This window comes from Anastrepha obliqua, chromosome 5 (assembly GCF_027943255.1).
Source record: "Anastrepha obliqua isolate idAnaObli1 chromosome 5, idAnaObli1_1.0, whole genome shotgun sequence".
Classification (NCBI taxonomy): domain Eukaryota; kingdom Metazoa; phylum Arthropoda; class Insecta; order Diptera; family Tephritidae; genus Anastrepha; species Anastrepha obliqua.
In genome coordinates, this window is record NC_072896.1 from 82,807,103 (window position 1) to 82,868,250 (window position 61,148).

At 37.7% G+C, this 61,148-nt stretch overlaps 6 protein-coding genes across 8 annotated transcripts; 3 read left to right on the forward strand and 3 right to left on the reverse strand.

Moving 5' to 3' along the window:
* Positions 1-6,687: 6,687 nt before the first annotated feature.
* On the reverse strand, positions 6,688-7,602 carry LOC129247692 (rRNA-processing protein FCF1 homolog). The gene is made up of 2 exons (XM_054886932.1): positions 7,512-7,602; positions 6,688-7,451 (listed from the first exon to the last, which is right to left on the reverse strand). Exons 1-2 carry the CDS (start codon positions 7,512-7,514, stop codon positions 6,852-6,854), a joined length of 603 nt encoding a protein of 200 aa, XP_054742907.1. The 5' UTR covers positions 7,515-7,602; the 3' UTR covers positions 6,688-6,851.
* A 1,803-nt stretch (positions 7,603-9,405) lies between these two features.
* Positions 9,406-11,412, forward strand: LOC129247480 (PAT complex subunit CCDC47). 2 transcript variants are annotated; one of them, XM_054886616.1, is made up of 6 exons: positions 9,406-9,436; positions 9,535-9,979; positions 10,058-10,215; positions 10,269-10,552; positions 10,623-10,970; positions 11,037-11,412. In XM_054886616.1, exons 2-6 carry the CDS (start codon positions 9,567-9,569, stop codon positions 11,274-11,276), a joined length of 1,443 nt encoding a protein of 480 aa, XP_054742591.1. In that variant the 5' UTR covers positions 9,406-9,436; positions 9,535-9,566; the 3' UTR covers positions 11,277-11,412. The 2 variants fall into 2 exon arrangements, with proteins under 2 accessions (XP_054742591.1, XP_054742590.1); XM_054886615.1 differs by lacking the exon at positions 9,406-9,436 and having other exon boundaries at positions 9,454-9,979.
* On the reverse strand, positions 10,986-13,633 carry LOC129247479 (uncharacterized). Its single transcript, XM_054886614.1, has 2 exons — positions 12,394-13,633; positions 10,986-12,335 (listed from the first exon to the last, which is right to left on the reverse strand). Exons 1-2 carry the CDS (start codon positions 13,485-13,487, stop codon positions 11,459-11,461), a joined length of 1,971 nt encoding a protein of 656 aa, XP_054742589.1. The 5' UTR covers positions 13,488-13,633; the 3' UTR covers positions 10,986-11,458.
* Positions 13,634-16,661: 3,028 nt separating this feature from the next.
* On the reverse strand, positions 16,662-19,247 carry LOC129249050 (desmoplakin-B). The gene is made up of 2 exons (XM_054888674.1): positions 19,161-19,247; positions 16,662-19,078 (listed from the first exon to the last, which is right to left on the reverse strand). Exon 2 carries the CDS (start codon positions 19,048-19,050, stop codon positions 17,281-17,283), a length of 1,770 nt encoding a protein of 589 aa, XP_054744649.1. The 5' UTR covers positions 19,051-19,078; positions 19,161-19,247; the 3' UTR covers positions 16,662-17,280.
* A 12,319-nt stretch (positions 19,248-31,566) lies between these two features.
* LOC129249005 (uncharacterized) lies at positions 31,567-39,270 on the forward strand. Of its 2 annotated transcripts, none has more exons than XR_008582636.1 (2): positions 31,567-33,697; positions 38,995-39,269. XR_008582636.1 is itself a non-coding variant. In XM_054888613.1 (2 exons), exon 1 carries the CDS (start codon positions 31,639-31,641, stop codon positions 33,628-33,630), a length of 1,992 nt encoding a protein of 663 aa, XP_054744588.1. In that variant the 5' UTR covers positions 31,567-31,638; the 3' UTR covers positions 33,631-33,653; positions 38,995-39,270. The 2 variants fall into 2 exon arrangements, 1 of the variants encoding a protein (XP_054744588.1); XM_054888613.1 differs by having other exon boundaries at positions 31,567-33,653; positions 38,995-39,270.
* A 6,098-nt stretch (positions 39,271-45,368) lies between these two features.
* Positions 45,369-49,673, forward strand: LOC129248088 (intraflagellar transport protein 57 homolog). The gene is made up of 5 exons (XM_054887523.1): positions 45,369-45,769; positions 45,849-45,953; positions 46,029-46,406; positions 49,043-49,322; positions 49,498-49,673. The coding sequence occupies exons 1-5, from the start codon at positions 45,464-45,466 to the stop codon at positions 49,668-49,670; spliced, it is 1,242 nt and encodes a 413-aa protein (XP_054743498.1). The 5' UTR covers positions 45,369-45,463; the 3' UTR covers positions 49,671-49,673.
* The last annotated feature ends 11,475 nt before the right edge of the window (positions 49,674-61,148 follow it).

Consider the following 61,148-nt stretch of genomic DNA (forward strand, 5'->3'; position numbering starts at 1 on the left):
TTACTTATTGTAGCTTGTAGCGTGCGACATCGTAAGTGTAAAATGTACAGATTCAAAATAAATTTTCCTTCGAAAATATCTTTATTAGTATACTAGCAAACCCGGCCCCCTTCGCTGGGCACACTAAAATAGAATAGATATGGTTTAGAACAGAAAATATATGGTTTTTATATTATTTATTTCTTTATTCTTTATTCAAGCGCTTTGGCATAAACAATATTTTTTGTTTTTCTATTTGTTTTTGAGTAAATATAAAATATAAATTGAAAATCAGGAAAAAAGAAGATTGTTTTTAAATTTCAAATCAACGCATATGAATAAACAATCGTCTTTTTTCCTGATCATCCATGAATTTTTCATTTCAATTTATATGTTTTATTAAGCATTGGAGCTTTTTTAACCATTATCCATTTATATTTAAAAAAAAAAACGAAAAAAATTGTTTTTTCCACGAACACATAATTTCATTCGGATTTCACATTAAATTCTCAAATTTCGTAAGAAATTATTCACTGTTCCAAAATCCACTCCAAAAAAATTCACAAACAATTTTTACATGTTGCACTTACGTTTTTTCCTTATGGCATCCAAATCAGAAAGAAATATTGACACATTGTAACTAACACTGTCAATTTGTCTGTTCAGTTCGGCCCCAAGCGTTAAAAAAGTAAGCGACATTATGGCTGGCTCAAAAGAACGCTGTACCCGTTGCCACTGCTCCGAATTACAACCAAACTTTACGAAACCCATTTTCAATACTTACTTAACAATGTGCATAAGTTTGGTTTAATTCGGTGCAAAGACACGGCGGGTCCACGTTTTGGCAGATATTTCGAGACCCTAGTCATCAATAGGTATGAAAATTACACCGTATTGAAGCACTTATCAACAGCTTCCATTTGATACCCATATTGTACATACACGTCCGAAGGTTACCCGGGTCCACGTTTTGACCTATATCTCGAGCCCTATCCACCAATAGGTATCCAAACTATACGGAAACCATCTTCAATACCTTTTTAACTATGTGTGTAAGTTTGGTTTAATTCGGTGCAGACACGGCCGGTTAGCGAACACACACAAAAAGTTGACTTTATTTTATATATAAGATTTTTTTCAGTTTGTGTCCGAAAAATCCAAATATCTTACGGAACCCTATTTTTTTGCCAAAATAAAATGTAATCCATGTTACTCTTGGATAATGTAGTTTTCGAATGGTGAAAGAATTTTTAAAATCGGTCCAGTAGTTTTTGAGCCTATTCGTTACAAACAAACAAACAAACAAAGTTTTCCTCTTTATAATATTAGTATAGATTAGTAATACTATTCTCAGTTAGTTAAGTTAATATACTTATTTTTGTTTTTCTTTATTGAAGATATTTTGTTAAGTTTATAATTTTGGTTGTGAAAATAAATATATTGAATATATTAAAAATCATTTATAATCATCTTTTGCATGTCTAATTACATAAAAAGTAAAAAAATAAACATAAAAAGTATGATGGAACAAAATGTCGCATGCGACATGTCGCGTGCGACAGTGATTAAAATTAAATAAAAAATAAAGTACTTAATATTTTTGAATAAAATAAAAAGCATTATTAAGATACATCAATGCATAACATTTAAAAATTAGTCTCATTAATATATTTCTTCAGGTTTCGCTGAAAAAAGTGTTTGATTTTTTTGCTTTGAAAGCGACTTCTGTTTTTGTCGCATGCGAATGGCTTGATTTTTTGTAATTATCTTGAAAACGAACAATTTCCCAAAATCAACCTTAGCACCAATCATAGTGCTAATCAAGTGCTATAGCTTTCGCCTTTTATCAAAATAAAATAATGGTTTGGTATATGTTTTTTTCACTTTGAATGCGTACGAATGTCGCATTCGACATTGGAGAAGTGCTCATCTGTATACCTGAGAGTACAAGTTGGTGATAGTTTCTATTTCCATGACTTGAGGATGGAGACTCGTCAGTTTGCTTATCTTGGGATGTACATATGCTTTGGATGGATATATGCATGCTTCCAATATTTTTGGAATTTTTCAACACGTCATTGATCACGAAGGCAAATCTTAGATCACAGCCAGAAACGTCAAACCATCCAATTTTGTTTTTGAATAACGTTTTTACTAAATAAAAAAAACGATTTTGAGTGATGGCCTTTATGCGCTCCATTGCTTGTCTGTTTGTATATTACAGCCGTCTAGCTCACAAGTGTCAGATATGATTGACGTACGACGCCATTTACAAAAATTAAAAATCTTCCATAGAGTGATTAATTTTGCGCCACCTTGTATAAAAGAAAATTCCAGTTCACGAGTGTGGCAAAGAATTTTAAACAAAACTGAATTGATTGAAATAAATGCTTGTATGGCTCAGTACCAAGTAAGATCTACAAGAGAATATCAATCCATCATTGAAATCTTTCGATATGCTTTAAATTTCATGTTTAATTGTTTACACTTATTTGTCATACCCAAAACAAAATTTTAGTTTAGTCTTCTTTTCAAAGGAAATATAATTTGAAATCTGAAACATAGACTTAATTTTATTATACTTTTATTATAAGACCGAGTCTTCGTTTTCATTGGGCGGGATTTTTACGTGGCGGGTGGCAAACCCAGCGCTTAATCAGCTATCCATGGTTGCTTCGCCTTCTCACATTAGCTCGCTTTCGAACAGGTGTTCGGCAGCTACCCAGAGGATACATGGGCTAAGCCCGGAAGTTGTGAGCTGCTTGGAGCACATGCAGAAAAATCCCCCTGGCCACTTCCAAGTGAATGGCAGTCAGTGAATTTCTGCACTTGCGTGGGAACCATCCTCCATTTTTGGACCTTTGCGCGTTGGCAACGGCGAGTAACGCAGGCAATGAGCTGTATGAGCTTTACCGTATGCCGTAGACACAGCGCAGCAAATAAAGATCCAGCGGATTTGTTGGCTGGGTCATGTCGTCCAAGTAGATACAAACGGTCGGGCTCTGAAAGTATTCGAAGCGGTACCAGCTGGTGGTAGCAGAGGAAGAAGGTCTCCTCTGCGTTGGACAGATCAGTTGGAGAAATACTTGGCTTCACTTGGTGTGTCCAACTGGTGCCGGTGACTATGAGAAAGAAACGACTGGCGCGCTTTGTTGAGCTCGGATAAAATCGCGTAAGCGGTTATCGCGCCAATCGAGAAGAAGAAGATTATTATAAGACAATTTATTGCGCTTTTGTTACAAACAATTCAGGTGGATCGAAATATACGGGAATTTTTAAATGGACTTAAGTTGATTTATTTGGATATGAAATTTTCTGTTGATAGCTCGGTAAGTGTGGCGAGAAACTATTTAGGATAAGTTTAATTTTTAAGTTTTAGGAGTTTGAAGAAAATGTTTCAAGGATACTCTCATATTTATTAAAATAAATTTTATATTATTCATATATGTATGTATACCTATTTATTTTTTTAGGGTTACTAGGGGGGTTATTGACTTGCTTAATACACAAGGAAAATATTTCGTTACAACTGAAAATCATAAAACAAATTCTGGCATTTGTTTTCAGATGCGTTCGAAAAACCATCTTGAACTGTTAGGTAGGTCCACGATGTGCAGAAAGCAAGGTGTGGCTAACATTGAAATGTTAAACAGCACTCATAAAATTTGACGAAATCAGCTGGTTTATTGACGTAATAAGCGTTAAAACAGCGATTTATTTACAACAGAAGTTGGTACAAACTGAGATTGAGTTGGAGGTAAAAGAAAAAATCAACACGACCGCTCCCCACTCGCCATCTGAACAATGACTAATTGGAAGCCCATTTTTCTGCTGGCTAAACCCCCGTGACGTCACAGCTAAAACTGCTCTCACAACTTTGCTTCGGATAACACTTCGGAAATTGCAATCGTTTGATGTCCGCCCTTAATGTTATGAACTAAAATAAAAGTTATTTTTATGCCAAAATATGTTGTTGTTTTTGTTCCAGTTGAAAGGCAAGAGGGAGGGAGTTGCTTGAACGTTTTGATATTAGTTGTTTATTATTTTTATATAGGATGGTCAGCGACGTCCACGACTATCGGTTTACACCACACGAAAAAATTATAAGACCAACTAAATTTCTTATATTTTTATTATCAGTTTAGGACTAACAATTTATGCTTTTAGTATTCAAACTTTTAATGGTAAATGTTTTTCAAATATCCAGAAATAAGCACACATTTCACGAAACTTTAACTAATTATTAAGCAAAGTAAAATCTATCGAACGAAAAAAGTATAAAACCAATCTAGATATATAAAAAGAAGTTACATTTCCTTGGTAATCTTATAACTCAATAACCGCCGAACCGATTGCCACAAAAATTTTAGAGTTCTTTTCTATCTTTGAGGAGGTAGTTTGTGTGAAGTTTGATTGAAATCGGTGCAGCCGTTCCTGAGTTATGATATTTTATGTGAGTAATGGTTTCCTCTCATACGAAATGTCTGTATGGGAAAAACAACAACAAATACACAGCCGCTTATGAGCGTTTCTGTTGTACTGTTGTGGTTGTAAGTGTTGTGTGTTGTATTATGTTAATATTAATTTTGGACGAAAATATACATTTTGACGTGATAACGTCTTATAATTCGATTTAACAGGCTGCACGCACGAAAAAATGTGTCGTTACCTTGCTCATTAGTGTTACCTTGCTCATTGCCGTTACCTTGCTCATTGCATTGAATGAACTGCAAGCGAAAGGGCGGAACGAACGACAAAGCAAACGAACGGCAACGTTCGACATCTTGCTCTCTCCTACTTAAGTGAGCGTATATATGTATGTATGTATATGCGCAAATGTACATATATAAATTCACGTATTTGTATTTGCATATGCCTTCTTTTTATTATATATGAAGGAAAAAATGTATGGTAATATTTACCATATCTATACTAATATTATAAAGAGGAAAACTTTGTTTGTTTGGTTGTAATGAATAGGCTCAAAAACTACTGGACCGATTTTAAAAATTCTTTCACCATTCGAAAGCTACATCACGAGTAACATGGATTATATTTTATTTTGGAAATAGGGCTCGAGATATAGGTCAAAACGTGGACCCGGATAACCTTCGGATGTGTATGTACAATATGGGTATCAAATGAAAGCTGTTGATAAGTGCTTTAATACGGGGTAATTTTCATACCTATTGATGACTAGGGTCTCGAAATATATGCCAAAACGTGGACCCGCCGTGTCTTTGAACCGAATTAAACCAAACTTCCACACATTGTTAAGGAGGTATTAAAGATGGTTTCCGTATAGTTTGGCTACCTATTGGTAGATATGGTCTCGAGATATAGGTCAAAACGTGGACCCGGGTAACCTTCGGATGTGTATGTACAATATGGGTATCAAATGGAAGCTGTTGGTGAATGCTTTAGTTCAGAGTATTTCCATCCGTGCCGTGACTAGGGTCTCGAGATAGAGACCAAAACGTGGACCCTAGAATGTGTTTATACAATATGGATATCAAATGAAAGCTGTTGATAAGTGCTTTAATACGGGGTAATTTTCATACCTATTGATGACTAGGGTCTCGAAATATATGCCAAAACGTGGACCCGCCGTGTCTTTGAACCGAATTAAACCAAACTTACGCACATTGTTAAGTAGGTATTGAAGATGATTTCCGTATAGTTTGAATACCTATTGGTAGAGGGTCTCGAGATATAGGTCAAAACGTTGACCCGGGTAACCTTCGGATGTGTATGTACAATATGGGTATCAAATGGAAGCTGTTGGTGAATGCTTTAGTAGAGTATTTTTCATGCCGGTCCGTGACTGGGGTCTCGAGATATAGGTCAAAACGTGGACCCGGGTAACCTTTGGTTGTGTATGTACAATATGGGTATCAAATGAAAGCTGTTGATAAGTGCTTTAATACGGGGTAATTTATTATGTTATGTTATGTTATGTTATGTTATGTTGTGTTGTGTTGTGTTGTGTTATGTCATGTTATGTTATGTTATGTTATGTTATGTTAAAGTATATGTTATGTTAATGTTAACTCATTCTCTATATCCATACAAAATATGTATCAAACAAATAAAATTAAAATCTTCTTTTGAAAAATGCAACCATTCAATCAGTATTTTCTTATGACGTTATCACGTTAAACTATCGTCAGTAAACCGACTTTGCAGACAACCTCTTTTTTTTCTTCTGTTTATCACGCCAAAATATTTTGAAATCATCTGATCCGTTCAGTTTGAGTAATTTTTATTGGAAAAAACTACATTTTCCCATTAATCTTCCCAAAATTGTTACTTTTCTGCAAATACCAAATTGGCCTCTTTGTGTCGTATGGTTGACTTAGGCTTAGGTTCTCGTTTTACATATTCTGAACTAGAATCCAGACGTTGCAAAATTTGTTGCTCACGACGGATAGTAACGTCTAAATAAAGAGTGTTTTTAATTTCAACGGGATTATTTCATTTACTTATATGTAAACATTTTTGTTTTGTTTTGGTTTCGTTGTGAATTTTTTTAGGCATTCAAATCGTATGCAGCATTTAATACTGTAAACCAAAACTTTTACTAACATACACCAAAAGTTGAAAAGAACCGGTGGCAAATACAAAACACAGGAATAACCTTTTTTCATCGTTAAAAAATTTCAGCTCACAGTCCTAACATTTTAATTTATCTAATGCAAAGAAGTTAAATTCATAACATATTCCATATGCCTGCACACACGTTTTTTAGTGCTTTGTTTTTCCTTATTATTAAAGTATTTCCAGATTTAGATAATGACGTTGAAGTACAAACTTTACTTATAAAAACGACAATAAAAACTAACTAATTACTACTCGCATTAAACTAAATTATATTAAGCTTTCACACCGTACGCTTCCGGCATACGTTCAATGGCGTATTTGTGCGCCGCCACATACATTAGAGGTACGCCTGGAATTTTGCGTATACGATTTTTCAAATCCTTGTCATTGGTAGCCACTATATAACACTTGTGTTGACGCACTCTTTCCACTAAGCAGTCATCCGCATATGTGCCTTTATGAAGGCATGGCAAACGCTCAAAGCGTGGATCCGATATAATACGCAGCGCTAATTTGTAACGGCTTCCCAATTTTTCTAACTCAGCTCGAACACAATCCGAAATGTAGGGTATACATTTGGCATATAAGCAGTCCATCATGCCTTGAATGATGTCCAATTTGTTTTTAATGCTAAAGTTTATGAAATTCGTATCAAGAATGATGTGATATGGTGGGCCCAGCTGTGTATTGTATTGGAAGAAAAGTGCCGAACTTTGTTGTTGGACATGATGCACTTTCAGAGCGAGTGGATCATTTGGTTTCTTTCGCTTTTTGCGTATTTCTTCTTTAATACGCGAATCAGTGGGCTTCATCAACCGCTTTAGACTCGCTGTACGTTGCTTCTGTATTTTCCGAGTTTTCTTTTGCTTGCCCTATAAAGGTAGAGCCGAAATATCAAAAGTTAGTTCTTTTTTAATAATTTATAACCTTACCATCGCAATTTATCAATATAAAAAGCAAAAGGAAATATTTATAAAGTAATGTGACTGCACGTGTGATTGACAATCCAACTGACAACTGAAAACATATGTTTTTGTTTACTCCTTCACCAGGCTGCCAAATGTTTACAAAATATTTGTCGGCTTCGGGATGTGTGACGTCAATTGTTGGAGATATGTAATATTACCAGTTGTTTCTTTTTTGAATATATCTTTATTAATTTTATAATTTTTTTTTAACTTAGGTCTAGCTGTTGGTTTCCTGTTTAAACAATTTAGAATTAAGCAAAATTTACTTAAATTACATTTAAAGTAATTTGAAAGTGCAGAGCTGTACTCAGTGAAAGTTTAAGGACGTTGTTGTTGTTGTTGTTGTAGCAGCATAAACATTCCCCATACTTATGTAAATACGGGGAATGCTGCTGGAGTGACAGTCCTTGGCCGGATATAAATCCGGGTCGTTTCGGTAACGTAGAACCGACTGTCGTGGAAACGTGTTAAGGCTTGGCTATTTCTATAGTGCTTTCGTGTTTTCTTTACCTAACATGCGCCAAGAGCTGAGTTTTATTGTCTAAATGGATGGTGGTGTTAATCGGGATTAACGACTTCATTCGAAATTGTCTCAATTAAGTGCAACTACTGCGGATTGATAACTAAACATAATTATCATTATTTAAGCTGATGAGGGGAATTTTCCATGGCAACATTGCTGAATAATGACAATTCAAATCTATTGTGAATGAAAAATAATGAATTTTTTAAAGTAAAAAAGGTTGAATGCAATTTTACTTAGCACTAAACCGTTCGATTACACTTGTAATTACTTCTCCTGATATTTCAGAGCAGTTTGAGAAATAGTAATTTAAGATTTTTTTTAAACACGCAATTATTTTTTAGGGCAGCCAAAACCCGCATTTATTGTCTGCTAACCATCTTTTTCTGACAAAATTATCCAATAAAAATATGAGCTAATCCCTAATCGGCGTAACAGCCGTCCGTCACACTACAATTTTTATCAAAATTAACTGCGCCGGTAATTCCGATTAACGCCCCCCTCTATCTATGATATAAAACTGTTTTTTTTTGTAACATTGTGGAGAAGAGACAGCGTTTTCCGTAAACCGCTACTTAATTAGTTCGAATAAGATATTCTAACTAAAAATTGACGCAATTTAGTTTTTCTGGAGCTGATCATTCAAATGTTTCCAAATTGCTTCAATAGTTTATGCCTGTCAGCAAAGCATTAAAATTTTTTGCAAGAAACCTCATTCAACATGAAATATCCCTCTGAACTAAAGAATTTTCTAATTTACTTCATAAAACTTCTTGTTTATAGTAACATACACTTGCCAGTGCTACCAATTACACGAGGCTGCGCTGCCAAACTAATAGGGAAAGGCGAAATGAAAAGAATGGTTGATAAATTGAGTCAAATCTCTATCACGATCTCATCGTTGTTGTTGCATTTGCGTGCACAATTTTTAACCGATTTCCAATTATTGTTTATTGGAACACAAATTTTGTGTACACATTTGATGCCACTGAAAAATTTGGTATACAAAATAAAAAGCTATTATTACTAATTATATTTGTTCTGGGATGCAAAAAAATACCAAATGTCAAATGCGATCAATTGAATTTTTTTGCAACCAAAGCTGAAAAGCAACAAATACCTGATTATAAAATTCTGTTCAATTCAGGCTCAATGGCCGTTTAACCATAGCTTAAATTATTTTTAAAATGTACTGAAAACCTACGTGCGTCTCTAAACGTCAAAGTTTCACTAACAACTCCAAGATGGGCCGTAATAGTCAAAAATGGATACATTGCTATACGAAATTATTGTGAATGACAATCTAACCTTGCCCTTGTGCTCTGTCCGGCAACACTGTAGTGTTTTTTTTGAAGTGTGGAATTGAGTGAGTACTTTTGGTTTTCTTTACATTTATAACCCATTTAATTAACCTCAATCCGATTCTATGGTAATGTTGCTGAATAAATAAATATATTTTATCAGTGGATGAGTAAAGAAAGGGGACGATTTTAGCTATGAAGGTAAGGCAGATAGTTGCACTATTGGCGGTCGGATGCCTGGTGCTAGGTGGCATGACCTCGGTACTGGCGCAAGATGAAGAAAGTGACTTTGCTGAATTTGATGACTTCGATGCCGACGATGATTTCGTTGATGCAGCAACCACATCAGCACCACAAGCTGCAAAAGCCCCACAACAGGTGAACGTACCTGAGAAATTAAAAAGCGGTGAGCAAGTCGATAGCAAGTCAGATGACTTCAAAACGGATGATGACGACGGCGTCGTTGAAGATGACGATAACGAATTTGAACATTTTCAAGACGAAGAAGAATTTGAAGGTTTCGACGTCGGCGAAAACAAAGATTTACCCGTAGATCAAAAGACCGCAGAACCGAAACTAACGGTGGCCAAGATTCCAATGCATTTCCGGTAAGCGACTAGCAGCTTAACAAATGCAAATATGTCATTATTGTGGCTATAATTTTTCCGACTTCTATTTAATAATAGCACACATTGGGATTCATATTGGATGGAAATGCTAATGTTGGGCGGACTTTTGGCTTACTTCGCCAATTTCTTTGCGGGAAAAACGAAGAATGCCAGGCTTGCACAGCTGTGGTATAGCACGCACAAAGGGCTCTTGGACGATAATTTTGTGCTAGTTGGTAGGCATTCATATGCAATAGCAGTGATTTATATATTTAATAGAAATATTTAGGCGATGATGGCAAACAAGAAAACGAAAACCCCGGTTTGATGAAAGAAAGCGAAAGCTTGTATACATTGTGGTGCTCTGGCCGCACTTGCTGTGAGGGGATGCTTGTGGAGCTAAAAATGATTAAGCGTCAGGATTTAGTGGCATTAGTGTCCGGACTGATACGGCCGCAACAAGATCAAGTGCACATAAAAGTCGAAATGACACGAGGTGTAATGGACTCATTTGTGTTTTGCGTGGGCTCAAGAAAAACTATAACAAAAGTTTTCAAAGAATACGCCGATTTGGTTTGTATTATTTTTATTATTTTTTATACAAATTTTGTGTACAATTTTCGCTTTCTTCGATTCTATACAGAACAAGTATTGCAGTCTAGTCAGTAAGCCAGAGGATCGCTACAAAGTACCTGCAGGATTTAGTGTGCTCTCAGAAATACCTGAAGCAACGTCGGCTATGTTGGAGGCGCGCATAATCACAGCACTCAACAAATACCAGCGTTACATTGACTACATCCACATTTCTGATCAATTTAGTGGTCCAATTCAACAGGAAGATGCCAACAATTTAAAACAACCAGAGACAAAATGTATGCTTATGGCAGGATTTAACATGCCCAAGAGTGTGGATATGGAATCAATTAAACCATTGCTCATTCTCATCTTCTACTTGATGGAGCGTCTAAAAGCGTATCGCATGTCGAAAGAGGTACAACATTAAGGATAAAATTAAAAAATGTATATATATATTTTCTAAAAATGCATGTTTTTCCAGGGCAAAAATAAAGCAGAAAAGAATCGCTTACGTGTGGAAGAAGAGTTCTTGAAGAGTACACACGCGGCACGTGCAGAAGCTGCTGCTCAGCGTCGTGAAGACAAGCGCAAACAGGAGAAGGAACGCGTGCTTGCCGAGGACGACCCCGAGAAACAGCGTCGCTGGGAGCTAAAAGAACAGAAGCGCCAAGCCAAGAAAAAGGCGCCGAAAATGAAACGTTTGGCAGTAAAATCTTTATAAGATTAAAATGTTCACCGCCACCAATACGGGAGCGGTAATTGTCTCTGCAGTTGACTGTTGTTGATGTCATTGGGACATATTTGAGATATAGCAATAAACGTGCATTCAAAAGCGTGTACAAGCCATAGCTATACTAGATTCGATTTTTCATTTACGCGCAATTGCAAATTGCCATTAGTTAATCAACATTTGACAGGGAAACAATTCTCATTGGATACGTAAGCGATGTGATTGCGCAATGTCTTGATTTGTTTTTGTGCAGCATCGAAGCTATAAGATAGTGTGTTAAGTTGTCCCTGCATTTCGCGTATGACAGCTTCACGATCGCTGACCGAAAGGCAGGCCGTAGCACGACATTGCGCCAGTTCCTTTTCAAGCCTATTTATTTGTTCCTGCATTTGGCATCTCGTCATCTCGGCACGTTCTTTAGTGCGCGCAATGATTTTGGCTGATTCGGAACGCAAAGTGTCCAGGTCGTCTTGGGTAGTCTTTAACTGCTCGCAGAAGAGATCGCGTTGCCGCTCAGTTTCTTCCAGTTTGGACTTACACTGCTCCAGTTCCATTTGACATTTCGCCAACTGCGGCCGACAATCGGTCTCTTCTCTTGGTGATTCAGTTTGCGCCTTGAGTGCTTTCAGCTCTTTGCAGACCAGCATCAATTTGCCCTGTAAATCCTCCTTCTCTTTACAGGCTTGCGCCAACTTCAGTTGCTCGTTCTCTAGCAGTTTGGGAAAGTGTAGCAACTCGTTCAGTTTCTCTTGAAACTTGGCGCGTATCTCCTTGACTTCTGTATTTATTTGTTTTTCGATTCGCTTATTGTTCATGTTCAGCTTTTCCAAAGTCACGCTTTGTTCCTCCACTTTTTGTTGCGCTACCAAGTACTTATTACGGTAATCTTCTAATTGCTGCGACTGTTCTTTCATGAGGCACTTGAACTCAGTCTGTTCCTCTTTCATGTCGGCAACACGTTGTCGAAGTACGATCAATTCGGATTGATCGACATTACGTCCCTCGCCACGTCCATTGGCATCGTTGCAGCTGCCGCAAAATCCTTTGAGTCTGCGCCAAAGCAAGCTCAATCAACAACAACCCAGTAATAAATTTCAATTAATCTTACCGTTTCTCCATTTCTTTCAACTGGCAATCCTTCTTCGAGAACTCTGACAGCAAATGCAGGTAGTTTTCCCTTAACTTGGCCATTTCATCAGCCTGGGCACTTCGCTTGCCCAAGCACATTTGTATGGGATCCGGTTCCTCCGAGCAGACGTCATCTTTTTCCTTTTCGTCTTGGTAGCAAGGCTGCTTGTCACGTTTACGCCGATAAATTTCCTGTTTCAGTTGGCCCACCGACGATTGCATACAAGTGATCTTCTGTTTGAGTCGCTCTAAGGAGTCTGCGCCCGGCATGGAATCAGAGGAACAGGGTGGCGATGGCTGTTTTCTTTTCTTCGAGTGCTTGGCAAAGGGTGGGCATGGACCTTGGCAGGGCGGCAACGAAGGTGGGCAAGGCGGACAAGGTTGAGCACTTTTTCGTTTCTTTTGCCCCAACAGCGCGCCAGCGATTTCTTGCACGAGTTTCTTATCTTCTGGGCAACAGATTTTCATCTTGCAAAGCGCTTTGCACAAACAACGCAGCGCTTTCTCCTCCTTCGAGTCCTTCGCTTCGGCACAGACGCCTTTGTCTGTTTCACTGCTGTCGCCACCTTTCCAATTGGCCTGATTCGGCGCTTGCACATGCCCCGCATAGGGTGTAAGGTTGTCCTCGTCGATGGTCGTGACAATTGGTATCTCACGATAGCGACGCCTGGAACCGAAGTTCTGCAATTCCATAGCTTTGGTCATCAAGCAATTGAGCTTTATTATCTCCTGCTCCATGCACACTCGCAGCTTTTTGATGTCCCTCATTTCGCACCTGGTTTTGCAAGGTTTTGCGCAGAGCTCCATAATTTGAGCTTTGATATCCGCAACCATTTGGTTTTGACATTCAATTTCTTTGATTAGGCTCAAGTACTCCATATAACGACGTTTCTGCTCCGGATCATCCGATGACTCGCCGAGGTGAGAAAATATATCTTCACTCGCTTCCTCCGCCTCTTCGCCCATATGGGTGGTATCACTTTGCGAGTAGCCACCTTCTTCGCCATAAATATAGTCATACTCCTCATCTAAATTTTCCGAACGCAAATTATCTGGATCTTGATCAGTGGCCATTTTGTGTTTAGAATTTAATAGCTAACGGTTTTAAATGAAATTACTTAAAATTTGGAAGGTATTATTATAATTTATATTAAATGGGTTTTCTTTGAGTTACTTATTTATAATTTTTTCCGTTTTGACTGCCGATGAAGTATCAAACTTTGCTCACTGATTACTTTTTCGAAAATTGGCTTGTATCTGTGTATGGGTTCATATCCAGTAACTTGCAGAGCTCGGCCTAGATCAGTGGTTTAAGATGGTTTATGAGGTGGCGTGAAGCACCGGAACTGAATATCATCATGCGTTCCCACGACAGTCGTTTCAACGTACCATAAACGGAACGACCCAGATTTATATAAGGCCAAGGATTGTCACCTCGGCAGCTTTTCCTTTATATGTGAGGGAAATGTTTATGCTGCTACAACAACCATATCTCCACCGACGTAGAATAGGGACTCTTCACACAAAAAAAAGTAAAAAATGGGTGTACAAGATGAAGTCCAAAATAAACAAGACTGATCTAAAATAGAAACGACAGGAGCTTTGTTCTGGTAACTTCGAGTTTATTTATTTAAAATAGTCCCCTCTGGTCTCGATACAATGTTTTGCGCGATCTAAAAGCTTTTCGAAAGAGTGTTTCAGGTCATTGACCGAGATGTCTTTCAGGATGTCGGTCCAAGACTTTTGGATGGCCTTTACGGACGCAAAACGTTTTCCTTTCATGGCCAAGTGCATATTTCCGAATAGCTAGAAGTCACAGGGAGTCATATCAGGCGAATACGGAGAATGTTTGATGGTTGAAATGCAATTTCTAGTCAAAAACACAGTCACAAGAGTGCATCGAGGAGACGGGGCGTTATCATACAATAAGCGCCAATTTCCTCCTTCGCCGTATTCAGAGCGAATTCGACGAATGCGATGCAACAAACGCTTCAAAAACGACAAGATAGAAAAAGAACTCCTTGTGGACAATAATCGTAAAAACAAATGCGCATCGTTTTGATTTTTGACTTCTCGAAACGCGATTTTTTGGGTGGTGGGTCCTTCCATTCGGCACATTGACGTTTGATCACCAGTTACAATATTGTGAAGGAAGTTCTCGTCTTTTCTCGCCTTTTTAATGCGATCTTTCGAATATTTGATTCTAAGCAATTTTTGGTCCTCAGTTAACTCGTGCGGAATGAAGCGTGCGCAGACCTTTCGTAAGCTCAAATGATCAGTTAAAATGCGGTAAATCGATGTTTTGGAGATATTCAACCCCGATTCCATGAATTTCAACGATGATTTCAATTCATTTTTGATAAATTTACGAATTTTTCGGTGATTACTGATTTTGGGCGGCCCGTATGTTCATTGCCATTTATGTCCTCACGACCATCTCTGAAACGAGTAAACCACTCATAAACTCTGGCTCGAATTAGACAATCATCGCCATAAACTATTTTCATTATATCAAATGTTGCGGCAAACGTTTTACCGATTTTAAAACAAAATTATACAAAATATTAGCTCTTTGTTCGAAACTCATTTTTGTACCGATGACACAAACATACTGACGCTTTAGATGCAATAACTTCGCTTCCACTAAACCGAATGTCACCAAGCTTTCACTGGAAGTCAAATAGGAATGTAACTTCCCACGCATTAACTCATTAAAAAGAAGGCCCCATCAAAAACATTGTTATGACGCTAGTCCTGTTTATTTTTGACTTCACCTGGTGTGTCAAAACTTATTCTTGGCCAATTCCTATTTAATATGTATAATACTTTATAAATTTTATCTAAAATATTTTGACGTGATAACGTCTTATAATTCGATTTAACAGGCTGCACGCACGAAAAAATGTGTCGTTATGTGATCATTGCCGTTACCTTGCTCATGTGTCGTTACCTTGCTCATTGCCGTTACCTTGGAACGAACGACAAAGCAAACGAACGGCAACGTTCGATATCTTGCTCTCTCCTACTTAAGTGAGCGTATATGTGTATGTATATACGCATATGTACATATATAAATTCACGTATTTGTATTTGCATATGCCTTCTTATTGATTATTATTAATTTGATTTACTTGAAGAATTTAAAATAAAACCAAGTTTGTTAATAATATCTGTTGTTTTAATGTTATTATTATTTTTTGACGTGATAACGTCTTATAATTCTATGTAGCCGGCTGCACGCACCAAAAAATGCGTCGTTATCTTGCTCATGCGTCGTTACCTTGCTTGAACAGCGTGTTATGTTATGTTATGTTATGTTATGCTATGTTATGTTATGTTATGTTATGTTATGCTATGTTATGTTATGTTATGCTATGTTATGTTATGTTATGTTATGTTATGTTATGTTATATTATGTTATGTTATGTTATGTTATGTTATGTTATGTTATGTTATGTTATGTTATGTTATGTTATGTTATGTTATGTTATGTTATGTTATGTTATGTTATGTTATGTTATGTTATGTTATGTTATGTTATGTTATGTTATGTTATGTTATGTTATGTTATGTTATGTTATGTTATGTTATGTTATGTTATGTTATGTTATGTTATGTTATGTTAAGTTATGTTATGTTATGTTAATGTTAACTCATTCTCTATATCCATACAAAATATCTATCAAACAAATAAAATTAAAATTTTCGTTTGAAAAATGCAACCATTCAATCAGTATTTTCTTATGACGTTATCACGTTAAACTATCGTCAGTAAACCGACTTTACAGACAACCTCTTTTTTTACTTACATTCTCCATTTCAATCACAATTTTTATTTAAATTTAAAACTTTGACTCAATTCGCAAATTTTAATTTGTGTTTATTTTTATTTTGCGATCAGCTGTTTTCCTCACTTGCAAATTCTTACAAGTAAAAATGTATCCAATAAAAACTTCCAACTTCCCCTCAAAATACAATGTCATTTTGCTCTCGCGGTTTCCCCTACTTTGCAAGTCTTTTGGATACATGAACACCAAAACTTGATCATTTATAACAATTGAACAGACACCTTCAAACAAATAAAATTAAAATTTTCGTTTGAAAAATGCAACCATTCAATCAGTATTTTCTTATGACGTTATCACGTTAAACTATCGTCAGTAAACCGACTTTACAGACAACCTCTTTTTTTACTTACATTCTCCATTTCAATCACAATTTTTATTTAAATTTAAAACTTTGACTCAATTCGCAAATTTTAATTTGTGTTTATTTTTATTTTGCGATCAGCTGTTTTCCTCACTTGCAAATTCTTACAAGTAAAAATGTATCCAATAAAAACTTCCAACTTCCCCTCAAAATACAATGTCATTTTGCTCTCGCGGTTTCCCCTACTTTGCAAGTCTTTTGGATACATGAACACCAAAACTTGATCATTTATAACAATTGAACAGACACCTTCATGGTTTTTAGTTACATATTTTAAAATTTTACAAATTTCAAACATTTATTTAAATATTTACATATGCAGATACAAAAAAGAATTTTCTTTAGCTGTTTTAAGACTTGATTTTAAATTTAAACAGTATACCTAAGCTATGAAGAGAGACTACCATTCGCGTTGCCAAGTGTTTCGTTTATCAACGATCGCCAACAACAGCGGACTGGAGCACATAATGAGCATCAGTGACATCGGCAAGATGCCACCAATCCCTATGTGACCCAAAACGCTTCAAGCGATCGCACATCAAAAAACTACCGTTCGTCTGCCAGTAGCGCGCTGTAGACTGAAGCAGCAATGACGATGGCACATTGAACTGTTCTAATTGGCTGGACGCGAAATGTGAAAAATGTTAAGTTGCGTTCGTCAAGCACGTGACACGTTCTCACTCAACAAATTGGCACAGCGCACATTAGTGCCGCCAGACATGGAGTAGATGTGCCGCCGTAACACGCGAATGTGCTTCTGCGACACCTCGAAATTGTGCACCAGAGTGTTCAGTTGGGTTTGTAGCTCGGCGATTAAGCTGTCTCGCTCCTGAATTAAGCTCGTCGTGGAATTCTGACTACGACTCAGCTTCAATTCAAGCTCGAAGACACGCTTCTGTAAGTCACGCCGTTGCTTCTCCGTTTGCTCACGCTGACGCGCCATTGTACGCTTGCTTGCATTCTGCACGCTATCCAATTGCTCCTTCAGCTTTTGCATCTCTTCCGCCAATTTGCGCTTCTCATGTTTCAATGCTGTATTGTAGTTTTTGAAAATTTTCAGATCACGCTCGGCCGCTTTGAGCCGATTAAAGGTCATCACCTTGCGGCGTGACAATTCTTCCATTTTCATTTTCAGTTGATTCGCCTCGTTCTGCAAGTTACGCACTCGTTCCGTTAGCACGTTGTTCTCCTTGTGCAGCTTCTCGTATTTGGACTGTTCCTCGCGCACCATTTGCGGCAGGTGTGACACGTCGCGCAACTTGGAGTCGATCTTCTGACGCAGCTGATCGATGCCACTACCGATTTCCCGCTCGAGTTGGTGATTATTCGAGTTGAGCTTCTCGATTTCTATTTGTTGGGTTTGCATTATATGCTGTGCCTTGATGCAGCGCGTGTGGTAGTCCTGCAAACAGGTTTGTTGCTGCTGAATGATGCTGCGAAACTGCGCTTGCTCACTTTGCAGGTTCACTATGGTCGAGTGCAGTTCGTGCAGGTCGGCGGATTTGCTCTGGCATTGCGTCTTCTGATTGCTGTCCAATACGTTTTTGAGCACTTTGTAGATATCTTTGAGACTTGCCGCATGGCCGCGCGTATTGAATTTCTCCGAATCATAGGTTGCATGGTGTGGTGCGGCGTTCTCTTTGTTCTCCGACTTGCGTTTGGGATGACGCTTTTGCGACATTTGACCACTGTGCTGTCGCAAGTTAGAGTATTCGGATGCGGATGAAAAGTTGCGTTTTCTACGCGTAGCAGCCACATCGCCCTGCTGTAGATTACATTCATTTTCCATATTTTCGTTGGATGTAGTGCCGCCATGCATGTTCATGAAACCGCCATCTCGATCGAATATTTGCGTGTACTTTCGCTTCAATGAAAACTCAGAGCCTGTACTGCTGCTACTGTCCGTGTAAACATCCGTCTCTTTGGCACACTTTCGGTTGGCAACAAAACGATCGTGTTTCTGTTGCATTTCATTCAACTCAAAATTTATCTTCATATACTTTTCCTCCAATTCTTTTGTTGTGTTATTATATTCGTTCAGTTCTTTCTTGTATTTACATAGTTCAGCTTTCAATTTTGAACCGACTTCGGCATGTTTCGACTTACGCTTGCCATTGACATGGAATGATGACCGCATCTCTAGAGAATCGCTCATCTCGCTTGATGTAGCCTTGACGGCTTGCAGATCCGCAGTTTGTACAGCATCTTCGAATTGTTCCTCCGATGGAAGGCTTTTCAAACTTAAATTTTGATAACTGGAATTCTTCGAATTACAATGCAATCCATCGGATGCGGTGGCCATGTCACCGCCGGATGCGCATGTTGGTCGCGTTATTGTGAAATAGGGATGGGAACGCTTCTCTAGACGTTCTTCTGCTTTCGCACTTAACTTTTGTGTATACTCCAAATTTTGAATTTTTCGATCCATTTGCGTCCTTTCTGAAAGGATTGGCTTCCTACAAAGAGGCGCACAAAATAGTTACTGTTACGCCTGTCTGTGCAAATTTCAGTCTATGTTAAAATTGGGGCTCTATTTACCTACAGAAAATTTTTCGAAAAGCTTTTCATTCAAAATCCAAAATACAATTTGAAACTACAACAAACTTGAAGGATGTGATAAATTTAAAGCGATTGCTCATCTTTTGCGTTCAAGTACTTTTACGCCACGAGCAAATAGCGATCGTGCAGAAACACAAAAGTGCATTCATATGTATGTGTGTAAATGTATGCACAAAATGAACCCTCCGCAAGGCACTCATCATGCCTGTCCCAACGTATGGCACAGAAGCTTGGACGATGGCAACATCCGATGAGGCGTCACTTGGAGTGTTTAAGGAAAGATTCTGCGGACGATTTTTGGACCTTTGCACGTTGGCAACGGCGAATATCGCAGACAATGGAACGATGAGCTGTGTGAGCTGAATAAAACTCCAGCGGCTACGCTGGCTGGGTAATGTCGTCCGAATGGATACAAATGCTACGGCTCTGAAAGTATTCGATGCGGTACCAGTTGGTGGTAGGAGAGGAAGAGGAAGGTCTCCTCTGCGTTGGGCAGATCAGTTGAAGAAGGACTTGGCTTCACTTAGTGTGCCCAACTGGCGCCGGTTAGTATGAGAAAGCGCGTTTTGTTAAACTCGGCCCGAATCGCGTAAGAGGTTATCGAGCCAATTAAGACGAAGAAGAAGGTGCTGTCTTGTCCATTCTCTAAAATTTGTGCGTATTCCTTTCTGTGACATCCTTAAAAAATAAATAAATAATTGACACGTACACTTCTGTTAAGTGTTTGACCGAGCTGCTCCTCCTATTTGTGGCGTGAGTCTTGATGTTGTTCCCCAAATGGACCTACTGTTTTTAGACGACTCCGAATGGTGGATGGGTTTTTATGAGGACCTTTTTCATGGCAAAAATACACTCGAAAGTTTGCTATTGCGTGGCGAGGGACGACTATTTTAGAAAAAACTTCTATAATATAATATTGTTGTTTCATGCACGGAGACTCGAACCTAAGCACTTCCGAATGGTAGCCTCGCACCAAACCATTCGGCTACAGCGCTCGCCTGGGATGTTCTTAGCTATATTAAATTATGGCAAATTTCTTCTTTAGTTCCAGAAATGTCGCATTTTTCGCAATTTTAAAATCGCCGTTATATGGAGGTGGGCGTGATTGTTGAACGATGTCGCCCATTTCCGCCATACTATAATTTTTTACGGATTTTTTTTATATTTATTTCGCTGAATTTATCGGTCGTCGAAATTTGAAGCATCGCCTTTTTCAATTCTAAGAAGTACCGTTATAGTAAATTTAGCTATGGTCGTTGCTCAATTTTGTGGGATGCTACTAACTTCGTTAAAATCGATTCAGTTCTTTATGAAATATGGACATTTAAGGTTTTGAAATTTGCACCTTTCCCCCCTCTCTAACAAATTATCAAGTAGGGGGAAGCGAGAGAGCAAAATGACATTTCATTTTGAGGGGAAGTTGCAAGATTAAGGATCAATTTTTACTTGTAAGAATTTGCAAGTGAGGAAACAGCTGATCGCAAAGTAAAAATAAACGCAAATTCAAATTTGCGAATTGAATCAAAGTTCTAAATTTAAATAAAAATGGTAATTAAATTGGAGAATGTAAGTAAATATATTTCAGATAAAATTTATTAGTTTATTTGAAGTTTTAAATAGGAATCGACCAATGCACAGTGGTCCGGCGGCCGGACAAAATTCAATTTTTCAACATTTTTGAAATAAAAATTTGATAATGCAGATGTTTTTTTAAATATTCAAGGCAGATTTCCTGAAAATATTACTTAATTTAAAAAATTTTTCATTGTAGTTTTTTGACTTTAAACATGAAATTGTATGCAAATCGTACTTCATAAAAGAGTTCCATTTTCAGGTCTGCAAATAAATATTACCATTTGATTGTTAACCAAATATTGAAAAAAAAAGATAATTGAATATATTAACGTAAACAGTAATAATTCTCTTAAGTTGTGGTACAAAATCCAATTTTTTTTTTGAAATTTCAAAATTTTTCGAAATTTTTTTTTTTAAAGATCATTTTTTCGAGTGGTCCACACCGGTCCACTTGAAATCAACATGAGTGATGTAGCCATATATTTCAGCTATGATCTCAAACTGAAACCTGTTGCGCAAAGTTGCGCAAATTAAAAATAATGTAGCTTTTGTGCATTTACCCACAGGCAAAATGTTACATATGGCTTATGCAATTTTGTGTAAAAGACAGAAAAAGACATCACAGACCCCATCAGCATTAAGAGACAACTAAAAAAAAAAACAATTTTATTAAAAAAACAAAATTTTTTTTAATATTATTACAATATTAATATGATATATGTATATATAACACTATATACAATAAAATTATATATAATATTGTAATATAACATTTTTATCTGTCACTGGAGGAACGGGCATAAGCCGATTAGAATATTAACGAACGTCTGAGAATTGCTTGTAATAATAAAATCAAAATGACGTATAGTTTTGAAAAAAAGGAGTTATTTATTTTTTGCGTTCTTAAGAAAAAAAAAAGTTTTGAGTCAAAAAAGTTAGAATTACAAGATTACGTTCTTGAGAAGCTTCAATACCATGATAATAGTGTGAAAGAATTGAAAGATCAGGTTTTGAAGATTGTTAGTAATTTTTGTAAAGATATTAATAGAAAATTAGAGCGATCTAACAGACATTGGGGTCGCGTATTAAATGAGAATGCATCTTGGTTAGCTGAAAAAATTGATTTTCCCTTAAACGACAACTTTAAATCCTCTTCATCTGGCTCTGGTAGCTGTACTAATGTTGGCCGCCCCGAAAAAACATTCAATGATGTTTGCGAACCTTCCAAGAGACGTAAAGTAGAGAATTTACGTAAATCAAGCGGGCCTGAATTGGCGTATGCTGCATTAGTAAATTTGCGTTCAGAAAACAGCTCATCAGAAACGGAGGATTCTGAATCATAAAAAAAAATTAAAAATGAAAAACAAAAAAACAACTAAATATCCAAAAAAAATTTTAAAACTAAAACAAAAAAGAATTTTAAAATTAAAAATAAAAAAAAATTAAAAATAAAAAAAAATTTTAAAATTAAAAAAAAAAAAATTAAAAAAAATAAAAAATAAAAAAAATCTAAAAACAAACAAAAAATGAGGAGAGAATAACCTTACCGTAAACTTCCACGTGGTACTCTCTGGTGTCGTGAAAAATGTACAAATGAACTCACCAGCTAATTACGGAAGTAAAAATGTATTTATAGTATTCAATGAATTTAAAATTTGCTAAAACTAAGGTCCGATTCGTCATCACTGATCCTTAAAACCCCTAAATATATATTTTCAGCTTAATTAAATGAGTTTTTGAATTTTGTCCGCCAACGCCTTCTGGTCGGACCACTGTGCAATGGCATAAAGGTATGCACTTCTGAACCACAGCCTCCAGTCACCGTCGCTGCAGGTTTGGGAACATAAATCGAAAGCATTGCAGGTATCTTTTGTCTTTTATGCTTGTACTTCTCGGTTGTTAACTAATTTGGCAATAGGCAGCAAAGAAAATATGAAGAAAGCTGTGATTGCCTCAATACAATTGATAATGGAATGTTCTTCAACTGACAGGGATGATGAAATTAAACCAATTATTGTGGACAACATAAAATCGTCTGATGCTTATCTCGTTATTTTGCATTTTATTTGCTTTATTTTTTTAAATTTAATACGAGGCAACTCAACTGAAAACGTTTTAAATTTTTGTGATTTTTTCCACGAACAATTTAGGGGTTAGGCGTAGTCAGAATTTTCAAAAAATTAGATTGTTGCATTTTGCATTTTCTTAAAGTAGGTATAATTAAAAAAAAAATTGGATTTTTTTGCATTTTCTTAAAGCATAATATCTTAAACATATTGTGTGGAAATTTGATACTTTTCGAGTTATTCAGCAATTAACAAATGCGTTTTTCTAAAAAAATATGTTTTTTGAACTGGTGATCACTGTAACTTAAAAACCGCTTCGTAGATTTCAATAAAATTTATGTTGCTTTTGAAAAACATAAAAAACTCGTGCCTGATCGAAAGTATTTTTTTTTTAATTCCATTTTTTACAATTTCCGTTTTTTTCTCGAACATCTGAAAAATCTTCCTGAAGCCGCCATATTGTTAATTTTGAAAAGAAGCTTCGATCAGGCACAAGATTATCTGTTAATAAAACAAATTTCTCTAGTCCGATTGATTTTAGATGAATCTCCACTGACTTGTGATGGCCACCGCAAGGGACTTCTGGAGAAACGACGATAACTTTTACAATTATTAATTTTTTTTTGAAATTTTTCTAAAGTTAAGAAGAAACATGATGAATTAATGCTTTGTTTTTATTTTTGTAAAGTAAAGCAATTGACTAGCAAAAAAATTGTTGAAAATCATCATTTTTTGTCGGGCCCCTAACCCCTTTAATCAGCTGTTCTTAAAACCTGCACATTCGTACTGGTTTTGCGTTCACGTACTTTTTTTGATATTTTTCTCTTTGAGGGCGAATTCTCGAAAATTATTTATTTCTATTTTAATTTTCTAAAAGCTAACAATAGAATTTTTTGATAAACAAAAAGATAACGCAGTACTACCAACGGAATCTTTCAGCTGTCTCGGAAGTTAAGGGGTAACACCACTGTAGAAATTTCAAAAAATTGATTTTTTTTTTATAAGCTTAAAAAATTCTTTGAACCTTTTAAAATACAGAACAAAAAGTTTTATACGTCACCGAAGTTTATTTCATAAATATTTTAAGCTTTTAACCAAGCGTTAGTGACTGCTACCTAACGATTTCTCTAAATTTCCAAACCTTAAACGCGTTTTTCTCAGAACACGTTTTCTGAAATTGGCACGCAGCATAACTCAAACAATTTTAAATATTTTTAATCAGGTTTTTCACTACGTCTGTATAATAACCTTCTTAAGAGAAGAGCGTAGGGGATTTTCGATAGATTAATTTAAACGATTGTTATAATTATTTAAGTACCGTTTTTTTAGTCCAAAATAGAGTTTTTTTCTTCAAATGCTTGCTAATTCCACAAAAATAAATATTTTTTAAATCCCCACGTGTTTCTCTAGCTATTCTTATCTAGATTAAGAAAAAAAATGTTTCTTTGTTCCAGATTAAAATTTGCACCCTCTGTGCTGCGTGCCGCGGAGCTCCTTCAAGAGAAACCACATTACAAAAATGTCTCCAATGCCGCCATTTTGTAAAATTTTTCGATCAAACTTTGTAGTTTTGTATTTTAGTATATAAGTAATAACTTCCCAAATCAGAGTGATTGTTTTCCCTTTCTTTCTATACAAAAAAATTCTTTAAAAATCGTGTTTATTTTACGCGTGTAGAGTGGTCTTACCCCTTAAGGGGGGGAGGGAGGTGGGGGGTAAGGGATAAAAATCGATTTTTTTTTTGCATGTTATTATAGTAAAACATTTCAAAAATACCGTGTTAAAATTTTAAGTCAATCCGAGCAAAACTGTTTAAGTTATAGAGCATAAAGCCGAGCCGCCTCAAACATCTGCCGAGACGCAGCAGTTGCGCGCGTAGTCCGTTACAAACTTTAAACTTTAAAGGTGGTTTTACACCTACAAAATGGCGGCATTTTTTCGTCAAAAATCACTTTTTACTTCAAACGACTACCAAATGTCTGAAAATGAAAATAAATCGTCAAAATAAACGTTGGGGGGAAGTTTAACTCATACTTTAACTAAATTATTCGATTTTTTTGACTTCAGATGATTACACGCTGAGATATGCTGACTACTGCAAAATGTATTTTTGAAAAGACGTCTACGTAAATGTGCTCTCGTTCGCTCATTTTGCAATATTTTTACATGAAAATTTCATCAAATATTCTTGAAATGTTACTTTATAATATAATATGCAACAACTTTTAATAAACTGACTTGAACCGTTTCGCTACAATAAATTCATGAAAAAAGTGTTTTTTTTTAGCGTTTATCCCTTACCCCCCCTTAAGTTATTTGCAAGTTACTGGACAATATTTACATGGACAAACCTACAATTTGGTGGTCAAATAGCTAAAGAATGAATAAAAAGGGTGTTCTGAGGCATTTTTCTTAACATAATTTAATAAATTTTTATATTTTAAATTACTGTGTTGTAATTTTTGCAAAGGTGTTCAAAAAACCTAGAAAATAATTTTTTCCATAAAAATCACGTTTTTTTTCTAAGGCTGTTGTTTACATTTCCTTACTATTTTTTTCGTCACAATTCGGCGCGACTTGCCACTAATTATGACAACCGAAATTTCGTAATATTGCTTGTCAACATATTTTTGTTATTAATATGTATTTCAGAACTTAACGTAAAGTGTGTATGTATGTGTTTGTAAGTAAACGAGCGCACACAGAAATAAAAATGCCACATAATTTATATTCGAAAAACGTAACAGCAAAACAATTAGAAAAGTTTTCAAAAGGTATAGCCACATTTCGCAGATGTACTCGTAAGTATGTATGTATGCATATGTTTACATAAATAAGTACATATGTATGTACATATGTATGCATGTGCGACCATGTTCGAACTTTACACCTACTGCGTGTGAATGTAGCAAGGCATTGTAGTCCATATTTTTGAATCGAAATGCGAATAAATATTGGCTATTAAACGGTACGTGTCCATGTGTCCGGAGTGTTTATAGACTTTGATTTTTGGCATTTCGACTTGTGGATTTCCATCAGCGCGATTTCAATTCTCCGAGCAGTGCAAGTTCTCAATGTGATTGCGTATAGCTGAGCACAAATACGCGTGCTTTTTATGAAGACACTATGGCAGAGGCCCAGCTAAAATTAGACAATCCGCAAACTTAGTGCCGCTCCACACAAAAAGCAAATCTACTTGCGTTCATAAATATACGAATGTGTGTGTGTGTACGAGGGTCGCTATTTATATAGACAGCTTTCGTGATTTTGTGGACGTGTTTTTAAAGTTCAACCATTCAATTTTTTGGCAGTTTTTTTGGCCAATTGAGAGCACGAACTTCTTTTGAGCTGCTTTTATCAAATTATGTGTAATGCAATGAAACAAAAAAATCTTTCTCACTACAAAACAATCATTCAATATTCTGGGTGCAGCCCGGTCTGGGCTCAGTTTTCATTAATCATAGTTGGCGAGTAAGCGTAAAATTGTCTCTTAAAGACATTAAAGGCTCGATCTCTCAGCATCTAGTGCTGATTCGTCGAAAATCCCACGTCTGGTGTATGGTTCTTCATGCTCGAGGGCGTGTTCCTCAAAGAGCGGCAATTCCGCCTCTGAGAATACCGCGTGGTGGTTTCTTTTTACCACTGCCCTTGTTGGCGAGAATTTTTTTCAAATCATCAACATTTATTTTAATATAACTTTACAAATGAATTAAAAATTTTGGTCTCTCTCGCTGCCCTGGTGTTCATGTTATGACTTTATTTTGCTTCCACGGCTCCCCATTTCTAACGTTTCTCCCGCTTTATTTCCCCCTTTTTCATCGACCAATCAGCGATCGACACGTATTGCAGGATTGCAATTGAGCCACAGTGGGATTTACTCTGATTGTGCTGCCAGACTGTTCGTAACAGCCGTTTTTGTAATTATTTTTGTTGTTTGTAGTTGTTTTCATTTTTATTTGTGTGCATCTTGTTCTTCCGACTGCCTACTCGACAAGGCAAGCTCGGCAGTGTTCAAATTTCTTGGGGATGTCAATAGGTCCACCGCGCCAACGCCCATTGTCGCCGTAAGGTCATTGTTACTCCTTAATTTGGCATGGTGTTAAGCAGGTGCCGTTATAATAGAGCCGAATCAACCTCCTGGCTGCACATCGTGCAATAGGCACGGTGACGTATAATAACCTGTACTAGGAGGTGGCAGCTCTTGGTCATTGTTTTCAAGCGGTACCAGACATTAGGGTAAGTTATCGCCTAAACGACAACTCCTCCCGATGTCTGGATCCGGTTTGAGATTCGATTAAGCCCTTGCACCGCGACAAGGTGCCTGTCGTAGCAAGATATTACATCGTCCATTCGATCAGTCCAATTTTTGACTACTTTTTCCAATAAAATGGCGTCAATGTTGGCTTGAATATTGCGCGATCGATTGTTAAGCGCGCTGTATGGCAAGTGGGGCCCTCTTGTTGGAAATGTCGTCGATGTTTAGCTGTTTAAATTTTGGATACAAAAATTCAGTCAGCATGGCTCGATAGCGAGTGCCATTCACCGTAACGGCAGCACCTTTCTCATTTCGAAAGAAATAAGGTCCGATGATGCGGCTATGCCTAGTGCTCTATGAACTTCGTGAACAGATTGTTTTTTTTTGTTTTTTTCAAAGTAAATTTCCATAATTTGAATGCGTGAATGTCAACACAGTTTGTCATTCTCAGCTGCCAAACCATAGTTATCGATATTGATAGTTCACATGCCGCAAAAGAAATACCCGAATAGTGCAAGTTCTTCCTCTTATATAATGGAATTCCGCAAGGGTAACGATATATAGGTACATACGATAATGATAGAATACAGGATTTGGCTATCCGAAGCAATATTAGGACAGTACCTGTGGCTGTTACAGCAAATCAGGGGACTTGACAGCAGAATTATGCCCGCTCATTTCGCATGCATTCTTACTCTCTTCAAATTGACCGTTCAGACGGCAACAAAGTTGATATTATCATATATCACCAACACAATCTCAGTTTTGGTCGACTTCTGTTGTAAACAAAATGTTGTTATATCCCTTATTACAACAGCAAATCAGCTGAGAGTCGATTAACAGTTTGATGTTGCTGAGAGCCAATTAACAGTTTGATGTTGGCTACATATTTGCATTCTGTACATCGTGGACACATACTTACATACATATATACTAGCAAATACTCGCCATGTGCTGCTCTGTGATAAGGCAAACTATTATATGTACGAAGGTGCAGTGAGAAATACAATAACAAATTAGCAGTTATAGAAATCAGGGAATATGCATTTTTTATTATTAGTGGAGTTTAGTGGACATCGATATTATACACTAACAACAGTTTTTTGAACAAAAATGTTTCTTCTGTTTTCAAAATTGTAATAATAAAAGTAAATCGTTGCATTTTATTAATGCAGAGATGGCAAAAAAGCAGTACTCCAGTCGGTCGAGTCATTTTAGATTTCTTGCAATTTGAAAATTAATTCTATAATTTTTTAACGCAATTTGGCTTATTCACACACCTTGCCCCCATTGCAGAAGCTGTGGGGATCTTTCAGAGAAGCAGACTGTTGAGCACTTTCTCTGTAAATATCCGGGCTTGGCAGCGAGACGATTAAGATCACTGCATGCTCCTTTCTTCGACAGCCTGGGGCAGTGCGCCAACTGAAATCCCATCAATCTTTTCCATTATATGAACAGCTCAGGCTGGCTGTAGTTATCTGCCTGTTGCAGATCTCATAATGGTATCAAAACGGCGCTTTAGTGCTACTTGAGGAGTGCCATACTGGCACTTCAACCATTTCACCTACTTACCTATGGAAACGTATACGAATATTTTTCATTTAAGGGGGTCTTCTACCGTCGCGCCTTAATCTCGGGCCTATTTTTGGGAATTAATTACAAAGCAACCACTTGAGATAATGAAATCAGATTTTTTTTATTTAATTTGCACAAGTTTGCACTATTTAAAAATATATTTTTCAAATCGAATTCTTTGGCCCTGTGTCCTTGAACCGTCCTCGAGGTTGCCCTTGTAAAAATGTCCTAGGCGACTTTGTGGCACGCGATCGACCATTTTACTTATCTGAAATCAAAAAATTTTTTTTTTTATCATAAAGTGTAGAGTTGGCTATGTTTTCCCAGTGGCGATTTTAAATATTTTGAAATTTGTAAAAAATGCGTGATTTTAAAAAAAAAGTTTGAAAATTTCCTCTTTTTTTTACACTTTAGAGGCCCGCAAAATTAAACTAATCAAAAATTGAAAAAAGTGGTCTGGGAAAACATAGCGAGATGTTCACTGAATAACTGGAAAAAAAGATGGAATGAATTCGACAAATATTTATAGTAGATGTGTGACCAGAAAGTTGAAAAAAGTCAACTTTCGGGAAAAGGCGTTTAAAGATAAAGAAACGCTCGAAAATGCCACGCGCATGCATGTATTCTCCCCGAAATGCTCATGAAGGAACATGTTTTTCATAAAACCCTCTTTATAGCATACTCTTAACATTAGTAGCTTTTAAAAAATCTAAAAAAAAAAAATCGATTTTTTCAAACCGTGACGGTAGAAGACCCCCTTAAGGGGTTAGGTGGGTTTCAGAGGTTGAAAAAAGAAGATTTTGACTATTTTTTTTTTAGTATAGAAAATCATATATTTTATTTAAACAATTCACTATATCTAAGATACATATATAAACAGTATCTTGTGAAATTTTTTAAAAATTTCGAAAACTCAGCCGTTGGTACCTCATTTTCCTTGACGTCTCAAAAAAAATCCTCTTGCCGTGGACAGCATAACTCATTATTGATTCATCTAAAATCAAAAAACCAAAATAATTTCGAGGGTACATGGATAAATCTCGTTGCTGTACGAAGGAAAAAAAAAATCCAAATTTGAATTTTTTACATGCTTTGAACCAAAAAACACATTTTTTAGTGAAATTTTCGACATACATTGGCTCAAAAAAAATAGTTGTAATAAATAAAAAACAAAATCCTTCATTCAATAACTAGATAATGTTATTTCAAAGATTTGTACAAAATTTGAAGTAAATCGCTTCATAACTAACCGACTTAAAAAATGGAGTTTTGAGATAAACACGTATACCTGCGAAGCGCTCAACTGACGTGGCCTAATTGGCGGAACTTCTGAAGGGTCTATCTCTTAGAATTTTACTCGGATCGACTTAAAATTTTAGGAGAGTATTTTAAACATACTGTACTATTTAATGAGACAAAAAAACAAAAATAGATTTTTTGAAATTTTCAAACCCACCTAACCCCTTAAATAAAAAAAAAATTGGCAAATTATAACATTTTCAGAGATTTGTTTGATATTTTCCATTTTCCAGGTTTTTATTAAATTTTTCCGAAACATTAACTAAGAGCCAATTTGCACGATGACTTTTCACCCTGGTTGGAAAATCATGCGTGTCGAGCTTGGTGGCCAAAAAGTGTAGAGAACGAGGTAGGCATGCACGTACGGTCAGCGAAATCGAGGTTTTTTTGACATTTCGCTTTCATTGCATTCACATTTTCGTATTTTTATTCAAAACTATTTTTATTCAAGAAAATTGCAGAGAACGGAATTTCGGGAGGTTCTCGTCCCACGAAGTCTAATCACCACAGACACAGTTTTCACCAAAAGTTAACAGACTTCTTTATACATTAACGTTCTCTGAAAATTGTCCGCTTAAACGTCAAAAACGCGCAAGGAATACTGCAAACAGAAAGTCATCGTGTGAATGCATGGAGATTTTCGAAGGCTTCTTTAAAAAAGAATATGGGAAAACCCCAGGGAGAAAATTCATCGTGGAAGTTGACTCTAACTATACGTCGTTGGACAATTCAATTGATTTTACTTAGAGAAAAAATCCTGCGATTCGGGCACGAAGAAGAAGATGCTTCGATCAAATAGGGCAATGGTTTTTGTTGCTGTTTTGGGATGCTGTAGCTCTTGCGTTGTGTTGTGGGGCGAAGGAGCATTTTTTGTAGTTCGGAGAAAAAAAAGAATATTTTTTCTATAATATAATTGGCGTCTACAGACTTTTTGCGTGCTTGGTCGAGCTCTTCCTCCTATTTGTGGTGTGCGTCTTGATGTTTTCCCACAAATGGGAAACCTACAGTTTTAAGCCGACTCCGAACGGTAAATGTTTTTTTATTAGAAGCTTTTACCTGGCAAAAATCCAGGGCTGTTATCATTTTGCTGTTCATGCACGGAGATTCGAACCTAAGCACATCCGAATGGTAGTCACGCACCAATGCATTTGGCCATATTGTCAAATAAACATCAGCTTTTGTCACATTCATCAAGTACCGTTATCACGCATGCATACCTTCCTGTGTTCTCACAACCACCTTTAACACTTAACAATACTTACACTGGGCTACAAAAGCACACAATTTAAATGGGCACCCTCGTATTTGTATTCCCACTTACATGGGGAAGTTTACGCTTGTGTGTTTATAAATGAGCGGGGTATGGCAGGCGGTCTGTAGCGGCGTCAAGGGGCGATTGCTCATTAAGTAGTGGGTTGTGGCATTGAAGGTGTCTGGGACGCTTGGGTGATACCTTTTGCTTAAATGTTTTGTTTCAAAATTCAAATTAAAATCAGCAGCCATTGCCGTAGCCAGCGCGCCACAGCAGTTGCCAGCTAAAGGAATACAATTTAATGCGAGCATTATTTTTTTGTGGACTTGCTCGGCATGTTGCTCGCTCAGTTAGATATTGGAATTTGCATTTCACGTACCGTGGAGCGGATCATCGGATTTGCGGAATTCAGTGTAAAGCTAATAATTTTTTCGAATGTGTCATGTCAACGCACCTTTGAGACTGCTGAGTGTGGTCCAGCTGCTTGTGGGTTTGCTATGCATAGCACCATGCGCCGCCATAATAGACGCGGAGAGCTGCTGGAATGACAGTCAGCAATGCCTTATACATGCCACACTACATCGAGCGGATGAGCCGCCGCGTTCCACTGGGCTGACAGTGGAAATCGACTGTCAAACAAAAGTTGAGCTGCCACCGGCTAGCCAGCATAGTAATGCTCCTTCAACGCTATTGCGACGCCTCGAATATGCGGAAAGTTTACTGCTCGATGGCTGTCACACGCCGTTGGGCGTTGAAACGTATGGCATGGAATATCTGCCTAACTGTGACACCGTACCCCAAGTGTTTATGGAGCGTTTTCACGCGGACACATTGCAGCCATTCCAGTGTCCAGGCGCCAACAACAGCGATATGCAGGTAGAAATTCTGCGCTATAGCAACAATGAATTGGCCACCATAGGCACGCAGACGTTCGCGAATCTACCGCAATTACGTGAATTGCACTTTACGGGCAACGCGCTGCGTCACATTGCGCCTTCGGCCTTTGATACGCTGCGCGTCGTGGAACGCATACACATCGCGCACGAACCGCTGTTGGCGCTCAAGGACGGTGATTTGTTCGAGCGCACCGGCGTTGCTGAATTGCAGTTGGTGCAGTTGAAGCACATCACCGCCGACCTATTCGCCCATCTGCCTGAGACGTTGCGGCAAATATACGTCGCACGCACAACCTTCGACGATGACGCCGTGGTGGTGAGTAACCCACAGCTGCTGCGCAATATATCAATCAACGGCTGCACCTTGAAATCGTTCGCGTTGCTCGAGTCCGCACAAACTACAAGCGTGCGATATATAAATTTGAGTGGCAATGCGTTGGTTGACTTTCGTGTGGATTTTCTCAGCGGCAACAGCAATACAACCATTGCGGCGGTGGAAACGCTTGATTTGAGCGAGAATGAATTGGCGCAACTGCCGCTGTCATGGCTGAGTGGACTCAGAAAACTGCGCCATTTACTATTGCGTGGCAATCAGCTGAAGATGCTCTCTCTGGCGGATTTGATGGCTACTCTGCCGATATTGACGTCATTGGATTTGCGCGCCAATCAATTTCAGACGTTACACGATGCGTCAGCTGCATCTGCGTTGAGTTGGGAGCAAGTGCGCATAAAAATCGATCGGAATCCGTGGAACTGCGTGTGGCTGCTCGAATTTTCCCACACGCACCCAGAAAAGTTTCGCGTTTTTCAGTATGAGAAATACATATCGCAAATCAATGTGAATGGGTTGAAATGCATGCCAAAAGAAGTGGTAGTGTTGCCCGATAAAGTTACTAAGAATAATGCGAAACATGCGAGCGTTACAAACGTGACGTCGCGTGTGGGCGGCATTCAAGCGCAGGGACAGCTTAGTGGCACGGTCAATGCTTCTACATTTAAGCTAATCTATGGCGGCCCATGGGAATACAAACGCAGTCAACGTGCGGAGGCTTTGATAATTGTATTCATGCTGCCGGTGGGCGTGGCAGTGCTGTTTCTGTTGCTCTACATGTGGATCAACTGTCAGAAGGTATTCCATTTGTCCTATTATCGCTCGTTTAAGTGGCCACAACGCAACATTGGTGGACGTTTTACCAGCGCCGAGCGTTTCGATGTAGTGCGTCAGCTACCACCTACACCAACCTGTGCGCTTAATGGCAATACCAATAACAATGAAGGCTATGAAACACCGCTGAGTGGCGTCGAATCTGTGTGCAACTGCAACAATATTGGCACGGCGACATATGCGAATGAGAAGTGCCGCAAACTACATCACATCACCTACGAAGAATTGCCATCCGAGCGGCCGTACAAAATCTATGAGGAGATAATTGGCGATGATGCGTCGGACAACGAGACGTATGCGCAACCTTTTTACGATCATTTATCGTTCACGCAGCCAGCAAAAAGTGATGTGACTGAAACCGTCTGATGAAGTTGATCCGTACGGAAGTGGTTAGTTACTAAAGTGAATGCTAATGATAAGGCGTATTTTTGAGGTAAATGTGTGTGCGTGAGTGAGTGGCAGCGTGACAACGCTAAATTGTGCTTTGATAAAGGCGAGATAGGCTGCTAAGCAAGAAAAATACGTGTGTCAATATTAACGAAAAAAGAGAGAAGATACTTGCAAAGTTATTCCTTAACTATATTGCCATACTAACTATCGGACATTTAAATAGATTATGACATTTCCTGCTACAATAGTTGTGTTCGATAACAAAATTAGCCATCAGCACCTATAAATACAAATAACGAACGTAAGCGAAAATTCTCCTCCGAAAAAGCAAAAAAAGTGGAAAAGTTAAGAAACTTGCAAAACCCGGTAGAAGAAGATATGTATATCAGCTGTGATTGATTACAAATGTTTATGTTGTTCAAAAAAGTTACCATAAATTCGCGTGTTGTGCTGCTAAATTTTCCATTTTATCGTAAAACATCGACTGTAAACTGCATATTTTAAACCGGCGCAAGGCGCCAAAGTGCGCAAAATACCAGATTCCACAAAAAGTTAAATTGTTTGTTTACAAAAGATTAGTCATATGCATTGTACAGATCAATAAATAAAAAAACACTCTCAGCTGGTCGTCAAAAAATGCCCACAGCTGAGATCAGCTGATTCCAAAACGCTCTTTATTGTCCCATGGTTGCATAAAAAATGATGAAGGGCTTACATACGTCAAAAATGGGCTGTTTAGAAGGGATGACAATAGAAATAAATATAAAAAAATTGTGTGCATTGTTTATTAGTGCTCACACTTTATAAAAAAATATACTTTAATTTTTCTTCACAAAAATTATTATTTAAAAAATCCCGTGAGCCAAAGTTCAATGAAAAAAAAGTTGCTCCACGGTCTGCATTGAAACGTTGATGGATCTGTAAGAAGTAAAAAAATGCTTGTAAAATAAAGTTGTTGTTATAGTCTGTCTAGCCGGATTTTTGAATTATGAAAAATTTTGCAATTCACGGCATTTAAAAAAAAGTATGCACTTTACGTCATAAATGTCACACTTTAATTATGTTTATACAATTTTTTAATAAAAATATCAAAAATCCGGCTTAACAGACTATAGAGAACACACTTTCGAATATTAAAAAAAAAACCGCATCAACAAATATTAAAAACTGTATGAGTTATCATGCAGAACGTGCCGGAAAAAGTAGTAGTTTCGAGAAAGACGAGTTTAAACTTTCAAATGCATTTCGCTCGAGGTCGCGCGCCTCAAACGAAGGACAGTTACCTGTGCGCATCAAATCTCGTCGGGCATTTGCATTTTCTACCATAATTTTGTATCTATGCGGAGTTTTTACAATCGACTTTCACAGAAATACGCCTAAAACTATAAAGAATAATAATCTGTAAAAAAATCGATTTTCTGAAAATTAAATTTCATAGAAAATCGTATAAAAAAGTCTGAAAAAAGTCGTACAAATTTAGATATTTCTCAATAAAAAAATATTATTATAGCAAATAAATATTTAAAAATATTTGTTATGGTAAATTTTCCAAGTCAGAGATATTATTTTGTATTTTTTTTTCAATATTCTATTGTTTGTATTGAATTTCTTTTAACCAATAACCTCAAGCGAAACGACCAAGCACTCACGCTATTACACACCTGGGAGCCTGTCAAACTCACACTTAGGGTGCCTGTCAGAAAAATAGGAAGAAGAAGAGTGGGTTTTCTTATATTTCTGTACAACGGTCATATGCTTTCAGACCCATGATGGAAAGAATAATGAGATGGCGCCTATCGTGGTCCCGTTACTTTGCTCTCAGCGAATTTGGCAACTAGTTACGTGATTTTAGCTCCAGTATGGCCAGATTACCATTTTCGTAACTTGATTTAGCATTTTTTTTGTTATTTAGTCTCAGGGTTATAGTTGTTTCTTCATGACATTTTTCTAGCCTGTTCTAATTAAAATGTAATGTTTATAATTTTGTAAAATATACATTTTTTAATAATTAGTTAAATAATTCACTCAGTTTTATTTAGCTTTATTTTTTTTAACAACTGGTGGCATTGCCCGCGATTGCAGGTGTTTTTGGTGTTCTTCTGCTTTTGTCACTCAAATCTCTCTCTCACTACAGCAGTGTTGCCTAGCTTTGGATATAAAAACGCACTAAAATGCCCATTTAAAGAAAATAAAACACTAAATTTTTGTTGAATCACTTAAAGAACTTTGTATGCGTGACAAATTGTTTTTAGAATGTCCGTTTTTTTTTTAATAAATGTGTTATGCTTATGTACACTTTAATTTAAGATTTTTTTTGTTAAGCGAGACTATTTTGTTAAGGGAACGACTTATTTGCTAAATTTGAGGTTATGTAACTAGATAAGGTATTCTTTTTGTAAAAATGTCAGTATGGTTTCTTTAGTATTTTCTGGTATTTTGTGGCTTATTTTTACAATGAATACATCTATTGATGCCCTATGTCCCACTAAGGATTGATGGCCGGGAGGAACGATTACACCTCTATGGTTTCAATTCGCATTCAGTAAATTCAAACGCTTTTTAAAATATGTAAAAAGGTTTTCAATGTTAAGAAGAGTTGAAAGAAATTTTAATAATTTACTATTCAAGCATAACCTTAAAAGGAACAAAAAATTAAATTTTCACTTTCAAAATATCAAATTTTATAAGAACCAACTACTTTTCATTGTCACTAAAATCTTCTCAGAGTGGCCTTTTTTAAAATTCTTTCGTATAATAATACAGTTTTTTTTTAACTTAAAGTTGCGGTAGCTTTCGGTATAAAAAAGCACTAAATTTATTGCGAAGAGCATATAGTTGGCAATACTGCACAACTTGGAAAAACGTGACGTCACGTACTCTCTGATGGGCGCAATCTCCTTTCTATCATTCTTGTTTCAGACCAAATGTTTTCGTGGTGTATACTTTTTGCTGCCTTACATTTCTCCAGCACAAAATGAACGCCTCTCTTGCATCGAACTGTTACGAGTACTTTGCTCTCTCTCAATTTCTGAGTGATGGATAATTTTTTGGCGTTAATGAATGCCTACTTGCAAAAAGTAGGAATAATGATTAAACATATTTGTATTATCGAACGCGACTAATAACTTTTAGGGCTGTCACAATGGGTCCGTTGCGGCAACGCATTTGACTGACGTGACGTGAAAAATGTACCGTGGAAAATGTTAGTCTGAGAAAAAATAAAGAAATTATTTTTTACTATATTAGTATTTTCCGAAAATGGTTTAAAACTGTTTTTATGAACTCCTGAGTGATGCTACGACTACTAACATGCCGGTCAATTTCGATTATTTCTCTGATTTTATTGACATTATCGAAATTTTCTTTAACATCAAAAGTGCCTGAACGGAATCGACGAAACCTAAATAGCTCGTAATTCGCTGTTACAGAACCGGCACCATAAACACCATTCCCAATTTCAGCTTACATTTTCGCCTTTATCAAAGAAAAAATGTAAAATGCACCGAATCTTCTTTTATTTGACTTCCATTGGTAACTCCCTGAAACTCTATAAATTTTTTTGTTTGATATTTAACGAGATATCGATCATTATAGCCATCTGCCATCTACAGAGAAAATAATGTATTTCTTTTTCCCCAAAAATATTATCAAACTAATGCTTAATGAAGCGAACGAGGTTTTTAATAGAATTTATGGTAGTCGTGGACGGTCGGTGCGACCATAACATCGCACATTTATTTTTCGGGACAACTTAGTTAAGCCTGGTATTTTCTCTACTTTTTCAAGCTTATATCTAAAAAATAAGGGTGTATTTGAATTGACTTAATTAATTTAAATTCTATTTATTTTCTGCATTTAATTTGATGTAATAAGAATCAACATCGATACAAATTTGCGCGACACAAAAATGTTTCTTCTTTAAGGGGGGCCTCTTATTAGTGGCTTCAAAAAAAGGTGTTTTTTCTCAATTTTTTTTCGAGGTGAAAAAAGCGACACACAGGAGTAATAAAAAATTGTTTAACATAAATAAAAAAACAAAATGGCGGACATATGAGGGATCTCGCACAGCTTCTCGTTGCGCGCTAGTAAAACGGCGTGTAAGATTGCGGTCGTAGTTTTCACTTGAAACACAAAAGAAAAATATTGTCTTATTCAGAAGGCTTTCCCGCATATAATAGACTACGCTTGTATAAAAATATGAAAAAATGAACAAACAATTAATTATTGAAAAAAGTGATTTTTCGCTTTTTTTGTGCTAAATAACATTAAAAAATGATTTTTTTTTGTATTTTGCTAGTTAATTAGTTGCGCATTTTAATTATCTTTTCATTTTTTTAAATCTTACACGCCATTTTCAAAAACATGGTTTTGAGAAAACGTGTTTCAAAGATTTCATAAGGTAGACAATATAATCACACGAGGGACGGTACACAGGCCTGTAACTCCGAAATCACTTTGAATTCCGCTATAAAATTTTGAGGGCATATTCTCCTATAAAAAAAATCCATTTTTTGCAGTCAACTGATAAAAGGCTCCCTTAAACAGTTGTCATTTTCGACGCACTTGCCGTACGGCAAGAATACAAGTGGCCAATTTTTTTTGCATTCCGGCATAGCGTACGGTACGTATGTATGTGGCGCCTTCGACTCAAATGCAAATAATCTATTTTGCAGTTAGTAAAATTCGTTTATTCGGGCCTATTTGTTCACGTACCTTTCCAGTACGCCATATCAGCTGAAGTAAAAAGTTCTCAACGATTTTCGCTTCATTTCGACGAAAACATTGATAAATTTATATGAAGTAATTTTATGCAAATTGTTCCAGGTTGTTTCTTGACTAATTTTCAATTCCTGGAAAAGGATTTTAACAAATATTTTCAACGATTGGCCACCGGTATGGAATCGATTTGCTGTTGCATTCGATACTGTAACTTTTTTTGTATAAACAGGGCAAAATTTTTTGTTTGAATGCTCTGATTTTTTTATCTTGGTAGTATTGCTACTGTTGACTATATATAGAATTTTATTTCCCCTTTGGAACGCTGTTATACGCAACAGGTTTCAAGGTATACAAAAATGTAAAACTTTTTTCAAAGAGTATTGTCACTTTTATGCCGCCGTATATCGTATTATAACCTGATGCAATGTATACATCTTGGGGCATGACTCCGCACGAATAAGATTCAGAACTTTTTACTTCACTTAATATAATAATTCCTCATATATTAATTATCCGTCCACAAGGTGTATGCTATTGCTCGGCTTAAGTACTTAATTGCAGAAATCCAAATTTTATGAAAATATTGCATTTACAAATTTTCTTTGTATTTACTTCTTTCAGATGCAATCAGATACCTCACAGAATTTTACTAAAAGCCAAAGCCGTTGATCAACCAATTTTCTTCCAAACGTATTATTAAATGTATGAATTTTGTAAAAACATTTCAATTACGAGCTTACTTAGATATTTATACAAAATACCCACGTTCATTATTATTTTTACTACAATTTGTGATTTTATAATTTGTTATTTATTTTTTAAAATATTTACTTTTTATGCGAACATTTGATATTATTACCAAAAAAAAGTGTAAATATTGTAATTAATCTAGCGTAAGTCAGAAAAAAATCACTAAAAGTGCCAATAATATAATAAAAACAAGAAAACGATATTTAGCTTTTGCTTGAATTGAAAGGATTTTTGCAGCGTTAATGGTAAATTTTAAAAATTTATTTATTTTGAAAATTTGTAATTGAAATATTTAACATATACAATTTTGAATGAATTTTCAGCAAAGGTTCTTAATTTTTGGAGAAATAATTGAAGAATTTCGAGAAATTGGGAATTTCGGATTTCCCAACACTAAAGTGAAGGAGGTGTAGTTGGTCTGAAAGGCGGCGGAAATTTGTCTGAAGTAGTTTTAAACGTCTCAACGTAAAATCTGAAAAATTTTGCGCGCATATTTTAAATTTGAAATTTTTTGATACCAGCAAAGTGCAAATTGGTTTAAAAGTAATCGTCCCAATGGAAGAGACCAGGGGAGCCAAGACCAAAAAAGCACGCTAAATTCGATCAAATGTCAAGGTTTTGCTCACTGTGCCCAAGGCGCAGTACATCAGGAGTTCTTACCACAGGGACGTACGGTAAAAAAGAAGTATTACCTTGAAGTTATGCGCCGTTTGCGTGAAGCAATACAAAAACACAACGCCCGGAATTGTGGAAAAAAAAATTATGGCTCATCTTTGCTTGCGTTATCATACCTTAGCTAGCTTACTCACCACCCCCTACGACTTTTTCCTGTTCCCAAGATTGAAGAGACCCATGAAAGGACGACGTTTTGCGACGATTGAGGATATAAAAATCGAATCGCTGAGAGAGAGCTCAAGGACATACCAAAAAGTGCATATCAGAACTGCTTCAAGGATTGGAAAAAATGCTGGCGCAAGTGAATTATATCTGAGGGGGACTACTTTGAAGGAGATACAAGGTGATGTCCAAAATAAACAAGAGTGAGCTAAAATAGTAACGACAGGAGCTTTTGTTCTGATAGCTTCGAGATTATTTTTTAAAATAGTCCGCTCTGGCCTCGAAAGAGTGTTTCAGATCTTTGACCGGAATCCGGAATGTCCTTCAGGATGTCGGTGGATGGCCTCTACGAACGCAAAACGTTTTTCTTTCCGAATAGGTAGAAGTTACAGGGAGCCATATCAGGCGAATTCGGGGAGTGATTGATGGTTAAAATGCGATTTATAGTCAAAAAATCAGTCACAAGAGTGGATCGATGAGATAGAAAATTGCATTGACAGTTTGGCCCATTGGAACGAAATCCTTGTGATTTTTGACTTCTCCGCACGCGATTTTTTGGGTGGTGGCTCGTCTGGGGTCTTCCATTCGGCACTTAGTTTCAGGTTCATGTTGGAAACCCCACATTGCATCACCGGTACAATGTTGCAAAGGAAGTTCTCATCTTTTCTTGCCTCTTTAATGAGGTCTTTCGAATATTGGATTCTAAGCAATTTTTGGTCCTCAGTTAACTCGTGCGGAATGAAACGTGCGCAGACCTTTCGTAAGCCCAAATGATCAGTTAAAATGCGATAAATCGATGCTTTGGAGATATTCAACACCGATTCCATGAATTTCAACAATGATTTGTGTTCATTTTTGATAAATTCACGAACAATTTCGATAGAGTTTTCGGTGATTACTGATTTTGGGCGGCCCGTATGTTCATTGCCATTTATGTCCTCACAAACATCTCTGAAACCCCTCATGAACTCTGGCACGAGATAGACAATCATCGCCATAAACTTTTTTCATCAATTCAAATGTTGCGGCAAACGTTTTACCGATTTTAAAACAAAATTTGATATTAGCTCTTTGTTCGAAACTCATTTTTGTACCGATGACACAAACATACTGACGCTTTAGACGCAATAACTTCGCTTCCACTAAACCGAATGTCACCAAGCGTTCATTGGAAGTTAGCTAGGGATGTAACTTCCAACACCTATGGTTGATGGGTTGGTTTAAGTGGTGATTCTTCCAGAATCCAACTAGCGCTTCCGCACCATTTTGTTGCCACATCTTCGTTATCAACTTGTTTACCAGTTATGTACAGCATGACTATATCCAGTCTGTGCGACTCAGGAACCTTATCAGGTTGTTGACATCTAAGCCAGATAGCTGTTCCAGACTCTCGAACAGCGGTTTACCCAGAGTTAACATTCTCTCCTTCCATAGGGCAGGGCATTCGCAGAGGAAATGGAAGATTGTTTCCTTTTTCTCCGGTTGTTTACAACTGTGACAGTATGTGTTGTGAGGGATGCCCATTTTGGCTGCTTATTCTCCCACAGACCAAAAGCCAGTTATGACTGCCGTTAGTCTCCAGGCGTCCCGTCGTTTCATGTTTATCAATGTTGACGATTGCTTAAGGTTGTAGGTGGGCCATAACGTTTTGCTAATTTTGCATTTCGTCTGGTGTCTCCATCTACAATCTGCGATTCGCAGGTATTTTAGGGAAATTGCATTCTTGACTGCACCTAGTGGTGTGAATACCGATTCTGCAAGAGCGTTATTCATGAAAGATCAACTTCTTGCCAGTTCATCCGCTTTTTCATTACCTTCGATGCTCCTATGTCCCGGGACCCAGATGAAGGTAACTTTATGGTTTTCGCTCAAGGTGGTAAGGCTAGTCTTGCTTTGTTCCACCACTTTAGAGGTTGTTGCAGCTGAACCCAGTGCCTGGATTGCAGCTTAGCTATCCGAAAGAATAGCGATATTGCTCTTAAGAGAGGTCTGCGATTAGTAGCCAACGCCCTAACTCATTAAAAAAGAAGGCGCCATCAGAAACATTTTTATGACGCCAGTCTTGTTTATCTTGCACTTCACCTAGTAAAATAGAAATTGATGAATAAATAAATGTTTTTTTGTTGAGAAAAATGAAAATTCACCTTGTTTTTAACACACTTTTATTAGCTCGGGTTGTATGTATGTATGTATGTAACGGAATCTTTGAGCTTAATTTTCACTGGCTTCTAAAAATCTGATCGACTTGAAATTTTGCACACCTATCAAGGACCGATGACAATGCAATAATTTGATAAAAGTTTTCCATTATCCTTATTAGGATTGCCAGGATTAATATTTTCTTTTTTTACCTTTGGGCAAAAAGTAAGGTGAATTTGGTTGTAAAATGAAAAAAATTTTTTTATTCTTGTAAATCAATTTCATCCCCTTCAAAATAATCCCCTCTCGATGAAATACACTTATGCCAACGATTTTTCCAATCCCCGAAACATGCCAAATAGTCCATTTCCGGTAGAGCCATCAGCACCTTCTTCGATTCAGCTTTTATCTCCTCAATCGACTCGAAACGCGTTCCCCGGAGTGGTCTCTTGAGTTTTGGGAATAGCCAGAAGTCACACGGACCCAAATCAGGCGAATACGGTGGTTGCGGAACAATATGCGTGGAATTTTTGGCGAAATGGTCATGAAGAACGAGTGCAGTGTGAGACGGTGCATTATCGTGATGCAAAAACCAAGAGTTGTTGGCCCATAACTCTGGTCTTTTTAGACGAATTGCTTCATGTAAATGACGCATAACGCTCAAATAATATTCCTTATTAACAGTTTGGCCAGGTGGAAGGAATTCATAGTGCACCACACCACGAAAATCGAAAAAAACTGTCATCATGACCTTTATTTTTGAACGACTTTGACGTGCTCTTTTCGGTCTGGCCTCGCCTTTAGCACGATATTCGCTTGATTGGTCGGTTGTTTCAGGGTCGTAAGCATAAATCCAAGTCTCATCTCCCGTAATGATGCATTTGAGCTTGTCCTGATAGTCTGAAAGCATTGTTTCACACACATCAACGCGACGACTTTTTTCCAAGAAATTGAGAGTTTTCGGTACCAAACGAGATTTGACTTTTCGTAGGCCCAAATGGTCTTTCAAAATGATTTTCACAGATCCTTCTGATATTCCGATCATATCAGTAAGGTCTTTAACAGTCAACCGACGATTTTTAAGCACTAACTCCTTCACTTTATTGACGTGTTGGTCATCTGTTGACGTCGATGGTCGTCCGGACCGCTCCAAGTCATCAACACGTTCTCGACCTTCTTTGAAGTCTTTGTACCACTTATAAATATTTTTCTGCGACATGGTCGAATCACCAAATGCCTTCTGCAACATGCTAAACGTTTCCGCAGCCGAAATTTCATTCCGCAAACAAAATTTGATGGCACTTCTCTGCTCAATCAAATCAGACATTGTAAAAGAGACCTAAAATGAACGATCAGTCATAGTCAACTACCTCAGAACAGAATTATAACAAAAATTAAGATACAAATAGAGTAATTCAAATTAGAGTTAAAAGCGTGGGATGCATTTTGCTTCACTTTCATAACCCTCTGTACATAGAAAGTTGCCAATAAAATGATTGTAATATTTACTATATCAAGCATCCCACGCTTTTAACTCTAATTTGAATTATTCTATTTGTATCTTAATTTTTGTTATAGTTCTGTTCTGAGGTAGTTGACTATGACTGATCGTTCGATTTGCTATTACTTCATTATAGGTCTCTTTGTCATTAAAATTTATTTTCTACTTTTTAGTTCAATTGGCATTCAAAGCGTGTTTTTTTTTTTGGTTTTTTTAAACTATTTTTTATTTGCATACACCTTGTATACCCGGAACTTCGAGTACAAGCAACCTCTTGCGAAGGTGTTCCCTGTTTTATAATAAATGTAAGATCAGGAAAGAATCTGGTTACTGGTTACCACTCCACAACAGAAAAAAAAATTTTATTTACGTTTTTGGTTAGTTAAATAAATAATAAAATTGGCAATTTCATAAAATAAATCTATTTGTTTCATGCAATTTTTTAACAGCGACACCTCGCTTTGCTTGACGATCATACTCGTCATCGTACGGTTTTTGAAAAAATCTATATTTTTGCATGTTTTATTTGTTTAAATATACATACATATAAACAATACGAGGTGTGACTCTTAACATTTTCCGAAAAAATATTTGTCGGTTTATTTTTGGCAATTGTTATTTGACACGCGTGAGCTTACATTTACGGGCGGCATCTGCTTCACAATCTTCAAGACCATTTCATTTCTCATTGCGTCATCTATTGGTGAAACCTATGCAAAATGTATTAGGCTAACTTTTGTTAAACTATAGTGCGCTACCTGGCGGGCAACTATGCCAATGCGTTTAAAACCAATTCAGTAACAACTTTTAGTGCCATCTGGTGTAGAATTTTTAAATGCTAATATTTCGAAATCTGCAAAATTGGAATTAAGGGGTAACACCACTGTACACGCGTAAAATAAACACGATTTTTAAAGAATTTTTTTGTATAGAAGGAAAGGGGAAACAATCACTCTGATTTGGGAAGTTATTACTTATATACTAAAGTACAAAACTACAAAGTTTGATCGAAAAATTTTACAAAATGGCGGCATTGGAGACTTTTTTGTAATGTGGTTTCTCTTGAAGGAGCTCCGCGGCACGCAGCACAGAGGGTGCAAAATTTAATCTGGAACAAAGAAACATGTTTTTTCTTAATCTAGATAAGAATAGCTAGAGAAACACGTAGGGGATTTAAAAAATATTTATTTTTGTGGAATTAGCAAGCATTTGAAGGAAAAACCTCTATTTTGGACTAAAAAACGGCACTTAAATAATTATAACAATCGTTTAAATTAATCTATCGAAAATCCCCTACGCTCTTCTCTTAAGACGGTTATTATACAGACGTAGTGAAAAACCTGATTAAAAATATTTAAAATTGTTTGAGTTATGCTGCGTGCCAATTTCAGAAAACGTGTTTTGAGAAAAACGGGTTTAAAGTTTGGAAATTTGGAGAAGTCGTTAGATAGCAGTCACTAACGCTTTGTTAAAAGCTTAAAATATTTATGAAATAGACTTCGGTAACGTATAAAACTTTTTGTTCTGTATTTTAAAAGGTTCAAAGAATTTTTTAAGCTTATAAAAAAAAATCAATTTTTTGAAATTTCTACAGTGATGTTACCCCTTAATTAGTGCTCTAGCGAGAGTAAAGCAATTAATATATTCCTAAACAATATTTCTTATAATATTATCTTGACGATAAACTTAAAATTCGTGGTAGATGTACTAATGCACGCGTTTCATATTTCACCTGCCGTACAACTCTTTGTTATGACAAAACCGTTACCACAGCAACCCACAGCAACTCTTCCTCTTCGCGCTGTTTTGTTTCCTTTTGGAAAAAATCTATTGTCGCAGCGAAGTGCAGTAAAAACAAACAAAATGCAAGGAGTTGGTGCGAATTCACAGGAGCTTAACACTTTGCCGGTGACTACATTTCAATCGGATGATCTTCTCGAAAAGCTGAAAATGCTGAACTATGAGAAACACCTTTTGAATGAATTCAAGATGAAGCCGCTGTCGCGTTTCTACTTTGTCAAATCGTTTAATCCAGGCGAGCAATTTTTCATGTTTACGCTCATCTGCTGGTGGTTGTGTCGAAAGCTGGGCAAAGACATGGAAAGACCACAAGAATTCGATGACCCCAACACAGTGATTGCCAAAATTGTGCAAGTGCTGGGTGAAATGGTAAGACTTGCATTACACAAACACAAACACAAACAAAATACAATTATTTCTAATTTTAAATATGCCACTCTTCGCGCAGGATGTGCCCGTTGACTTTCCACCTAACAAATTAATTCGTGGCGCTGGCCCCATTTGCTTGACAGTTTTGGACATTCTCGCAACACAAGCAACCAAAGTGGCGCAGGTGAGTAGTTGCGTACACCTCGATTTTGTGTCATATGATTGTAGTGACAAAATATCGGTAATTGCATACAAATAGATCACCTACAATCGCCCGCACATAGCGCAGGAGGATGAGGTGGCCACCGACTATTTAGAGGATAATGCCGAAATTATATTGGAAAAACTGGAGGATGAACAGAATGCCGCACTAAGCGACGATAGCGATATGGAAGTTAATAGTGGTGGTGGTTTTAAAAATCTCAACTGGATAAATCGTGCTCGGCGATCGGAGCGCAATCACAATATCGATTTACCAGATGATGACTCGGCGGCGGAGCAGTTTACTGATCAGCAACAGTGGCGGCAGGAGTTTGAGCGTGTGCTGCCACATTTGAAGGTTTACGTTAAAGCGGATGCACGCGATTGGCGTACACATTTTAGTCAAATCGAGACACTGAAGGCAAGCATCGAAGAGGTGAGTGATCCATTTTGCGATGGTTAGAGTAGTCGTTTAAAGCGAATGCGAAAACTAAAACGTCTACAGCAAAATTTATAGAATCGCAATTTTTGCCTTAAATATTGGGAGTCAGCTACAATATTCCCTTTGAACGCCGTTTTATGGCATGCGAACAACTGCTTCAACGGCACAAAAGAAAGGGTTTTTTGCATCGAATTGTGACTGGCGATGAAAAGTGGGTCCATTACGACAATCGAAAACGTCGGGCAACGTATGGATACCCTGGCCATGCTTCAACATCGACGTTCGGCGCAGAATATTCATGGCCTGAAGGTTATGCTGTGTATCTGGTGGGACCAGCTGGGTGTTGTGTATTATGAGCTACTGAAACCGAATGAAACGATTACGGGGGATGTCTACCGACGACAATTGATGCGTTTGAGCCGAGCACTGCGAGAAAAACGGCCGCAATACGCCGATAGACACGACAAAGTTATTTTGCAACATGACAATGCTCGGCCACATGTTGCACAAGTGGTCAAAACATACTTAGAAACGCTCAAATGGGATGTCCTACCCCACCCGCCGTATAGTCCAGACCTTGCGCCATCCGATTACTATCCCTTCCGATCGATGCAACATGGCCTGGCTGACCAGCACTTCCGTAATTACGATGAAGTCAAAAAATGGATCGATTCGTGGATTGCGGCAAAACCGACCGAATTTTTCACAAAGGGAATCCGTGAATTGCCAGAAAGATGGGAAAAAGTAGTAGTAAGCGATGGACAATACTTTGAATATTAAATTTGTAACCATTTTACGTCAATAAAGTTTCAAATTTCGAAAAAAAACCGCACGAACTTATTCATAGTCCTATAGATGATTCATTGTGGAATGTAGAAAAAATTTGCATCAAGAAGTAAATTTCTAAAAACTAGCTTATCAGATAATTTCGCGCAAAGGGGTTGATATATGTATTAAGAAAATTTTCGCGTGTGTCCTTACCAAAGATTCCTGGTGCAGGTATGAAAATGTGAAAAAGGTTCCTTACAGATACCAAACGGGAGGAAGATTACTGGGATATACAAAGTATCATAGTGTTCCTAAAGTAATGGCTTATGTGATAGTATTTGATAACTCATAGACTGGTTTTTACAACCACATTTTTGAAGTGAAAACTTCTTTAGAATCGTTGGGAGTGATTTGAGAAAAAGTGAAACGAAAAAAGCGACACTCTTGACTACGAAGCATTATATGTTGATATAAACGTAGCGACGAACTAAATAACTTTTAGGCCAGCGCCGACAGCATGGCGCGGTAGCCGAGCGACTAGCAATGTGAGCTTCCGATCCAAAATCCTTGGTTCGAATCACAAGAAAAAAATTTTTTTTATACAGTTATTTTATTTTATTTTATGATATGTTTATGAGGAGCTTTTTTCATGGCAGAAATACACTCGGTGTTTTGCCATTGCCTGCTGAGGGGTGAGCGCTATTAGAAAAATAGTTTTCCTTAATTTTGGTGTTTTCACCGAGATTCGAACTGACGTTCTCTCTGTGAATTCTGAATAGTAGTCACGCACCAACCCATTCGGCTACGGCGTTTGTTTAATTTTACTGATGCAAAAATGAGGGAAAATATTTGAATAAAGTTTGCTTACTGTTTACACATTTTCCAAAGGTGACGGAGAACCAAAAAAAAAAAGTCGATTTTCAAACAAATACGAGTGCATATGTGTAATTGTGTTAGAGTTTCGGTCACGCCCCAGCAAAACTTGCGTGCATATGTGTTTGTAACATTCAAAAAAATGTAATTGTGTTAGAGTTTCGGTCACGCAGGTTTTGCTGGGGACGCTCATAATAGCAACCGCGTGTGTATTTTTATATTCGTAAATATTTTCATTTTTAAATATTTACCGCAATTATGCCGAAAAATAATGCAGAAAAGTGTCGTGAATATCGACAGAAAAAAAAATCATTAAATAGCATCACGGAATTCATTCACGAAAATTTAATAAAGTATACACCAGAAGTATCGCGGATACTTAGAAAAGATTACGATAAAGTTCCAATGATTTTAAGTGGCGATTTTAACGTAAATTTTGCATTGGACACAGCGGTTCCTTCAGTTGACTTTCTCAATACAACATTCAATTTAAAAATGTGTAACAATCGCACTGAATCGACAACACGATCAAAAACAACAATTGACGGGGTATTTCAAAGATATGTTGACAACATCGAAACCAAAGCATTTGTATCATATTTTAGCTATCATAAGCCACTCGTATCATTTGTTGAAATTGAAAACATTGAGGATGAATAATAATAAAATGAAGAAAATAAAATATGAACTTTATAGCAATATTATAATGAACCTATAATTATCCCGCCCCTAATGCTGCTTTCGTCTCATTCTCTCTCAGTTTGTTTTACGGAAGGTTTCACTTCTATCGCGTCTAACCGTTAGACTGATATTTTTTTATAAAAATAAATAAAAATTAACGCAAACGTCAAATGTTACGGGTATTTTGAGTAAAGGTAAAATTTACTTTCCGTGCGTTTGTGTTGTAGCTGAATTCCATTTACCAACAATATAAGCCGCACATTTTGTAATATTCTCTTCACTTTTCTGCATACTCCCCTTTCTTCAAGTGCTCCGAGGATACCCAAGCCCAGTTGAAGAAGTTACACAGCGAGTTTACTTTCAGTCTGGAGAAGATCGAAAGCCGTGAGAAGCATTTGAATAATGAGTTGCAGTCATATGTGGGCCAATTTAAGGAAATCTCAGTTGAGTTGTCCAATGTGCAGCATGCACAAACACAGGTACAGACCGACACAGAGACGCTGATGTCGCAACTGAGTGCTGTGGTGCAAGAAAATGACATCAAGAAAAGTGAAATGGAGCGACGCGGACAATCCATGTCGGATGGTAGTGAGTATTGATTTTTCACTACAAATATGTAGCAGCCTTTTTAGTATCAGTGGTTTTTAACTACATATATTAGTTTCTACATACACCCACACATATACACTAAGTATGCACATTTTTGTATTAAAAGGGATTGCTCACTATTATTTTTTTCACAATTTTCTATTCACTTTTGCAGGCTCTGTGGTGAACATCAAGAAAGCTATTAGCAAGTTGAAAGAAGACACGGCACAGTTAAATTTGGAAGTTGCGCTGTTGGTGCATGGCATTGATCAGGATATCCTGCGTCAGGCGGGTAGTTTTGCTGAAGTTGACTCCGGCAATGAGTCGGCCTCTGTGAAGGCTTTTTAAAAGAAAAAAATATTACTTTTGTTTGTACCCTTGAAACTAACAGTCAGACATATGAAGGTAGTAAATTTAAAACATAACAAAAAAAAAAAAATATTCTAAAGGGTTTTTTTTTAGAGGTTAGGTTTTCAAGATGAAATAAAACGTATATAATTTAATGTTATGGCTAAGAATTTAGCTTTATTATAAAGATAAGGGTTTGCCATTATGTTTTAAAAATGATTTCGGGCAAGTGGCCGCCGCGGCTGGCTCGAATAAATTCCAGCCGAGAGGCCCAATTTTCGACCACTTTTTGCAGCAATTGGGGCCGTATGTCAGCAATAACGCGCCGAATATTCTCTTCCAAGACGTCAATCGTCTCGGGCTTATCTGCGTACACAAGTGACTTCACATAGCCCCACAAGAAATAGTCCAGCGGTGTTATATCGCACGATCTTGGAGGCCACGCCACAGGTCCACGGCGCGAGATAATGCGCTCACCAAAAGTTTCCTTCAATAAATCGATTGTTGCGTTGGCTGTATGGCATGTAGCGCCGTCTTGTTGGAACCAAAGTACGTCCACATCAACATCGTCCAATTCAGGCACGAAAAAGTCATTAATCATGGCTCTATAGCGCTCTCCATTGACTGTAACATAATGGCCGGCTTCATTTTTAAAGAAATATGGACCAATGATTCCCTCTGCCCATAGAGCACACAAACAGTGACTTTTTGAGGATGTAACGGCGTCTCAGCAATCGCTTGTGGATTATGTTCACTCCAAATGCGACAATTTCGCTTATTGACATACCCATTCAACCAAAAGTGATCTTCATCGCTGAACAAAATTTTCTTGTGATGCGTCGCGTGAACCGAACAATTATTTTCGTAATATAGTAAATTTGCACGATTTGCAAACGTTGTTCAGGTGTAAGTCTATTCATTATGAAATGGCAAACCAAACTGAGCATAAATCAAGTGACAGCTGTCAAAAAGACCATCTACGAAAAAAGTAGTGCCAACTTGAAAACCTAACCCCTAAAAAAAACACCCTTTATATTATGTAAGATGTGCGCAAAAGAACTAATTTTTCTAAAAAAATTATATTATATTTAAAAAAAAATTTACATTGACGCTTATTTTTATTAGCCATTACTAAATAGGCAAAATAGCGGAAGAGTAGTTGAATCTTCAAGTTATCTCAATTTCCCAAAAAAATGCTTGTCAGGCCTTTAAGTGATTTTACGTTTGTCAATAAATAAAATGAATTAATAAACATTTTTTTTTTTCGGGACAAGTACAGCACTCAGCCACAATTAAGTCTTTTGTACTGCATTCGGATTCCCGTTTAATCTACCCAACCTCCGAAGAAATCTGAGTAGATTTTGTGGTGACAAGGAGCCAAACCTGATTCGAGCAAAGGCGGGGCAGACACACAGGAAGCGGTCCACCGTCTCATCCTCCTCTTCACAAGTTGGACAGAGTACATTGTCTGAGATGCCTACCTTTTCCATATGCTTCGCTTACAGAAAGTGGTCTGTCATCAGTCCAACCAGCCGTCTGCAGTCCCTTCTGCTTAATGACTGGAGGATTTACAGTCGGTCGGACATGAGAGGTAACATTAGTTTAGTCCATCTGCAGCCTTTCTCCGCCTGTCAAGCTCGCTTGTGGGTTGCAGTAACCCATTTGCTAACCGTGGCTTTGATGGCTGCAGAAGGGAGTGGCAGAACGGGCTCCGGGCCGAAAAAGCTGGCCTCAGAGCCCAGTCTGGCTAAAGAGTCAGAGATCTCATTTCCCGCAATACCCACGTGTCCCGGCATCCATGTTAGCATCAGGCTATTATGTCTACCGACATAGTTCAGCCTGGATTTACAGGACTCAATTACCCCTTTGGTTGAGGGGCTGTCTTAGGCCATGAGCACAGCTTAGCTGTCGCTGCAGACACATATGGATCTGCCTCCCCATCTATTTTCCACAACAAAGTTCATCGGTTCTTGAATAGCATACACCTCCGCTAGAAACACAGATGCATGCATTCCAAGAGCAGAGTGCAGTTTTGTCCCACTGGCTTCCACGTAGATCACAGAGCCGGAGCCGTGCTCGGTTCTGGAACCATCCGAGAAAATGCGAAAACAGTGTCTGCCGCGCTCATTTACGTAAAATTGAGATATCATGAAAATCATTCCTATTAATTAGTAAAGTAGCCCTCTAAGCGACTTTGATCGAGCTCAGTAAAGAGTGTCACTATTAACTTCTTTCTCAAGCTAATTGAAGCCAATGAACCCAATCTCTTTTCCACTTGGTCTTTCCAACGCAGAGAAGGTCTTTCATTTTCTCTACCAACAGCAACATTACCGTAAATGTACTATATACCTCCAAGACTAGAGTGTCTGTACCCATTTAGGTAGGTAGGTCTGGTGCCAATACGACACACTTAGATCTGTTAGGTCCGTTGTGATACCACTGGAACTTCTTCCTTACACTATATTATTATTATTATTATTGACATGTTCAGGTGTTACAATACATATAGGTATATGTACTAAGAACTTAGTCTATCTACAAAAGATTTCCACATATTCCGATTGCTGGCTAGGAATTTTAATTCATTGAATGACTTTTTGGATTCCTGGTTAACGCATCTACGCCAAGTCATTTTGGGACGCCCTCTGTTTCTAGTGCCTTGCGGGTTCCATTGTAAGGCTGAGTAGACTATTTCATCGGGTTGTTTTCGGAGGGTGTGCCCGATCCATTTGTACTTTCTGTGCATTATTTCCTTTTCAATAGGTTTTTGGTTCGTCAGTTGCCACAGGCGAGGGTTAGATATAGTACGTGGCCGCCAGATACCGATAATGCGTCGCAAGCATCTGTTTACGAATGCCTGTAGTTTTCTCGTTGAGTCTTGTTTCATGTGCCACGTTTCGCTGCCATACAGTAACACAGATTTTACGCAAGCATTAAATATACCGATTATAGTGCCTCTTTTAAGCGCTTTGTTAGACCACACTCGTGACATCCCAGCAAACGTGTTCGTCGCTATGGATATCCTACGCTGAATGTCAGCCGTTGTACCACCATCGGGGGTTAGGATGCTACCTAGATACTCAAATTTGTTTACATCGTCAACTTGTTCTCCGTCTATTTTAAACTCTGTGTTGTTGATTACGTTAATTCTCATAGACTTGGTCTTCTTTATATTAACTTGTAAGCCAAGTTTTAAGCAGTCGTTTGTTGTGTTGGAGAGTCTTGTTTGTAGTTCGTTATAAGAGTTACTAATTAGAACGACGTCGTCCGCATATGATAGGTCGCCAAGTTTTTGAGTCATCTTTCAGTTTATACCACATCGGTTATAAGTTTCGAAAGCTATGTCCAGTGCTGTTATGAAGAGTAAGGGAGAGAGTGCGCAGCCTTGCTTCACGCCTGATACCGTAGGGAAGGACTCGCTTAGTTGTTTTTCGTGCAACACTCGGCAGCATGAGCCGTCATACATGCATTTTATGATGTTAATTATTTTATCTGGGACACCTCTCGCAGATAGAGCAGACCAGATTATATCCCGCTTTAGGGAGTCGAACGCCTTTGCAAAATCGATAAATGCCAGGTAGAGTGGTGAGTTGTACTCAGCAGATTGTTCTATCAAGATTCTAAGAGTATGTATATTGTCGATACACGAGCGTCCAGGTCTAAACCGGCTTGATTTGGTCTGATAAGTTTATCCAGCGGGGCTGATATTCGTTCTAGGATAATTTGAGTAAAAATTTTTGTGATTGCTGGTAGAATAGATATTCCTCGCCAGTTCTCGCATTTTTTCCGATCGCCTTTCTTGGGTAGCTTAATAATGATAGATTCTTTCCAATCACTAGGCATCACTTCTTCTCTCCAGATTTGCTGGAATAGTGGCAGCAACAGGGATGCCATAGCCTCAGTATCGACTTTGAAGAGTTCAGCAGGGATACCGTCATTTCCAGTAGCTTTGCCGTCTTTCACCATTTTGATTGCTGTTGTTATCTCTCCTAAATCTGGCGGTTGCACGCTTATATTTCTGTTAGGGTGACGCCGAGTTCTTATTTCGAAACTTTCTGAGCTTTCATCGTACACAGAGTTGAGAGTTTTTTGGAAATGCGTTTTCCAAATGGCGAGCTGTTTTTCTTTACATGTTTCTATTGTGCCATTTTCGTCATATAGTGGCGACTCGTATGTTCCTACACTATAGAGTCCCTTTTAACCCATCATGCAGCTTTTATAGACGAGCTTAACTTCGTTAGTTTAAGCTGCGCGATATCCGCTACATCTGGTAAAAATGCACTCCCAAGCACATAAAGTCTTCTAGCTAATCCTTCACACGCACAAAGGAGGTGTTTTATAGTTTCTTCTTCTTCTGTATTATAGCAGCGTCTACAATAATCGTAGTATGGAGCTCCAAGCATTCAAGCATTCATTACTTATTAGGCAATGAATGGTTAATACACCTTGCATGTTTCTTGTAACTTCTCTATTAAATGTCAACAGGTTTTTTGAGCGACCGCTGTAGTCAGGTTTTGCCAAATTGTATTTACAGTGTTGATGGTATCGCTATGCATTAGTAATTCACAAGTGGCTATGGGCATGGGGATCAACGCTTCATCCAATTGAATAGTTTGGGTTGTACCTTTTCCGGCAAGTTCGTCTGCTATACAGTTGCCTGCTATATTTCCCAGCGTCCAAATGAGGTTTACATTGAAATACTGGGTTAAGTCGTTTAGATGTTTACTCGTATAACATTCTATCACTGTTTTTGACGAGTGCCTTTTGGACTCTGGCGCTTTTGTTGGCTCTAGCGCTTTGGACTCCAGCGCTGTCTGAATAAATGACGTCCTTCCTGGTGGATAATACTCTTGCACTATATTTATCGCTGTAAGTCCTTCGTTAATAGCAGCAACTGCCGCTTGAAATACACTACAGTGATAGGACAAGCGGAATGATTGCCTTATCTTCAGTTGTTATCTAATTTTGAGTCATCTGTATAGATAGTTATTTCGTTTTTATTTTGCAACTAGCAAACCCGGCCCGCTTCGCTGGGCACACTAAAATAGAATAGATATGGTTTAGAACAGAAAATATATGGGTTTCATATTATTTATTTCTTTATTCTTTATTCAAGCGCTTTGGCATAAACAATAGTTTTTGTTTTTCTATTTGTTTTTGAGTAAATATAAAATATAAATTGAAAATCAGTCAAGTTACCCCGTATTAAAGCACTTATCAACAGCTATCATTTGATACCCATATTATACATCACACGACCAAAGGTTACCCGGGTCCACGTCTTGACCTCTATCTCGAGACCCCAGTCACGGAGCGGCATGAAAAATACTCTGTACTAAAGCATTCACCAACAGCTTCCATTTGATACCCATATTGTACATACACATCCGAAGGTTACCCGGGTCCACGTTTTGACCTATATCTCGAGACCCCAGTCACGGAGCGGCATGAAAAATACTCTGTACTAAAGCATTCACCAACAGTTTTCATTTGATATCCCTATTGTACAAACGCATTCTAGGCTCCACGTTTTGGTCTCTATCTCGAGACCCTAGTCACGGAGCGGATGGAAATACTCTGAACTAAAGCATTCACCAACAGCTTCCATTTGATACCCATATTGTACATACACATCCCCAGGTTACCCGGGTCCACGTTTTGACCTATATCTCGAGACCGTATCTACCAACAGGTATCCAAACTATACGGAAACCATCTTCAATACCTCCTTAACAATGTGTGTATGTTTGGTTTAATTCGGTGCAAAGACACGGCGGGTCCACGTTTTGGCATATATTTCGAGACCTTAGTGATCAATAGGTATGAAAATGACCCCGTATTAAAGTACTTATCAACAGCTTTCATTTGATACCCATATTGTACATACACAATCAAAGGTTACCCGGGTCCACGTTTTGACCATTTTCCCGGCAATTATTCGAATTTTTCTCACCTTTTAAACCTTCCCTAGACCTCCACGAATAATTCAAGACCAAGATAAGATAAATCCGTTCAGCCGTTCGCGAGTTTTAAGCGAATATAGGGACAGATTTTCACATTTATATTTTTGCAATAAGGCTGAGATAACGGATAATCTTCTTTCGGAGGGAACACTGTGATAACGGATTTCTTTAAATTAATGTTCTTGGCATTACAAAAGTCTGTTTTACAAGGAATGCAGGCGAATTTTTCTTTCATGGTCAAATGACCCTCATGTGTCGTTCTGAATGAGTTATTCCCCTTACAGGAGTAAAGTGCTATAGCTTCCCACTAAAGAATTGGGAAATTACTTAAAAATCGTGTTGCATTTCGACGCTGCTTGTCGTTATGCCTTATGCGTTATGCCATCTTATGTTATAGTACATACATATGTTATGCTATTTTGACTCAGATCGAGATTGCTGGTATCTCCACCGGAAGCCTGGTGAATCGTTTGCTGATTGTGATGAAAATTTGGTGCTGTATCCGAACTATATACAGCCTTGAAAAAAAAATTTTAGGCCCCCATTAATTACTGAATTTTTTCTTTAAAAAAATGAAGTTTTTTTTATTCCTTTATTATTCCACTTCGGAACATATGTAGGCTTCAACAACATATTTAAATCTTCTTTTGTTCACCGCTGTTCTCTTTAAGACATCCCACGTTTGGTTAAGGGGTAACACCACTGTAGAAATTTCAAAAAATTGATTTTTTTTTTATAAGCTTAAAAAATTCTTTGAACCTTTTAAAATACAGAACAAAAAGTTTTATACGTTACCGAAGTCTATTTCATAAATATTTTAAGCTTTTAACCAAGCGTTAGTGACTGCTACCTAACGACTTCTCCAAATTTCCAAACTTTAAACGCGTTTTTCTCAAAACACGTTTTCTGAAATTGGCACGCAGCATAACTCAAACAATTTTAAATATTTTTAATCAGGTTTTTCACTACGTCTGTAAAATAACCTTCTTAAGAGAAGAGCGTAGGGGATTTTCGATAGATTAATTTAAACGATTGTTATAATTATTTAAGTGCCGTTTTTTTAGTCCAAAATAGAGTTTTTTCCTTCAAATGCTTGCTAATTCCACAAAAATAAATATTTTTTAAATCCCCTACGTGTTTCTCTAGCTATTCTTATCTAGATTAAGAAAAAAAATGTTTCTTTGTTCCAGATTAAAATTTGCACCCTCTGTGCTGCGTGCCGCGGAGCTCCTTCAAGAGAAACCACATTACAAAAATGTCTCCAATGCCGCCATTTTGTAAAATTTTTCGATCAAACTTTGTAGTTTTGTATTTTAGTATATAAGTAATAACTTCCCAAATCAGAGTGATTGTTTCCCCTTTCCTTCTATACAAAAAAATTCTTTAAAAATCGTGTTTATTTTACGCGTGTACAGTGGTGTTACCCCTTAACTGTTTCTAGTTCACGAAGGTTAGTACGCCTCCGAGTATTTAGTGGACGAACGGGTCATCTGTGTACTTGTGGGTTCCATTCCATTGCCATTTACGATCACTAATCATTTTTTGGATTGAATCTTGCTCGGCGATGTGCCACAAGTCAGTATTTCGGATAGTGTTGGGCCAAAAAAATTTACATATTATCCGAAGGCATTTATACGAGTATGTCAAGCTTTGTAGTTTCTGCGTAATGCTTCTCGACACCAGCCACGTTTTATTGTCATATAATAATGTGGATTTTACGCATGAGTTTAATACTTTTGTTTTAGTTTTCTGCGAGATTTGTGTATTTTTCCAAATTGGGAGATGGGAGGTATATACATAACTGGGCCTTAACGGGCCTCCGAGTGTCTTGTCTTAGCCAAGCCACCTGCCCAACCTAACCTAACCTATGGTACTGCTTTTTGCCCCGAAACTACAGAAACAATTGAACGAACGATTCTGCTGGACAGTCAGTCTATTATGTGTGAGTTCTGACCTCTTGTTCCACCTTTCACTTCCGACACGTTCCTTCTCAGAGTCACCTCGAGTTTCACACGCTCGTGCGGCTTTAGTTTGAGTTTTGCTATGAAGGCAACACTATTAGGGGAATTTTTATATGTGAAAGCAGGCACTTATTCTTTAAAGGGTATGATTAAGTATGAGTGTGACAAGTGAATGTTGGTACACAGTTTTCGCATGTCCTTAAAAGTTGAGTTTCGCGTTGGAAGGATGCGGTTCGATAAGATTCCAATATCCTCTTGCCAACTCATCATTTGCCGCTCATTGTTGTTTAACTTCAAAAGCTATTTGCTCACACATTTGTAGGTAAATGAAAGGTCGCACATACATATGTGTGCATGTATGTATGCACGTATATGTACCTGTTGCCCTAATACAGTCCTTTTAGCACATCCCACTTGTGTTTGGTTTTTCCCAAAATACCCAAGCAAAACATAAACATAGAAATCCTGGTTTACCAAAACAAATAAATGCCAACAAACGTGCATATCCTTCAACCGGCACAAGACAAATAAACTACGTAAATAAATTCACTTCACATTTGCTTGCAAAATACACTACTTCGGGTGTCACGCAGCGGCGCGTGGCGGCCATAAAAGTGAAGCCTGCAAGGATATACAGGATCTCTTCCTCCAGCTCCTCTATGGTAAACAGACTAACATGTGAACTCAGCGACCACTGTTGGCCATCATTTAACCAAATATTGAGCGTATTGTGTGAGTGTGTGCGTGTGTGTGGCCACCGGCATGCCGCAATTGGCTTGCCGTTAACAATTCGCGCTGATAAGCATCAACGCCTCTGCGCTTATCTACCGTCGAATCTGTGCGTAGGCACGCATGCGCAAACGCCGCTGCTACCAGCGAAGGCAGTGGAAATGCCAATGGAGCTGGCAAATGGTGTTGCTGCTGCCTCTGCAGCCGACAGTGGATTGCGTTAATTTGTTTACCCAAAGCAATGGCAAATAACAGCAACAAACAATCAACAAGCTAGCATTAACGTGATCGCAAGCAACAAAAACAACAATAATACGACAACGCCAACACAGGCGGCTACATTGGCGACCACAAAAATCAGCGAGTGCTGTTAATAAACAAGCGAACCGTGCTTGCAGAGGGACGGACGGACGGACGAACAAGCAAATAAACACCTTGTGTCTCTGACGTTAGGACGAGGACGGTTGGTGTGCTTGCAGAGCAAGCGGAGGACAACGATTCTGTGGGGAACGGCTATCGATGTGTGGGAGATAGATAACAAAGAGGTGATAATTGCACTTAAATGCAATACATATACATACATACATACATACATATGTACATTCATTCACGCATACACACACACACACCCAACGTACCCATGCGTGCTCACTTCGTATGTGTTTCCAACAATGTAAACAGACAACAATCAACCGGACCAATTGCGACTTAATAGCCTCCGCCTTATCGCAATTACGCTGGTGGTCGCCAATGGTATCGGTATTTACTTAATTTACTCGCCAGGGGCCATTGTGTGAAACATGGGAAAATCAAACCTCAACAATGCGAGTACCATTTAAAAACATTTGCCTTTTTGCTATTCGAGTGCAGTGCAGTGTGCATTGGCATTTCGCTCGACAGGACATCATTATTGCTTATCAATGAATGCCACCACCAATACCAGTAAACAAACAAATATCTATTGACTGTTGGTTGGTGTAACCTACTCGTGGAACACCGGCGATGTCAATCGGAGTTGTTAGGTGTAATTAAGGCGCAATGAGGGATGCATGGGGAGAAGCAGAAACAAATTAAAAAATTTTACAATTTTGCGTTGTTACGCATTTCTAAGGAAAAACCTATGCGCTTAGTTGGCGATAAATCTGTGGGACACAGATAAGTTAATTTCTAAGAAAGATGCGGTTTTTTGTGTACTAAATTAACTGTTTTTCTTTGGCAACAATGAGTCCAAACTTAGAGGTGCACTAAACCGGTGATATAGCAGTAGTACAAAAACAAATCTCACGTACATTTTGCTTTTGGAATTTGATGAATTCAATGTCATAATTTCAATTAGAATGTAAGCAAACAAATAAAAAAAAATTGATCACTTTGCATTCACACAAACGAATAGAAGGTAATGAGAGCACCGATGAGCTCGCTAATGAGTTACTCATTAGAGCACGCCAGACATACATTCTGTCAAAAAAGTACAGGGAATTCTTCAATAAAACGCAAAATAATTGATTAATCATCAAAATTTATTTTCTCGCCCTCAAAATAGGCTCCATTCGAAGCAATACATATATGCTAACGATTAGTCTAGTCATCCACGCACCTTTTAAATGCGTTTGACGAGATCTTTTGCAGCTCCTTCAGCGAATTCTCCTTAATGGCCTCTATCGACTGAAAGCGGCGTCTGCGGAGTGAAAATTTAAGTTTTGGGAAAAGGAAAAAGTCACAGGGGGCTGGGTGCGGTGAATGCGGTGGTTGTTCGGTGATATTTGTCGAGTTTTTGGTCAAGATCCATAAGTTTACTTTCCACAAATTGGGCCGTTTCCTACGCACATTCTCTCTCAAACGTCCCATAAATTCCAAATAATATTCTTTATTCACCGTAGAACCATTTGGAACGAACTCCGAGTGCTCAACACCATGATAATCAAAGAAAACGAGTAGCCCGACTTTCATTTTTGATCGACTTTGACGTGGTTTCGGCTCGTGCGGATAGCACCATTCAGCCGCCTGTTGACTGGTTTGCATGTCAAATTTATATACCCACGTCTCATCACCTATTCTGATGCGTTAGATAAACGTTGGGTCCAAATTCACTTGCTAAAGCATGTCTTCAGCCACCTTCCTCCGATGAGTTTTTTGGAAGAAATTCAACTCTCTTGGCGCGAGTCGAGCAGCCACGCGTCTCATGACCAATTGATAGTGTAAAATGTTGCGAATTGATTCGTGAGGGCACGTTCCACAAACTTAAATGATGGTTTGATGATTTTCCAGCACCATTTCCTTGACTTTGTCGACATTTTCATCCGTTGATGGGCGACTAGATCGGGGAAAATCTTCCACGACTTCTTGGCCCTCTGCAAAAGCCTTATACTACTTGTAGACCCGCGTTTTTGATAAAGCACACTCGCTATCGGCTTTCTGCAACATTTTCAACGATTCGGCACACGAAATCTCATTCAGACACACAAAATTTAAGACAAATTCTTTGCTCGATATTTTTATCCATAGCGAAAATCGCAGAGCGCACCTGCGGTTGACTGATATAATTAAATGCCAAAAACAAGCTAATTGACGGATCACGCTCAAACTTTGCGACACTATAGCGGACAGTTACAGCAATATTCCAGCAAAAAAAATTGAGACATACTTATGTGTAACGCGCGCTTTTTAAATGAACAATTCCCAATATTTTTTTGACAGTCGACGACTTCATTAGGTGCCCAAAATTTGTATGCCAGTTGCTTCATCTGTTCGCCACTCGCTAAAACTATTATTAAGTATATTTTAAAGTGACTTGCTCGGCCTAAAAATATGTCGTCGCAAGGAAT

What these genes read in the sequence shown, in the direction of transcription:
- LOC129247480 (XM_054886616.1), top strand. Translation starts at nt 9,567, where the DNA reads ATGAAGGTAAGGCAGATAGTTGCACTATTGGCGGTCGGATGCCTGGTG. An exon ending in TCAAAGAATACGCCGATTTG is followed by an intron (nt 10,553 to 10,622) that starts GTTTGTATTATT and finishes GATTCTATACAG; the next exon opens with AACAAGTATTGCAGTCTAGT. An exon ending in CGTATCGCATGTCGAAAGAG is followed by an intron (nt 10,971 to 11,036) that starts GTACAACATTAA and finishes ATGTTTTTCCAG; the next exon opens with GGCAAAAATAAAGCAGAAAA.
- LOC129247479 (XM_054886614.1), bottom strand. Translation starts at nt 13,487, where the DNA reads ATGGCCACTGATCAAGATCCAGATAATTTGCGTTCGGAAAATTTAGAT. An exon ending in TTGAAAGAAATGGAGAAACG is followed by an intron (nt 12,336 to 12,393) that starts GTAAGATTAATT and finishes GCTTTGGCGCAG; the next exon opens with ACTCAAAGGATTTTGCGGCA.
- LOC129249050 (XM_054888674.1), bottom strand. Translation starts at nt 19,050, where the DNA reads ATGGATCGAAAAATTCAAAATTTGGAGTATACACAAAAGTTAAGTGCG.
- LOC129249005 (XM_054888613.1), top strand. Translation starts at nt 31,639, where the DNA reads ATGTGTCATGTCAACGCACCTTTGAGACTGCTGAGTGTGGTCCAGCTG.
- LOC129248088 (XM_054887523.1), top strand. Translation starts at nt 45,464, where the DNA reads ATGCAAGGAGTTGGTGCGAATTCACAGGAGCTTAACACTTTGCCGGTG. An exon ending in AAGCAACCAAAGTGGCGCAG is followed by an intron (nt 45,954 to 46,028) that starts GTGAGTAGTTGC and finishes GCATACAAATAG; the next exon opens with ATCACCTACAATCGCCCGCA. An exon ending in ACAATCCATGTCGGATGGTA is followed by an intron (nt 49,323 to 49,497) that starts GTGAGTATTGAT and finishes TCACTTTTGCAG; the next exon opens with GCTCTGTGGTGAACATCAAG.